This window comes from Pinus tabuliformis, chromosome 2_1, assembly GCF_031772625.1.
Source record: "Pinus tabuliformis cultivar Carrire ecotype Pingquan chromosome 2_1, CPIR1, whole genome shotgun sequence".
NCBI classification, from domain to species: Eukaryota; Viridiplantae; Streptophyta; class Pinopsida; order Pinales; family Pinaceae; genus Pinus; species Pinus tabuliformis.
Genome location: NC_142299.1, coordinates 328,827,618 through 328,899,706, shown reverse-complemented (window position 1 = coordinate 328,899,706; position 72,089 = coordinate 328,827,618).

Here is a 72,089-nt window from a genome sequence, read left to right as displayed (position 1 = left end):
CAAAAAAGGGAAGCAAAATGTGGTGGCAGATGCACTCTCAAGAAAGGATGAGGATGTGGAAGCATTGTTGTGAGCCATTTCTATTATCCAACCAGATTGGATAAACAAAGCAAGGGAGGAATGGAAGAATGACGAAGAAGTGTGGGCACTTATTCGAAAGTTACAACAAGATTCTACTACGTCTAATACATTTAGCTGGAAAAATGATTCGTTATGGTACAAAGATCGCTTATACCTCTATAAGAATTCCCAGCGAAAACAAAAGATTCTTATGGAATTGAACACTTCTCCCTTAGGAGGGCACTCAGGATTTTTAAAAGCTTACCACGGGGTTAAGAAGGAATTTTTTTGGGATGGCCTTAAATTAGATATTCAAAAGTTTGTGGCGGAATGTTTGGTTTGCCAACAAAATAAAGTTGAAACAATTAAGACACCGGGTCTATTACAACCTTTATCCATTCCAAGCCAACCTTGGGAGGAGGTTTCAATGGATTTTATCACAGGTTTACCCAAGTCTAAGGGAAAGAGTGTCATCATGGCGGTAGTTGACAGACTTACCAAGTATGCACACTTTTTTGCATTATCGCATCCATTTAAAGCCAGTAAAGTTTCTTCTACATTTATGGAAACACTTCAAAAGCTACATGGAAACCCAAAGATTATTGTAAGTAACAGAGATCCCATTTTCACTAGAAATTTTTGGACAGAATTATTTTCTTGTCTTGGTACTCAGTTAGCTCATAGGTCATCTTATCATCCTCAATCTGATGGGAAAACTGAGATAGTAAACAAATGTTTGGAAGGATATCTTCGTTGCTTTGTATCTGATAAACAGACACAATGGGTCAAATGGATGCCTTTGGATGAATGGTGGTATAACACTTCCTTCCATACAACAACAAAAATGACCCCATTTATGGCACTTTATGGATATTAGCCACCATCCATCACATCATATTTAAGAGAAAATTCTAAGGTTCAAGCAGTGGAACATCACATCGAACATCAACAACAAGTCCTCCAACTCTTAAAGGATAACCTCTTGTTGGCACAGAATAGAATGAAACAACAGGCAGATCAACATCGCAGTGAAAGAAGTTTTGATGTAGGTGATTGGGTATTCCTACAGCTACAACCATATAAGAAAATGTCCCTCAAGCAAGCTAAGAAGGATAATAAATTATCACGAAAGTATTATGGTCCGTACAAGGTGTTGCAAAAGATTGGTACTATGGCATACAAATTGGAGCTTCATGCAGCTTCTCGATTGCACCCAATTTTCCATGTTTCATGTTTAAATAAGGTTATAGGTGACAAGATCCTAGTTCAAACAATATTGCCAGAACTTGACGAGGAAGGAAAAATTATATTGGAACCAGAAGCAGTCACAGAAACAAGAACTCGACAACTACGAAATCAATTTCAGAGTATCTTATCAAGTGGAAGAACTTATCCGCTGAAGATTCCACATGGGAGGATGAGAATGTTGGAAATAATACTGGGAGGGGGGGTGAATGAGTATTATCAAGCCAAATATTCCCTTTGTAAAATTCAGAGGATATACGCTACTTCAATTAGTAAAACCCGTGTATATACGCAACTATGTAGAAGGAAACCTGCATATACAATGCAAACTTATGATTTACTTTATCTTTTAGATGTTGATTATTAATCTATGTATCTGAGTGAAATAGACAGTAACTAGACCAGTAAAACAGAACAGAAGACAGTCACACACAAGAACACAAGATATAAGGTGGAAACCCAATGTGGGTGAAAACCACCTGCTGCAATTCGTCTCTATCTTTCTTTAATTAGAAACTTCCTTTTACAATGTAATGGTGCAGTCCTTTACCAGTATGCAGGCTACAACCTGTAGAGAGCTACAACCCTCTCTTGTTTTCCAGCTTCTCCTGGAAGGGAGCTACAACCCCCTTAGCTCTTGTACTAGCCAAGATACTAGTACGTAGGTGCTGGCCTACTAAAGGCTACAACCTTCTCTTTCTTCCAGGGACCACGTTTCATAACCTTTCAGACTGGATCCATGAAGATCAATCAATCATCAAGTATATCTAAAACCTGCATGCATACGCTCCTGTCTTTGGACCAACCTGCGTATACGTTGTTTTCATTCACTGAACCAGCATGTATATGCTCTTTCACTTCACTGAACCTGCGTACAGATCTATAAATAATAATTCATTCTTTCAAATATTCAGACACTAATTAACCCAGATTGTCAGATTTATAGATCAAGCATGTGCCTCATATAACAGATCAAAATCATACAAAGATACTATTATTCAAGCTTAAAGATTATGACCCATCAATAGAACTTATCCTTCTTTATGCGCTAAGGTTGCTCCTTCATTCAGATTCAGATCTGCACCATAACCCCAATCACAAATATTTCAGATCTAGCACTTATTAGATATTCAATTCATTCAGATTGATTGCCTTGCCAAATGATCTCCTTCCTCTTTTATAGTCTTAGGCCTTTCACAATACCACGGTCCAAAACCATAATAACACAATACCATGAACCCAATACTTGGGGTCAACACTTTTGGATGCAATACCACGGACCAAAACCATAGGATCAAAAACTGTCAGACTAATACCATGAGCCAACCATGAAAGTGCGTGAACTTTTCTCTTCATGAAAGGAACTTTTCTCTGCATGAAAGTGCGTGAACTTTTCTCTATATGAAAGAAACTTTTCTCTGCATGAAAGTGCGTGAAATTTTCTCTACATGAAAGAAACTTTTCTCTGCATGAAAGTGCGTGAACTTTTCTTTACATGAAAGAACCTTTTATCTTCATGAAAGTCCGTGAACTTTTCTCTACATGAAAGAAACTTTTATCTTCATGAAAGTGCGTGAACTTTGCTGAACTATAATTTATCATCTGAGATGAGTGGGTTGCCATCAAGTACAACATATTTATCATAATGCCAACAATCTCCCCCTTTGGACTTGATGGCAACAACAACCAATCACTCTCCCCCTTTGTCATCAAGGGCAAAGGGCAGACCAAGATAATCTCTTTCCTAGATAAACTTTCCGCTGCCCATACTCCCCCTGAGTACCTGCTAAAATCTCTAAATGAGCTCCCCCTTTGTATATGCCAAGGTGTACCACTCTGTCCATGCTTCCTCTGAGTACATGCTGAAGTCTCTGCTCTGCTGAAGTGTGTTGTTCATGCTCCCCCTAACGATAAGCAAGGTCTGTAAAAAGATGTTTTACAAGAAGAATGATGACTTATACATCATAAAAGACCGTCCTATCAGCAAAAGACTCAATTCATACATCCATCACCCAACCAAGTGGGGATCATCCACCCAACCAAGTGGGGATACATTAGAAATGTACATATGACAACCAAAAACATTACATCTTCATCCCAGGCATAGTGGGGAAACCAAGATAGGTCGTTACATGACCTTGACACCATAGAGACGAAATATCTAGAACAATACTTATGAAAGACACCAAAAACTGATAGCAGCAGCATCTGTTAATCACCATTCAGATCAGCAACCATGATTTCCTTTTGTTCTTTCTTTGCATTTGTTCCACCTGAAACCAACAGCAGTTGTGAACTAGAACCAAAAGCTTCTAAGATAATGCCAACAATGCATCATTAGAAGTTTATTTGCTCCCCTTGAACCTGTGCCAGAAGGTCTCTGTCAGACCCAATTCAGATTATCTCCACCATAACCAGAGCCTATCCCTACTGATATCCATCAAGCATCCATATACACGACTATATCTGCACAAACCTGCATATGTACGCGGATCCTCCTCAGGCAACTCGCGTACACCCATTTTTCTCTGAAATAGACAAGATTTAATAGCAAGATGATGCATCAACTACCCCCAGCTTCTGTTTGAGGTATTCAAATGTCTCCCTGGGCAGTGGTTTGGTGAGAATATCAGCAACTTGTTCCTTAGAAGGAATATACTCCAACTTGACCTTTTGTTCCAACACTTGTTCCCGGAGAAAGTGATACTTGATTGGTATGTGCTTGGTTTTTTAATGCATGACTGGGTTCTTAGAAATGCTGAATCGCACTTGTACTATCACATAAGATGGAGATAGGTGGTGTACAAGTGATTTGAAAGTCTTGCAAGGTTTGCATCATCCAAAGAAGTTGAGTGCAACAAGATGCAGAAGCCACATATTCCACTTCAGCTGTAGATAAAGCAATCGAACTCTGTTTCTTGTTGAACAAAGATACTAATCTGGAACCCATAAAGAATTCTCCACCACTTGTGCTCTTTCTGGCATCCACGCTTCCAGCCCAATCTGCATTTGTATAAGCATGTAGAGTGAGATCCGTATCTCTAGGATACCATAAGCCATAGTTTTGATTTCCTTGAAAATACTTGAAAATTCTCTTTGCTGCCTGAAGATGGGTTTCTTTAGGATTTGCCTGAAATCTTCCAACTATTCCCACTGCATGCATGATGTCTGGTCGAGTACCTATCAAATAAAGAAGACTTCCAATCATGGATCTATAGGTTGGTTGATGCATTGCTGCAGATTCATCATTTGCACTGAGGCTGCATCCTGTAACCATAGGGGTACATACTGGTTTTGCATCTTCCATGCCATATTTCTTCAAGATCTGCTTGAGATACTTGGTTTGAGACAAAAAGATACCGCCTTCATTTTGTTGGATTTGCAATCCAAGAAAATATGTCAGTTCTCCAAGCAAAGACATTTCGAATTCTTTCTGCATTACCAAGGCAAAGCTTTGACTCATAGCTTCTTCATTGCTGCCAAAGATAATATCATCTACATACACAACAAGTATTAGCAATTTGTCATTTTCAATTTTTATATAAAGATTGCTATCTGCTGATCCTTTTGAAAAACCCTGTTGATGAAGATATTTGTCCAAACGGTAGTACCAAGCCCTTGGAGCTTGTTTAAAACCATAGAGAGCCTTTTTTAGTCTGCATACAAGATTTGGATCATTCCCAAGGATGAAGCCATCCGGTTGCTCAATGTACACTTCTTCTTCTAAGTCTCCATTTAAAAAGGCTGATTTCACGTCCATTTGAAATACTTTGAACTTCTGAAAGCTTGAGAGAGCAAGGAAAATTCGGATGGCCTCAAGTCTAGCAACGGGAGCAAAAGTTTCTTCAAAGTCTATACCTTCTTGTTGAGCATACCCTTTACAAACAAGTCTGGCCTTGTTTCTCATCACTTCCCCAATTTCATTCAACTTGTTTTTAAAGATCCATTTTGTCCTTATGACATTCTTATCTTTTGGTCTAGGAACCAACTCCCAAGTGTTATTCTTTTCGATCTGCTCAAGTTCTTCATCCATTGCCTTGACCCAGCATTCATCTTTGCATGCCTCTTTTACATTTTTAGGTTCAGTGGAGGAGAGCAATGCCAAATAGCTTGAGGCTTCTACAATTGTTCTTCTTGTTTGTACACCTGCCTCTTTCTGCCCCAAAATCTGAGATTCTAGATGATTCTTCTAAACGTACCTAGATGGAGTCTTATCTTCTATCCTTATCTATTCCTTTGGTGCCTCTTGAGGTTCTTCTTCATCATCAGTCTGATTTGGAGAGTAGTCTTCATCCTCTTCGATATTTTCATAATTTACTTGCCTAGGAATGTATCCTTTTTCATCAACCACTACATCAATGCTGTCAACAATTCTTCCAAGTCTTTTATTGTAACACTTATATGCTTTGTTGTGGGGAGAATAACCAAGGATAATGCCTCCATCTGCTCTAGGTTCAAGTTTTCCAAGTTGTTCATCATTATTCTTAATATAGCATTTTCTTCCAAAAATTTTGAAATTCTTTACCGAAGGAGTCTCACCATACCAGAGCTCATGAGGAGTTTGAGTGTTGTTCACTCGGACATTTGTTTTATTGAGAATAACAACCGCAGCAAATTCAGCTTCACCCCAGAAGGTTGCGGGAGTTCCAAACTCATCAAGCATAGCACAAGCTATTTGTTGGACCGTTATGTTCATCCTTTCCACCACTCCATTTTGCTGAGTAGTCCTAGCTGTAGAGAATTCCCTTCTTATTCCACGTTCTTCACAGAAATCGAAAAATTCATTTGAGGTAAACTCCCCACCTCTGTCAGACCTGAGGCACTTAATTTTGTGATCTGATTCATTTTCAGCCAAGGCTTTGAAGGATTTGAATTTTTCGAATGCTTCGTCTTTGTGCTTCATAAGTCCTAACCAAACCATCTTGGAGAAGTTGTCAATGAATAATATAAAGTATTCTTCTCCTCGAGGTGACCTTGTCCTAAATGGACCACATACATCTGTATGGACTAGCTCAAGAGGCATGCTAGCTGATCCTTCCTTCTCAGGGAAGTTAGTTCTAGTTTTCTTACCAAACTGACATGATTTGCATATTGTTTTGTCTGGAATTTTGATATCTGGAAGACCACGAACTTCTTGGTATTTGCATGCTTTCCTCATTTGTGAAAAGCTTAGATGCCCCAACCTCTGGTGCCATAACCAGTGTTCATCATCCTTGCTCAAATAGCATTGTTGTTGTCCTTCTTCAAATATGTATAAATTATTTGGAGTTCTTCTACCTTTGATCACTATTTTTCCTGTATCAAGATCACGAACACTACATCCATTTGATCGAAATATTACCTCGGTTCCTTGATCGCACATCTGACTGACACTTAGTAGATTATGCTTCAAGCCATCAACATACAAAACATTTCCAGCTTTTACCTTTTATTTCAACTAAGCAGTGCCTCTTCCTTTTATGACTGCAGGGGTATCATTTCCAAAAGAAACTTTCTTTCCCTTTTCTAAAACACTATATGATTCAAGTTTTTCTTTATCACCTGTCATATGCTTCGAACATCCACTGCATAAAAAGCTATCCCACATCTTTCTGCATAAAAAGCTATCCCACATCTTTCTGGTTGTGGCTCCTTTATTCTCCATGTTCTGGTGCTTGAGGCTTGTTCCTTTGTCTATCGAAACCTACTCCTGCATTCAGAATCTTCATGACCGAAGTTATTACAAATAGAACATTCAATTTCATTTTCAAGGGCCGAAAAGTTGTTATAGGTCCTTTTCGTAATCCCAGTCATACTTCTTTGTTTTTGAGCTTCTCTAGTCATGATTGTCTTATAGGCAACACATGGAGCTGCTCTGTGACCAAAGTTATGGCAAGAGAAACATTGGCCATTGAAGAAACTTCTGCGATTATCAAATCTACCAGCCAAATGATTGTAGTTTCTATTGTCATCCATTCTTGAAGCAAATTGAGAAGTTTTTACCTGTGGCTGGTTGTAGCTTTTGTTCACCCTTAAGATGGATTGCCCCTGGTTTACCTGGTAGTCTTTGTTTATTCTTGATGTAATTCGTCCCTGTTTTACCTGGTGATCTCCATTGGGCTTTTGCTCATTCCTCCTTTCTGCATCAAGATAACTCTTTGAGGTGGATTCTTGAGATGCTTCTCCATTATACCCCAGACCTGTCTTGATTAGTGTAGAACGGTGTACATTGATAATCTCATCCAAAGTTTCAGATCCTTTAACAAATTTAATATTAATAGCCTTTGTTTTCTCAATTTCTTTTCTAAGGCCAACAATTTCACATTCTCACTTCTCAAGAAATTTTTCTTTTTTCATCAAGTTGGAATTGCAGAGTATCAATGATCATATCTTCTTCTTCTAAACATGTTTTGAGTCTAGAAATCTCTTCATAAAAACCATCTACATCTATAGCGTCCATGTAATCATCATCTTCAAAAGCCATTAAAAGTTTATAATCATTACTTCGTTCATCTTCGTCACTATTTGATAGGCCATCACTGTCTTCATGAGTGTAGTAACTTTTCTTAGTTGCATTCTGTTTCTTGTTCCATCTAACATGTTCCTTCCCTTTGCCAATCTTATCCTTATGAGGACACTTGGCAGCATAATGATCGACTCTTCCACAAGCAAAGCATTTGAAAGTTAACTTACCTCAGAATCCTCTAGCACCCTGTTGAAGATTCTTGACAAAATTTGATTCTCCTTCTTCTTCTGACACGTGTCCTGACTCATAGTAGTCTCCTTTTCCTGAAGCCTTGAAAGTAGCTTCTCTCTTGTTCGATGGTCCTCCTTTCCTCATTTCATAAGCAGTTAGAATCCCGTGCAGCTGTGACATGGTAAGGTTTCATAGATTCTCTTTTTCTTCTATTGCAGAAACTTTAGATTCAAACCTAGGGGACAAAGATCTTAGAACTTTTTCAACCACAACAACCTCTTTTATTTCTTCACCCAAGTTTTTCATACAATTAAAAATCTCATCTACACGAAGGAAATAGTTAGCCACACTTTCATCATTATGCATTCTGAGATTTTCATACTGAATTCTGAGAGTTTGAAGTTTTGCTTGTTTTACCTGTTCATCTCCTTCATAGCTCAGAACAATCTTGTCCCATATTTCTTTTGCGGATTTATACTGCATAACCTTGATGAATTCTGATTGAGATAGACATCCTAATAGTGTATTGACTGCCTTTGCATTTGTTTCATATTTATTCTTCTCAGCCGGATCTATAGGAGTTGCCGATGGAAAAGTGTACCCTGTATTGATGATATCCCAGACTTCTGTACAAAGAGATTGAAGATAGGCAGTAACTCTTACCTTCCAATATACGAAGTTTGTCCCATCAAAAATCGGTGGCCTGATAGATGCTTCTCTCTCGTAGTTGCTCATGATGATGGATCTTCCTCCAAGCGATCAAGCTTCTTCAGAAGGACTGCTCTGATACCAATTGTTGGAAATAATACTGAGAGGGGGGGTGAATCAGTATTATCAATCCAAATATTCCATTTTTAAAATTCAGAGGATATACACTACTTCAGTTAGTAAAACCCGCGTATATACGCAACTATGTAGAAGGAAACCAGCGTATACAATGCAAACTTATGATTTACTTTATCTTTCAGATGTTGATTATTAATCTGTGTATCTGAGTGAAATAGACAGTAACCAGACCAGTAAAACAAAAAAAAGACAATCACACACAAGAACACGAGATATAAGGTGGAAACCCAATGTGGGTGAAAACCACCTGCTGCAATTTGTCTCTATCTTTCTTTAATTAGAAACTTCCTTTTACAATGTACTGGTGCAGTCCTTTACCAGTACGCAAGCTACAACCTGCAAAGAGCTACAACCCTCTCTCATTTTCCAGCTTCTCCTAGAAGGGAGCTACAACCCCCTTAACTCTTGTACTAGCCAAGATACTAGTACGTAGGTGCTGGCCTACTGAAGGCTACAACCTTCTCTTTCTTCCAGGGACCATGTTTCATAAATTTTTAGACTGGATCCATGAACATCAATCAATCATCAAGTATATCTGAAACCTGTGTGCATATGCTCCTGTGTTTGGACCAACCTGCGTATACGCCATTTTCATTCACAGAACCAGTGTGTATATGCTATTTCACTTCACTGAACCTGCGTATAGATCTATAAATAATAATTCATTCTTTCAAATATTCAGACACTAATTAACCCAAATTGTCAGATTTATAGATCAAGCATGCGCCTCATATAACAGATCAAAATCATACAAAGATACTATTATTCAAGCTTAAAGATTATGACCCATCAATAGAACTTATCCTTCTTTATGTGCTAAGGTTCCTCCTTCATTCAGATCCAGATATGCACCATAACCCCAATCACAAATATTTCAGATCTAGCACTTATTAAATATTCAATTCATTCAGATTGATTGCCTTGCCAAATGATCTCCTTCCTCTTTTATAGTCTTATGCCTTTCATAATACCACGGTCCAAAACCATAATAACACAATACCATGAACCCAATACTTGGGGTCAACACTTTTGGATGCAATACCACGGACAAAAACCATAGGATCAATAATTGTCGAACTAATACCATGAGCCAACCATGAAAGTGTGTGAACTTTTCTCTTCATGAAAGGAACTTTTCTCTGCATGAAAGTGCGTGAACTTTTCTCTATATGAAAGAAACTTTTCTCTACATGAAAGTGCGTGAAATTTTCTTTACATGAAAGAAACTTTTCTCTACATGAAAGTGCGTGAATTTTTCTTTACATGAAAGAACCTTTTATCTTCATGAAAGTGCATGAACTTTTCTCTACATGAAAGAAAATTTTATCTTCATGAAAGTGCGTGAACTTTGCTGCACTATAATTTATCATCTGAGATGAGTGGGTTGCCATCAAGTACAACATATGTATCATAATGCCAACAGAGAATTTTATACAGAAGCATCCAAAACTACTCAAGCATTGAGGACAACACTTTTTTGAAGGAGAGGGGCATGTTGGGTCCCTATAATACTAGTGATTACCCCATTACTATTGTAGTTGTATCCTTTATTAATACTATTGTTCCCCTACTGTCCCCATATTGTTATTACTGTGCCCCTTAGAATCCCTCTATTGTTATTTTTGTGGCTGTATATTATTATTATTAGGTCGACTGGGTTATATTGTGACTCTTTAGACTCGTATATATAGAAAGGAGGTTTTGTCATTTGAATCATCCAAGAATTGTTCATTTATGTAATGTAAAGGAGGTTTCCCCCTCGAAGAAGCTGAATTCCAAGGCATGGATCTATCTTTTCTATCTTTTTCTTGAGCTGGTCCATAACAGAGATAAGTTGAAAATAAAAGTTGAAAAAGTTTAGTATTTTATTATTTTTTAAACATTTTACTTTTTACCCCAAAAATAGTGAATCTTTCCCCATGGTCGACATCATCCTATTGAATCCTATGGGTTCTTATAAATTTTATTTTGGTTGTACATTTTTCTTAGGAGGCCCATTTTAGACCTCAATAGTTCTCTAATGTGTGTGCCTCAGTGGGCCCAGGAATCTTTGACTGTTGCATGGTGGGATATATGGTAAAGCCTAAAGGTGTGTGCCCTTAAGCAGGCCTAGGAACCATTGGCTGGTGAATGGTGGGATATACTGTAAATTTTGGAGGGTGGAGTCTTGATTAGGCATAGGAAACATCGACCATTGTATGGCAAGATATATGTAAATACTAGAGACTAGGAGATCGGAAAATTCCTCACGGCATAGGTGGAGAAACCAAGTGTAATACATGCTTGTTTAGGGCCTAGTGATCCAGTGGGCATTGCAGTAAAACCTGAGGAAACCTAGTTTGGTTTGGTTTTGAGTCCCACATTCATGCTTGGAATATGGTATAGGGGTGAATTAGCTAAAAGAAAGATTTGGTTCAGCCAATCTATTGCCAAGTGGTTCATGGAAGTCCCATACCTAGTTAGATTTTTCACTCATTAATAATATATATTTTCCTTGGTATTTCATGTGTAAATGTATTGGCTTTTATGTGGATTATATGGTTGTTATATCCTTGTTATTTATGTTGGTTATGAGTATGTCTTATGATAGACTTGATGTATGGATCTCATCATGTTTTGATTTTCAAATGAACGTACAATGAATAGATGACCTAAAAGATGATAATGTAGCTATTTTGATATGGCAATAATACTTCTTTGCAAAATTCAAATAAGTATGAGACCCCGATGTTCACGTCTGTTGTTAAGACTTGTACATTGCATATTTGTGACATGTTTGACGAAATGCTTGTCATGGCTAGTAGAGGTCCTATCAATTCATTGATCAAGTGTTTGCATTAGTACCTTTGTTCCACTATTATTTATCATTTCTAAATGTTTCATGAATTTCTAGGTAGTGGCCTGAGTCACGGCCCTGAAAACGTGGCATAAAATCTAGGGTTGCTAGTTCAGAACTATCTGAAAAAGTCCACAATCATTGGCATGCCTTTGTTATGGTAATGAATAGAAGGCCTCAATCCCATGCATGGACTATCATGTGAGCGACTGTGGGTCCAGATCAATGAAATTCCAAGTTTCTTAAGGGGTTTGTCACCTGGAAGGGTTGGTTTGCTCTTGAAGGTTCTATAGCATGTGTGGAAGGTTAGATTGGTTTGGCTTTTTCAGTTCCACTTCCTTAACTATACATGGGAAGTTTAATCAAATCATAGTAGCCTCTCATCACATGTTTACTCCAGCAAACTGATTAACTTGGGGAAATGTGGGAGGAGGGTGTTACATTTCCAATCAGCTCAAGATTCCATTGACTCATGGTTTTGGTGTTGACTTGTGGTTTTGAGAGTTGCAGTAGAAAGTTGCAACACCAAAGTTACAGTAGTGATTTGCAATAGTATAGTTGTGGCACTAGGGAGTTGAGACATTGCTGGAAAAAATACTAATCATGACCACTTTGGCTGTCCATTCTCAAACCTCTTCAACAATTCCTATCATCTCTTGTCCTTCATACAATATGCATAACAACAACACTTGACCTTTTTTATTGGCCTTCTTCAACAATGCTCACAACCCTTGGCCTTATTTAGTAGTGTACAAAATCAATATGATTTTCCCTTCTCTTCTTCAAAATATATCATAGCCTCTCTTTGTAGCCTCTTTTCTCATACACAGTTGGTCTCCCACATTGTTCCATTCCCCGTTCTATCCCTTTCTGAATTCATGTGTTTTATTCCTTTGTTACACACAACTTAATGAAGAGACTCATTTCATTCATATAGGGCTCGCAGTACTTCAATATATCTCACTAATGTACATTAACAACCTAAGTATGGGAAGATTTTACTCAACCATTAGGCAAAGGTATTGTTACCATTGGTGTTCTATAAGGCTCATAGGGCTTGAGGAGAAATAATTGCAACATGATATTATCACTCTTAATTTAATTTGGCTCATCATACCTATAACTAAATGGTTGTACATACAATATAATATTCATTACTAATTTCCCTACCTAAGAATTTTTTCTCATTAAATTCTTCATGGCATGAGGGATACTTTGTGTGGCTTGATCTGGTTGAGCTATGAAATTCATTATAAATTGTACAAATAATGAGATGAACCATCACAGAAGCCATCAACTTCCAATAAATTCATTAACTACTACTCTACCATGTTCAGATGCAAATGTGATTGTACTAAGTCATTAAGTCTTCAACCCTTCTTTGCATGTGAATAAGTGAAAAGACCATAGGAGGAATAGTTGGAGGTGCTCAATTTCCAAACTTTCATAGTGCCCCCATACCCTTAATCCTCTGTGCACTTTTTCCATATGACTATAGGAGTGACCATCGCATTAGAACTTAAAGTTCTCATTGAAATTTTGATGGTTTGGGTAATTTCAACTTTGCCAGGAGTCCTAAGGCCCAAATGTCTGAATAGCCACACTGCCAAATGGTGTCATTTGGGTCATGTGACCATCTCTGAGCAGTGCCACATGAAACCCTTACCAACCAATCACCATGCACCATGTATCTTCCATTTATCTGCTTCCCAAATGGCCTAAGTAGTTAAATGGATGTGAATTCAATCCCACACTAATTTGAGGGTCCAAGACATTTCTTTGCACACTATAAAATTATTCCTAGATGGGCTAAACATCTTTAATGGTGTGAATGGTCCAAATGCTATAGGTCCATTTTCAGTCTAGGGGTCCAACCTATTTATCCACATGTGATTTATTTCTTCCTAAATGGCCCAAACAACTTGAATGGCTCAAATGGACCAAACAAGTTGAATGATCTGAATGGCTCGAATGGGATGGGTCTCATGTCAGTATAGGGCTGATGATTTTGGGATATTTCACCTTTGTACTCCAGTAGTGATACCCATACAACAAATTCCCAGATAACTCAAATAGCTCAAATGGTCCAAGAGATATTTAACATGGGAAAGAAATCACCAACATGACCTCTTAGTGTGATTCTCAAGGACAAGCCACATCAGCTACTAAAATCACTACTACCATGTGTTTGTCTATGAGTGGTGCCACATGTCAGCCTGATATAGCCTACTTGACCACCTGAAAATGGCAAATCTACCTATCACGTGTCACCTATATGGAACACGCCATGTCATCTACTATGTTAGTCAACCACCTAGGCTACCACCTCATCACCTCTATCTAAAGTCTGTGCCACATCATTTTCTCATCACTTCACCCCTACATCATCTCACTCTACTCCAAATGTTGCAACTTCCTCATCCTTGTAAGGTGATATGTCATCATCCCCGCATCACTCAATTACCACATGGAATTCAATGAGTGGTCCACATGTACTACAATTTTGTACCACCCAAGCACCATGTCATCTTAGCTAGCCATTATGTTAGTGATGTGTAATCCACCTGTAATTGTGACATGTCATTTTTATATTGAATAAGAGGTCGAATGACTTGTGATTTTCACCAAAATTATTAGTTAAATTGAAAAGGGTTGGGGAAAGATGTGACCCTTGATAGTAATTAATGTGAGAGGGTCCGGTCTCTCAGGATTTTTCTTCCATGCCCTGATCCTATCCAAGGCTAGACATAAATCTTTTCAGAAATTGTTGGGAAGTATTCCTATCCCTAAGGTTCATTAACCTTGGTACCCTTAGCAAACATAACTCCACTTGTCTAAGGGTAGGACATGAAGTATCACTAACATTTCTTTGGAAAGAGGCCGTCTCTCATGACTATTAACCTTAGGACCTTGGGGTCACAGTATATTTGAAAAGTTCCAAGGCATGAGAATTTTATGTCATACATAATGTTTTGCCTGAACCCTCTCGAGCTTTGGAAATTTTGTTAACACAGGGTCAAGTGGAATGTTGAGTCCCAAAACCATGCCTAAACTTCATATTGTAATAAATTTTTATCTCTTGGAGATTTCATAGCTGCCATATACCATTGGAAATGTCTTTCCGAGAAATATCCAATTGTACTATTTTTAGGAATGTATGAGTTTATCTCCTAAGGCAAAAATGTCTTCAAATATATAACCTCCCGTTAATGCTTTGATCAAGGCTCCAACTCTAATTAGACAAGTAACACACTTCCTCACTCAACTGCAACATCTGACATAATTAATCAATACCACATAACCATGCCAAAAGTTCCCTTGACACAATCATCTCACCCATGCATTAATGTTGAAATCACTGCACAAAGGTTTACATCAATGCGAACACAATAGTGCCAACATGCACAAGAGTTGTAAAAATGAGTTATTGCACTAGAGTTGTGGCACTAGAGTTGTGGCACTAGAGTTGCAACATAATTCCTAAGTTGCAACAATAAGGTTCCAAATTTATGGAAATAGTGCTCCAAAGTTGCAAAATAGTGTTCGAAAGCTGGAACTTGTAATAACACCTGTAGCAACAATTTTTTTTAACATCATGCCTATAAATTTACAACAATTGTATAATATCCTGAGAAGGTCCAGATTGATATAAAATTATATAGGAAATAACAAAGTGGAAGATAGGATCTTCGATCACCATGTCAGTTGTAGATTGAGATGTGGAGAAACATTCTGTGTTAAAATTGTGAATCCTTATAAAAAGAGCAAATGAAATTTGAAGATAAACATTTATTTTTATTTGTGGGATCTTGTCTTTGATCAAGATGGTTTTGAAACAATTATTTATGTTTAATTGTGCCCAAGGGGTTTCATAGTTAGAATTATTATTATATTATTTATTTAATTTTTAATTCTAGATTTTTTTTTCAGAATGGATGCTAATAAGTTATTTTCCAAACATTCCAAGGTTTGGTGATGTCTAACACAAGATTTCACCATCAATTTTATTAAGGAAAGAGATAGGAAAATCAGCTAACTCAACATTGTAAGTGAGTTGGATCACTTTATTACATGGGTTATAGATGGTCAGAGTAGGAAGTGGGAAATGATGAGGCTAAAAACTGAGTAATAGTAAAAATATTAAGCTTCAATAGAAACCAAATGAACACAAGAACTTCATAAGCTTCATCATGCAATTATTTTAAACTAGGAAGAAGAAAATGCATGTGAATACCATGGTTCTCAGGAATGAGTAGGATGAATAGGTATATTTGAAGAGATTTATATGTAGCAAGGGAATTAAAAATGTAGTTATGGGACTTGATTTACAAAACACTAGTCTTTACTTCATAATTACCATTTGTCTCGAAGTTGCAACATGTTTTCCAAATGGTCAACTATTTGAGAGTTACAGTAGTGGTTTCCAGAGTCATTTGTGGAAACAATGTTGAGGTGAGTTGAAAAATTAGTGCTATGTGAATTGTAGGAATGAGGATTTGTAGCATGAGTGGTAATGCTTCAAATTTATGGCACTTGTGAGTTGCAAAAATTCAGAGTTGTACCACTCAAAGTACAACAACTATGTTGGAAGAATGAGTTGCAATAGCAAACAACACAAAGTTGGAGCACATGTGTTGGAGAAGTGAGTTTTAGTAGCAACATCGAGGTGATTTGCAACAATGGTGATATATGAATTGAAGCAACAGGGAGTCACAACTGTTGGCACTATGATACAAGTGTTGTCCTTGATGGAACCTCACTCAGATGAAAGATCACAATACAACAGGTTAACAACAAAGAATTACAGATCAAACTACAAAGAATGAAGAAAGAGAGGCATACATAGGTTCACCTTGACCAAGTTGTGTATACACACAGGTTCACTGAACACAAGTAGCGTATACATACACACACACTTTCACATAAGGAAAAGCGCGCATATCTTGGAAAACTAAGTTTTTGGTCTGAGGTATTTGGTCCATGGTATTTTGATCCATGGTATTGGTCCAAGGTATTTGGTCCACGATATTGACCCTAGGTATTTGGTCTAAGGTATTGGTCCTAAGTGGTTTTGTTCCATGGTATTGAGAAAGGACTAAAACTATATAAGGAGGAGAAGATCATTAGGCCAGGTGTGCAATTATCGAATATCTGATGAAGTGTGAGATCTAGTATGTAGGTTATTGGCTTATGGTGTTTTGCATGATCTGAACCAAGGATGAACCTTAGCGGTTGATGAGGGATAAGTTCTAATGATGGATCGCGATCTAAAGACTTAAAATAAATTATCATTATGTGGTTTGATCTTGTATAGTCTAGATCTGAATACTGACACGTGTTATTCTATAAATGTTATGATCTTGGTATAATTGAAGTTTGGAATAGCTGCAAAATTATGAATTAATATTTACAGTTACGTACACGGGTTCGCTTTGATAAAAGCACGTATACATGCTAGTTCGACACATGGAAGTAGCGTATACCTTTTGAAGTATTTTTCAATTGTTCTATTTACTGTTGCAGAGTTCTGGTTTTTGTTTTGGGTTATGGTGACTGTATTATGGTGACAATGTTTTGAATGATCAGATTCAGGTTATGGTGATTAAATTTTAGTGATTGGTTGATGCAGATGTACTTGATGATTGTTTTTGCAATTGTGATGTTGTTGATGGGTCTAGTATGAAAATTGAATGAAACGTGGCCTTCAGATTGTGGTGTTGTGTTCTAGGAGGATCCTTGACTGCATCCAAAATGAGATGGACGGTCTCAACTAATAGTGTTAAGGAAAGAGAACCAATTAATTATTGGAATTTCCAAGTTGCTGCGAGCTGGTTAATCACATACAACAATCTTATCTTGAGGGAAGGGCCTTACTAGTTGGGATGTCGATTTAGGTGTCCCATTATTTGGTATCCTCCTAAAGGGTATCAATCTAACTATGAGTTACCTGAAGGACATGAAAAGACAACCTTTGCAAATCTGGCACAACATCACAGTTTCAGGCATGATAAAGAAACCTTTTCTCTAGCTTACTCCTTAACTACATTACATAGGAACTATTCATTTTTCATGAGGACATGAAAAAGGTAAGTAGGGGAGTATGTTGAGCCTTGCAATAGGTATGTATTTACTCTTGATTACTATCTTTTTCCTCCTTTCTTATCCATTTTGTGCCATGATATAATAACATATTGATAGGATTTTGATAAGGAATGAATGAAACTACTCTTGATACGATTTGACCTACCAAACTAACTCTCATTACTTTTTATGTAGAAAAACAACAGATGGAACAACTGCTATTCCAAAGTCAAAACAGCAAAAGCTAATCAAGGGAAATGAGATGTGTCATGTGCAGTCGAACCAAGGAACGAATCAAGAAGATCAGCCCAAGATGAAAGAATTTTCTAAAGATAGAATTTAGTTGTAATTCATCACATTTATATTTTTCGTTTTGAATATAAAAGGGAAAACTGAAGAGGGATCTCTCGTCTTTTACTTCAATTGTAATTTTAATTTATAGAAGCGTGATTCTAAAGAATAAGATTGTATTGTAATGACAAGTGACTTTGATGATTAATATATAACTTGCATTATTGTTCATTCGGAAATTCTGAAGTATCTAAGAAGTAATCGCTAGTGGCTAGGGCTCGGTCTCTGGTGGATTTTATTGCTGTTGCTTGTTTTATGCTTTTTTTGTTTCTTGAAAGTTTATTCTTCTTTACATCTTTGCAGTTGATTTATTTTCTTTAATTCAGATTTATGGTATTCATTTCATTAATGTGCAATCCTAGTTAGTTTTATTTAATTCATGTCGTGGATTGAATTAGTTATCAGTTAAAGAATCATTTTTGGTTAATTAAAGAATAGAGCATTATTGATTAAATGCTTTCCTTCTATCCAGTAGTTTAAGTCCAGCTGAAAGAGCTCAATTAATGCTACATTGATCTTGGTTGATTATCATTCGAATTGGTTGATTAAGATTGAATTATGGTTTTGTTTGAGATTGAGTCATGATGCTTAGATGAATTATTTCCCTTAAAGTTACAATCTTGAGATTTATGATTGCATCTATTTAATCTTGTATTGAATTTAATAACTTATTTTAAAGCATTACTCTCTGGAATTATAGCTTTCATATATTGTGTACACTCTTGGAATAAAAAGACTTACCCAGGTTGATAATTAATGTGAGGCAATTAGGAGTTTTAAAAGACACCTTTTAGCACCCAACACGTTGATAGTCAGGATACGTGACAAAGGAGCACTACCACCTCCCCCGACTTAGAACCTGCATATGATGAGGTCTGAGCCACCTGAGGAAGATTCGAACGTAAATATAGTGCTCCAAAGTGGAATCGCATCGGGGGATGAAAAATGGGAACAACCGGAATACAGCATCTGGGTTTGCAAGGCCCTAACAAAAGAGGTTGAGTTTGATTTGGAGTGTGCTCAAGAAACCTTCATGGAAGCTAAGAAAAGCTTCATCGAGGCCTCCATTTCAGGAAGCAAAGATAAGCCTGAGCCAGAGTTGGACCCCTCTATGCTCACTACTTTCTTGGAAACCTGTATGAAGTTACTGCGTGAAAGTAAGGCTGTGAAAGGGTTACATGAACTCATCAACAAATGTGTTGGGACAATGCCAGGAGAACCGTGTGTAGTCTGAAAGATTGGAAAGCATAAAATAAGGACAGGGCGTGAAATGAGATTTACCGCGCAGATGGGAGAATACGAGATGGATCAAGTCATTCTAGATTTTGGATCAGATGCGAATGTCTTACTAAAACAGACATGGGAGAAAATGGGGACACCTGAGGTGTAATGGTCTCTAATTCAGTTGAGGATGGCGAATCAATATAAAATCATACCCATGGGGCGAATGCAAGGGATGACCGTGGATATTGAGGGAGCGAGCACATTGGTAGATTTTGAAGTAATAGAGATTGTTGATGATAGTAATCCCTACCTTGTGCTCTTGGGAATTGACTAGGCTACTGATATAAACGAGGTAATCAATTTGAAGAAGTGAAAGATGATCTTTGAGAAGAAATCATTGCTCGCAATAATACTCCTGGATCCTGCTGAGGGATTGCGCTATGCAAAACCAGTCTGCGACTATGAGAGTGAGGATGATCTGGACTGCATCTATAAGATAGCAACACTAGACTAAGACTGGTGAATCCCACCGCAGATTGATGCATTACATGGGAGCATGAGAGTTCCTGCACTTTAGATTTCAATGAAGAAGTAGAATGATGGTAGAATCAGTTACATGAAATAAATATGCCTACTTATGATGGTTTAAATGAGGTAGATACCTTCTTGAATGGATTTGAAAGGGAGGTGTCAGAAAAGCAATGCTTCCAGGCCTTGGACTAGGTACTGCGCGCTATGCCTACAAGATGGTAGGGTACGCACAAAGGAATCTTTGATGATTGGCATGAATGTAGGAGAATGATGCGAGCACGATTTGGGAAACCTAAGATGTAACTGACAGACAAGTATGATGGACAGGATAATCTGCACATGCATCTAGTCAAGTGGATGCAAGCTTATGGAGAAAAGCCCCACAGGTTGTTCGACGCTATCCTGTGGATTTACAGACATTCTCTAGGCTAGATTTAAACTTGTAGACCACCTACGCTTATGGGGTTCAATGTTTGAGTGGGTAGTCCTTTTTATTTTTGGAACAGGGCTCTGCTACCTTATCTCCAAGATTGTAGAATTTTGGATTACAAGGTTTTGACTAATCTCTAGGGGTGCTATGAGACCATCCCAAGTTAAGTTTTGTTGAACAAGGTTATGGCTAACAATTAGTCTAATCAGTCCATGGTGGCTAACTATGGTTTCAGGGTGCCTAGCTCGTCTTATTCTATCAGTGGTATCATGCAGCAATGAATTCAAGAAAGATGGTAGATTAACAATGAGCTTTAGTTTTAAAATAGCTAAGAGTTTGAGTTGTTGTGGTCTTACCACGTATCGTCATCCATCACAGGTAATGTAACTTTGGACAACACTTACCAACTCATGTCATGGTTCTTCCAGAGAAGATGGTTGTATGCCCTTGCCTTTCTTGGTTAATTCCTCGCCTGCATCTCTGAAAATGTCCACCATGTCTCACAACATTACGTGTTTTTTTGGCCATATAGTTCCTTCCACCAGCAGCCTAGATACTTTAGTTATTATAGCGTCTGATACTGTGATTCTTCTATCTCTCACCATGGTTTTCCCATTTTGCAGATGTCGTAGAAACTCAATAGCGATTTCCTCACTAGGGGGCTGAAATCTTGTGAAATATGATATCCATCCTATGTGGACCAGAATTTCCCTAGCTCTGTTGGAGACTTCCGGCACTAAAGGTTCTCAGTGCACAGTCTTACCACCCATAATGCTTAAGTTCTTCCTACCACCCATGTTGTTGTGGAGAAAACACAGCAACAAATAGAAACAGAGAGATAGAACAACAAGTAGTTGTAACAGCTAAGTTTTACAATGTTAAACGATATTTCTATGAGAATTAATTAATTTGAGGACTATTATTTTGCCAAATGTAGTGTGATCTTAGAATACCATATCAACCTATGAAATCCAATAAAACAACTATAATTTATGCATGAGTGTAATGGAGGTCCCCTCCCTCCTTCAAGAGGAGAGGTCGCCTATGACTGAATGGACGGGGCAATGTTGTTCTGACGATAACGTACAAGGGTGAAAGATATGATAGTAAATGAGACAGAGTACGTATATTAATGAAAGGACTGTAAAAGGTATGGATATAATGAAGGTGAGGTCTGTAATGATGGTTATTGATGAGAGACAAGATGCTTTGGTTGATGATAGGTTATGCGGCAAGGGAAAAGGACAACCATATGCAAGAAAAAGATGCTTTGTTAACGATATTCCGACTGCAAATGATATGATTGATTAAAAACATTAACTCATGTATAAAGGTTCAAGGTAGGGATAAATTAGGGAAATAATATCTCTGATAAAGAGAAAAGTAAGAAGAGGGTATTATAATAATTATTGATGTTGAAAATAGAACTTCAATACCATAAGAAGAGCTTATGTTGCCAGCAAGCATCCATAGCCTCGACAGAGTTTCTTCTTAACGCATATGAGCCAGGATCCTCAATTTATAGTTAGAGAATTCCATTATTATTTCTATAGAAGAGGTCAATGTGCTGGCGTGGTAGCCAGATGACCACACTGCCATTCACTCGGAAGTAGAAAAAGTGATCAGGTTGGCTCGTGATGAGACCTCCTGTTCCAAGGATATTTTAGCCATCTAATGGATCATAACCCCGGTGTGGTGGCCATAGTGGGAATTTCACATTGCTACATCCTTATGAACATGGTAGGCTGGCTCTTAATGAGATCCCCTATCCTCTATCTGTAGGCAAAATTTTGTTGTTATTACACATTTTTATAATAAATAGAGGGAGGCTCAGTACACCTTAAGAGCAGGGATGGTGGAAGAAGTTGAACATGTCAACAGAGAAAAAAATGTACCCATAATCTCATTTGTAATAGACAAAGAGGATTATAACCAGGAGTGTGGACCCAGCATGGTAAAGATGATCAATTAGTATCATATATAGCAGAAATCAATACAATAAAGTAATATATAAATAATTGTGTCCCTTTTTTTTAAATATCTATCATTAAGAAACTATCTTGTTAAAGATCATAATGTTAAGGGTATTCACCTGCTTCAATAGAATCCATAATTCTTGTCCTCATAAAAGTATTGTACTTCATGCCATGAAAGGGAATCAGAAAAATGGGGTTGAGATGAGCTAGGAATAATCCTGCAAGTGTTGTTCAACATCACAATAATGCAAGGAAAAGGGTGTTGTTTAGAAAACACACGACTTCAAGAAGAAAAAATGTTGTTCCAAAGATGGAACAACAATTGTTCAAAAGTGGGAACAACAAAACACGCTAAGAGAAAAAGGTGTTGTTTGAACAACAAACAACAAAAAGTGTTGTTCCAAAGTGGGAATAGAAAAAACGAAAAAATGTTGTTCCAAAGTGGGAACAACAAAAAACAAAAAAGTTTTGTTCCGAAGTGGGAATAGCAAAAACAAAAAAGTGTTGTTCCAAAGTGGGAACAACAAAAACAAAAAAGTGTTGTTCCAAAATGGGAACAACAAAAATGAAAAAGTGTTGTTCCAAAGTGGGAATAGTAAAAATGAAACAATGTTGTTCTGAAGTGGGAAAAAAAAAAACAAAAAAGTGTTGTTCCGAAGTGGGAACAGAAAAAACGAAAAAGTGTTGTTCCAAAGTGGGAACAACAAAAATGAAAAAGTGTTGTTCTAAAGTGGGAACAACAAAAACGAAACAATGATGTTCCAAAGTGGGAACAACAAAAATGAAAAAGTGCTACTCCAAAATGGGAACCAAGAAAACGTAAATGTGTTGTTCTGAAGTGGGAACAACAAAAATGAAAAAGTGTTGTTCCGAAGTGGGAACAAAAAAAATGAAAAAGTGTTGTTTCGAAGTGGGAACAACAAAAACGAAAAAGTGTTGTTCCAAACTGGAAACAACAAAAACAAAACAGTGTTTTTCCGATGTGGGAACAACAAAAACAAAAAACTAATGTTCCAAAGCGAGAACATCAAAAATGAAAAAGTGTTGTTCCAAAGTGGGAACAACAAAAATAAAAAAGTGTTGTTCTAAAGTGGGAACATCAAAAACGAAAAAGTGTTGTTCTGAAGTGGGAACAACAAAAAGAAAAAGTGTTGTTCCGAAGTGGGAACATTGAAAACGAAAAAGTGTTGTTCTGAAGTGGGAACAGTAGAAACGAAAAAGTGTTGTTCCAAAGTGGGAACATTGAAAATGAAAAAGTGTTGTTCCGAAGTGGGAACAACAAAACAAAAAAGTGTTGTTCCATAGTGGGAACAACAAACAAATAGAGAAAATAAAATGCAGAAAATAAAATCAACAATCATATTTACAGTTTTTACAAAAATAAATAACTTTTTACAAAAATGAAGTTGCCGAAGGATTGCCTTCTGCAGCTAGAACTTGCATGGTGGAGTCCTCGCATATCTATTGGTAAAAAGATTCTCTTGTAAGTGGTTTTTGGTAGAGGCGCACCCAATGCCCATTTGATTTAAAGGAAAAACCAGACCCATCAATGGTGGCCAATGTAAGAGTGCCATTGTCATGTACTTCCTTTATTTCATAGGGGCTTAACCACCTAGTCTGTAGTTTACCAGGGAAGTCTTGAAACCTAGAATGATAAAGAAGTTCCCAGTCACCCTCATGAAATGTCTTTTTCTTAATTAGGGAATTGTGCCATTTGGCTCTTTGTTGTTGAATGATTGTAGTATGTTGTAGAGCCAATAGCCGAATTTCATCTAATTAATTTATTTGTTGTAGTCTATTAATCTGGGCTTTAGTTAAATCCAGTCCCACTTCCTGGGCTATCCTTAGTGTTTGTATCTCAAATTCTATGGGGAAAATGGGTTCCTTACCAAATACCAGCTAATATGGAGAGTGTCCAGTAGTGTTCCTCCAAGTCGTGCGATATGCCCACAAGGCCTCTAGTAGTCGAGTAATCCAGTCTCATCTATATGATGAGACTGTCTTCGTTAGAATAGCTTCAATTACGTTTTTGATACTCTCCACCTGCCTGTTCACCTGGGGGTGATATAGAGAGGTAATTCTATGGATAATGTGATTATTCTTCAATGTAGCAGTGATCTTATGGCCTACAAACTGTGCCCCCCCATTAGTAATTACTTCTCTAGGGAAGCCATATTGCACAAAAATTTCGAAAAGAAAATTAATCACTGTTTCCTCTGTTGCTCTTGGTAATGTTACTGCCTCCACCCATTTAGTCATGTATTCTGTTGCAACCAATATATATGATTTATGATTGGATGGTGGGTTAATCAGCTTGACAAAATCTAATGCCCATTGCTCAAAGGGTTCTATCACCAGTTGTGGATGCATGGGCATCTCATCAGATTGGCCAGGGCAGCCCATCCTTTGGCAACTATCGCATGCCTAGACAAATTTATTAGCATCCTTAAAAATTGTGGGCCAGTAGTAGCCCATTTGCAAAATTTTATGTCCAATTTTGCAGTCTGCAAAATGTCCACCGCAAGGTCCATCGTGGTAGGCTTTTAAGATATCATAAATTTCTTCTTCCCTGATACACCTGTGGATGTGCATATCGGCCCCTACGTGAAAAAGGTATCTTCTGATCCAAGAGAACCGAGTGTTGCGCTGCACTATTAATTTCCTTTCTCTAGGTGTTAGATGTTTGGGTAGTTTTCCCACTGCTAAGTAATTCGACACATCTGCATGCCATGATGTTTTTACGGCCACAGCAAAAAGGTTTTCATCTGGGAACTGGTCTTCTACCGCCATTTCATCGTCTTTTCTTGGCACTCAGGAGAGGAAATTTGCCACAAGGTTTTCCCTTCCTGGTCGATTCTTTATAGTTATGTCAAATTCCTCAAAAAGTAGTAACCAACGTGTCACTCTTCCATTCGTAATGGGTTTATTAGCTAAATATTTGATAGAGGAGTGATCAGTATACAAAACTATAGGGTATCTAGATATATATAGTATCTGAATTTGTTAATAGCATAAATAACAGCTAGAAACTTTTTCTCTGTTACAGTGTAATTCAACTCAGCAGGAGTTAAGTTTTTTCTAATGCAATATATAGCATAGGGTTTCTTGTCTTCTTCTTGGCCAAGAACTACTCCAATGGCTAAATCTGACGCGTCTCATGAAATCTGGAATGGTATATCCCAATTCAGGCCTCGTAATACTGGTGCTGTTGATAGTAGTTGTTTCAACTCTGTAAAGGAGATGTCACATCTATCAATCCATATAAAATCAATATTTCCTATTAAGGCATATAATGGTGCAACAATCTATGAGAAGTTATTTATAAATCTACGATAATATCCTGCAAATCCTAGAAAACTACATACCTCTGTTTGAATGCAGGGAGTAGCTAATAAGAGGATTACTTGTATTTTTGTTGGATCTACCTAAATTCCAGTTGTTGAAATGAAATGACCCAGGATCAGGCCCTCTGTCATCATCATATGGCACTTCTTGTGGCTTAAGCATAGCCTGGTAGCAATACACTGCTCCAAGACTTTCTCCAATGTCTGTAATTCCTGCTCGAAGTCATCTCCATAGGGTGTAAAATCATCCATGTACACTTCCAATCATTCATTTATCAAGTATGAAAAAATACTGAGTATGGCTCTTTGGAATGTAGCAGGTGCATTGCACAATCCAAAAGGTAATACCCTGTAAGCAAACATTCCCCACGGGTGTTACAGAGAAAAGTGTCTATTTAGAACTGCTCTATCCCACTAAGGTGTGACAGCTGCCTTAGAAACAAATAGAGAAAAACTACTTTTGTATTTCCTTTATGAATTATAGATAGAGAGGAATAGAAAGAACCAACCTGTGTCTTGCACTAATCCTTTGATCCAATCCCTCTCTTCTTTGATAGTCTCCAGCTACCTGCTCCCTTGCATGCCCAGCTTCACAAAGTACCTGTAAGATCACAGAAGAAGAGCACTATAAAAAGACATGGATCTATATTCATAAACAACTTAGGATCAGATTTAAGTTAACCATACAAATGTAACAAGCATCAATGATACAAAAGCATGGAGGAGAACTCAAATAGTTTTTATTGATAAACAAGAAAAGATCTAGGAGGAGTTACAACCAGAGGTTCCGACCCAGCATCAACCTCCCAATAAAGAAGCCCCTCTTCACCTCAAACAAAGCATAAATCACCCAACAATCTAATGTTTGTCTCTAGAAACCAACAGCAATTCCTTACAATATGCAAAATTCCAGCCTCTGGATCTCTGGGATGAGGGATCCATATATAAATATCTGTAAGGAGGATGAGTCAGCTTGTGATTTGATTAGTGTCTTCTCTCTGTCAGTTCTTACTTCCACTTGGAGACTGAGGGCCTCTTACTCATCCTTGGTCGAATTCAATGAGGCAAGTGTCACAGGAGAAGATTCTGGAAGCTTCCATTGCCTCTCCACCTCGCAGAATGACACTGCCATTTGTCATTTCTCGCCCATCGCACCCTATAGAAGGGAGTTTTGAAATGCAACGCACCCTCACAGTGTATTTAGGTGCAATGCAACGCACTTAGCCAGTGGAGCAGCTGAAATGATCCTGTTTTGACCAATTCTGAGCAGTTTCTGGTGGAGAACTTCTGGGAGAAGCTGTAATCTGTTGACCTTGTTCCTTTAGGGGTTAGAACAACACTTTTAGGGACTTAGGAGCCCTTGGTTTATGGACATTTCATGCTTGGAGTTGTAAGGCACAAAAATGTCTATAACAGTTGCCCCCTAAAGTATGAGGCCGTTAACCTTTTGGTGTCGGGTGAAATGCTTTATTATGAGGATCCGAAGTTCTTTCAATGCTGGGAGGAGACCTGTAATAAGATACAATACAATGCATTATCTTCATACTATTTTCATGATCTATCTAAGGCGGGCATTCCCATGCTCAGCTTTATAAATTCATTTTCATGTACATAGGACAAACAATCATCTGAGTGTAGACTGATGATTCTGATAGAGACATCATCCTTTTGGTAGGATGATTATCTATGCTGCAATGCTGTACATTTAATGTCTTTATTTCCCTGAATATATATCGCAGCCCAGATGGATGAAACTAGATCCGGGTTCTTCAATCTCGTCCGATCTTCACTCGAAATACAAGTCGATCCATGTGAGAAATGTTTTGAAGTCGAACATGGAAAGACATTGCTTGATTACCAGTCAATGATGTAAACTGTTAACAAGCGCGAGAGGAATCATCGATAATGATAATGATCCTCAAGGTACTACAGTACAATTCACGTGGTGTGAATAAATTACTTGGCGTCGAACACCACGCAAAATCTTTCGGTCGAAGTCCATTGATGTAAACCTGTCGCCGGAAGTGAGAAACTTGCCATTGAGGCATGCAAGCTTCAAAGTACTGAATGGGGTGTTCCTAGATCAACTTCTTGGATAATGAGCTGATGTCAACAAGAAGTGATCCATCACAGGAGGGCCTTAATGAATCCCACATCAATGACACGGAACAGAGCAAATGATTTTGATGGAGGTGAAAACGATTTGATGATATAAGGTTCAGGGTGGCGGTCATGAAAGAATGGAGTATAATGTATGGTAGTGGGTGAGACACAGGTGACTTCTCTGGATGACTTCTCTTGAACATATCGGCGACACTGATGTGATGGATTGGTAGCATTAACCCCAAATGTGGATGGTATGGCGTGACCATGGTGATGTGACCGGTGAATGAAACAACCCAACCCGACTCGGACACGGAGTGGAAGTGTCATGTTCAAGAGCGACTTGCTACCAACAAAGTTTCTTTGAGTTTTCTTCCCAATTTTTCCCCAGTCATTGCTGACCAGTACCTCTTTATTTTTGTCAAGCTTGAGGAGGATAACATATGCATGTTCTATAATTTGCCCTTCGGGCAAACCCATCACTATGTTTTAACAAGCCTAGCGATAGTGAAACTCGTTCTCGTCTAAAGACAAGTTTGTCGCTATTAATATTTTTAACGAGTTTAATGACAAAGATAACTCGGTCCTTTTCAATTTTAGAGAGTCTGAAAAGAAACATAAAGGTAACTCCAAAATTCCTTTTTCGTCATCTGATCCCTTAAGTCCGAAAAAGTATAAAACAATACAGAAGGGATGAATTTTCGATAGTTTTAACGAGCCGAACAAAACAAGCGCTCGATATTTTTGTGTAATAATCCCTCAGGTCCAAAAAGATTAAAATCTAGAGGAGGGATAGCACTTCCTGTCCCTTTAACGAGCTGGAGAGGCCAATGGCTCGACAATATTTTCATATTTTACGAGTCAGTTGAAAAGAGCTTAAAGGAGACTCATCTTTTGAGGAACGAGTGATAAAACGGGTAGCAGCTGATTCCAGGTAAGGTTTGGAATTTTCCAATCACGGCAGTGTCACAAGGATGGCCAGTGAAATCACTCTTCGTAGCTATTCCTCAAAATGGGTAAACAATCAAATGGAGGTGAATTATCGACCAATGAAAAGTGGAGGTGATGGTGCAAACACGACCAAGGCTTTAATGGTGAAGTACTACATTCACGATGGTTATTTACCGGGGAATAGTTCATTTTTTAATGAGCTTAAATGCGGGTGGAAAAATTTTCTCATGTATTATGTTTATTTTTTAACGAGCTTGAACTATGTGTTAAAACTGCTCGATTAATCCAGTCTTGTGATAAGAATGTCTCATATAAAAGGACAACTTTTAGAGTTTTGCCCCACATCCTTTCTTTATGCAAGTTAGGAAACGGCCAATCCAAAAAACAGATAAATTATCACTCTTTGATTGCACTCCAAAAGGTTTGCATGCCCCCAGGTATAAAACAGAGTTTCAAGGTTACCCCTTCTTTATTCCGTTAAAACATTTGTTTTACCGAGAGAGGCCTACCTCTTATAGGTTACCCAAAGATTGTTCTATTCACAGCGCAAACAAAACACTTCTTCGGCGATGTTTACCGAGATAAACAAAGGTGAGCGGCGGTGCTTGCCACCTCACATAACTTTGACAAGAGAATATTGTTCTAGAATAACCCCCTCTTCCAATCACGGACGTGGGTACAGACTAGTCATATTCTCTCGCGGAAACCTACCCTATACCCGAAGTTTTCCTGCCGAAGCAGACCAGGGTGCATGCCCCCTGGGATTCAGTCATATCCCTCCGAATCACTCGCGCTCATCGGGAGGACGGACTGGAGATTGAGACATTTCTTGCGTGAAAATACCATTCAGGGATGGTATATGACTATTTTCTATGCGTGATTCGGGAAATGAAAGCTGGTCCACGAGCTTGACCACTCTTCCTTCATGCGAAAAACACATCACTGTAAAGAGTGATGAGACAATGGCTCTCATGCAATAAATATAGTCTCATCCAAGGAGTAGATTGTAATATAGAGGTCCCTGAACTACCATTACATTCATGTGAACGGTTTTCCTTCTCAATGTTATGGGCACATCGGGAAGGATCCCTAACGGTCAACTGGTTCCTTTATCAAAGCCTGTTAGATTTCTCATCTCAGGCAAAAGCGATGGTGAACCAAGCGCTTTCCAAGCAGTTGAGGAAAGGATACTCACAGAAGCCCCCTCATCTATGATGGTACCAGCCATAACCATTCTATATATTTGAACAATAATTCAGAATGGTACACTAGCTGGTAAATGGGGGCTGCCTAGTTGATTCCAGTTGAAGGAGACAACTAGGTTGCTTGGAGGTGGGACCGAATAGACGGCCGGGTACGACTCTGACGAACTTCCTTCCTGTGGTAAAGGAATGGGTAAATTTCCCCCATGTTCGTTGGAGTCTGTGCTTATGAAAAGAATTTGGATGGTGTCATCCTTGTTCTCTTCAGTGATTGTATCATCTGAAGATGGAACCTCTGAAGGCAAGACTGGGTCAACTGCCGCCTCGACCTTTTGACTTTCGTCTGGTATGGATTCAGATGGTTCATCTTCAATGACAGATGCTTCGGCCGACCACCTGAGTGGGTCAGCCGGATTTTCAACTAGTGACGAACTCGGCAAGAGTTTTTTATATCCAGGAGGAAGTCGTAACGGTGAAACCGGATGATCATCCAAAACTCTTTTAGCTTTGTCTAAGAAGGGACAACGGTGGACGGCATGATCGCCTTCGCACATTTTACAAGGAAACCTATATTTTCCTTTTTGTCCTGGGGCTTCACTTTCACTAGTTGACGGTGTGTTTTCAACATGATCATCAGAGGTTGATGACACCGGGTTGTGCAAACGAGGAGACCAGTCCCTTAAGATCCGAGGGATGCAAGGACAATCTCTATGAAAGTGGTCTCCTTTGCAAATGACACATGGCGATTTAGGCATGGTCGGTGCAGTGTGTGGATTTTCATTAGACGACACTCGTTTGCCCCCATTCGCTTTCGACTCCTTCTTCTTCTTCTCTTTCTTCTTCTTTTCCTTCTTCTCCTTAGGAACTTGACTTTTGGCTTTACCAGCCCCATCAAGCGAAGAGGAAGGAGAAGAGGAAGAATTAGAGGAAGTAGAAGGTTGGTGGGTAACTCTGGTCTCGTCTAATTGTGGATTCGATTGTTCAGGAATAGTGGTGTTCTGAACGACAGAGGTTGAGAAGAGCCATACAGGCAAACCAATTGTCAGTCCTGGAAGCGACAATGTGGCCATATGCGGTGCACCAACATTTCCCCAAGAGGAGAAGGGACTAGGATTTCCTCCAAGGGGAATTCCTTGGTTGGTGGACTCCATTTTCTCAACCCAAGATCAGCGTAGGAAAGGGGTAATGAATATTCTGTTTAAAATAAAAATTTTAGACGCTTTGACACAACTTGTTTTTTCAGTTTTTAAGAGTCGAGAAAAAACAAAAGATGACTCTAGTCGCCTTCGATTTTTAATGAGCCTGAAGTGACAAGTGATTAGATGGACCTTTTCCGTTAAGGAGTCTGAAAAGGAACGAAAGGGACTACTCTGGAGATCTAGGTAGAGGGAGTGCCAAACCAATCGCAAAACTGCAGAATAATTTTTACGGTACGACAGTCAATCTTCCCGAATGTTGTGTTCAGTGCATTACGATCGATAGGGCGGCAGACACGGCTTCCTAAGGATAAAGGATTTAACCCTATAGGGGTCTCCCAAAATATACTCGACGGTACGTGGGAGCACAAGTATGTACTGGCACTTATTGTCTCAAAGTGGAGGAATCACCCAACCATCAGTGAGGACAACAGTTACCAGGCTTTACGACGCCGGAATACGTCTCTAGCCTAGACCTCTAAATGTTGTGCGTTAAGTTCCAAAGCATTGTTAGATTCATTGAATTTATTTTAAGTTGATCTTGTTAATGAAGTTTGCCTTTCGGGTTCACCACGAGATGTAGATGTAATTCCTAAAATGCAATCTAAAGATGATAAACAAACTTTTATCTCTTTTGTGCAATGAAAATCCTAGCTACTAGGGGAAAAGAAAGACAGAATCTTTTCACAAAGAGCAAAGAGCACACTGTAAATGCACTTTCCTAAATCAAGCCAAACAGACTGTCTATATACAAATGCACATGCATGTATTTGTTTTCGACTTTCTTAGTATTGATGCTAAAAAGAAAGTTGATGTACAAATCTGAATTTCTTTTCAAGCGACAAATATAAACAAGCTCTTTTTCGAAAATCAAAAACAGAGATGATTACGACACCTTACGATTTTGAAATGAACACTTGTTCTTGACACTAGAAAATCACAAATTCAGACCAAAGGCAATAGTAACAGTATAATCTACCATCAAAAGTAATCAAACTTTCTCCTATGATCGAAATCGACACTTGCGATAGATTCAAATCAAAGGACGACAGTACGACTATTCTACTTTTGCAATGGAAAACTGTAAACGACTCAACAAACACATAAAAACATCTACAGTTCTTTTGTACAAAGGAGGCGGAATAACAACAAGGAAAAGAGGTTTCAAACAAACATATACTGATCACAGGCAACAAAATTCAGGGATAGAACTGGAAAGAATGAAGCACAGGAACCACAGCTGCACAGAGCTAGTCTGATCAGCGCACCTGTAACATAGAGAATCAGTCCTAGGTTTTTGGCAGAGTAAAAGGCAATCAGTAATGCAACAATCAGGGGTAGATCTAAGGAGGATCTAAGAGCTATCGCAAGGGCAATCAGATAGTCTTTGAATCAGCTGTTTAAATCATAAACAGATCCAGTGAATGGATTGAAGCAGCAGTTATCTACTTTGCATTTGTTATGGCAAATGCAGTTCGAAAGCTACTTATAAGTTTATGAAACAAACAAGAAAGAATGATACACAAACAAACTAATTAGACATTCCCCAGCAGAGTCGCCATTTTGTTACAGGGAAAAGTGTCTATTTAGAACTGCTCTATCCCACTATGGTGTGACAGCTGCCTTAGAAACAAACAGAGAAAAACTACTTTTGTATTTCCTTTATGAATTATAGATAGAGAGGAATAGAAAGAACCAACTTGTGTCTTGCGCTAATCCTTTGATCCAATCCCTCTCTTCTTTGATAGTCTCCAGCTACCTGCTCCCTTGCATGCCCAGCTTCACAAAGTACCTGTAAGATCACAGAAGAAGAGCACTATACAAAGACATGGATCTATATTCATAAACAACTTAGGATCAGATTTAAGTTAACCATACAAATGTAACAAGCATCAATGATACAAAAGCATGGAGGAGAACTCAAATAGTTTTTATTGATAAATAATAAAAGGTCCAGGAGGAGTTACAACTAGAGGTTCCGACCCAGCATCAACCTCCTAGTAAAGAAGCCCCTCTTCACCTCAAACAAAGCATAAATCACCCAACAATCTGATGTTTGTCTCTAGAAACCAACAACAATTCCTTACAATATGCAAAATTCCAGCCTCTGGATCTCTGGGATGAGGGATCCATATATAGATATCTGTAAGGAGGATGAGTCAACTTGTGATTTGATTAGTGTCTTCTCTCTGTCAGTTCTTACTTCCACTTGGAGACTAAGGGCCTCTTACTCATCCTTGGTCGAATTGAGTGAGGCAAGTGTCACAGGAGAAGATTCTGGAAGCTTCCATTGCCTCTCCACCTCGCGGAATGACACTTCCATTTGTCATTTCTCGCTCATCGCACCCTACAGAAGGGAGTTTTGAAATGCAACGCACCCTCACAGTGTATTTAGGTGCAATGCAACGCACTTAGCCAGTGAAGCAGCTGAAATGATCCTATTTTGACCAATTATGTGCAGTTTCTGGTGGAGAACTTCTGGGAGAAGCAGTAATCTGTTGACCTTGTTCCTTTAGGGGTTAGAACAACACTTTTAGGGACTTAGGAGCCCTTGGTTTATGGACATTTCATGCTTGGATTTGTAAGGCACAAAAATGTCTATAACAGCGGGTAGGTAAAAGTAGTTTTATCTTGGTCTTCAAGGGCAATCTGAATTTGGTTGTAGCCACTGAAGCCATCCAAGAAAGAGAAGAATTTCTTCCCTGCCAGTGTATCTAGGACTTGATCGATGAATGGAAGGAAAAAATGGTCTTTTTGCATTGCCTTGTTAAGTTCTCTGTAGTCAATGCATATCTGCCATTTCCCATTCTTTTTGGGGACCACAACTAATGGAGAAACCCATTTATTGTCAGATATAGGATAGATAAAATTCACATCTAATAGTTTTTGAAGTTCTTCTTTAACAATATCCTTTAGGTGAGGATTTAATCTACGTTGAGGTTGTCGAATGGGTCTTGCATCTTTTTCAGTGTAAATGTGGTGCATGCATAGCTGAGGGTCAATCCCTTTCATGTCTGGGTAATCCCAAGCAAAAGCCCCTTTATATTTCCTAAGGACTTGAATAAGTTTCTGTTGTTGGTCATCACTCAGATTACTGTTAATGTTCAGGATCTTCCCTGGCTCAATTTCAATAGGTTTGCTATTATAGACAGTAGTTGTTGGTATTGGTTGGTCATTGATATCTCTCAAGGAATATTCTTCAATTTGATTGTCAAGGACTACTTTAATCATGTGACATTTCAAACTAGACACTATAGCAGGGTGATTGATAAAAGTATTAATGACATCGTCTTCTATTTGGTTTTTAAATTCAATGGCATTTGCCACAGTCAATGGTGACCAAATATTTTCTATTAAATATGTTATAGGTTGCTTCCTAGTTTTTACAATGGTTAGGCTTGGCTGAGAAGGAGGGTATAAGGCTAGATTCTTCACACCATTCCCTCTGGATATGGTCATACTACCTATCCAGCAGCTGATATAAGCATCAATAGTTTCTATCCAAGGCCTTCCTAATATTAAGGGATTTCCATCTAGCCAGTTCCTAGGGTTAATAATCAAAAAATCTGCCGGATATTCCCAAGTGTCTACAAAATGTTCCTTCTGGCCTAATGACTGAGTGGTCAACAAGTTCCAGCGAGGTAGTTGTTGGTTCCAAGGCTGTGATTCCAAGAATTTCGCAATTTGTTGTTGTGAGAATGTTAATGGCTGCCCCTAAATAAACTAAAGCATTAGGAAAAGAGCAGCCATTTATCTGTACTATGACAATGGGGTTTCTCGAGTCTTCATATTTTACAAGTGTCTCTTTGCCTAGTAATAAATCAGACAAAGTCCCGAAAACATGGAAAGTTGGGGTTATTTTTGTTTTCCTCACTGACTTCTTTATACACAATTCTTTAATAGTTTTGGCATATATTGGAATGTCTTGAATAGCCTGGAGGAGGGGTATTTTTATATAGATATTCTTGAGTTCACCCAGAAGATCAAAGTCGGGATATTCAATTGGGTGCGGTATCATCAATATTTCTGGGAATGGTGGGGAAGTAGTTATGATCTATTTGGGAGTTTTCTGCTTGACTGTATCTTCCCCTTGTTGATCATCTACAATCAAAGACTTATTTGGGTGTGGTTCTTTAGGTTTCATATTTTAATCCTCGTTTGGAGCGATTACGCATCCAGATCTTAACTTGAGTTTGTTACACTCTCTCAACTCAGCTTCAGGGTCTAGACCCTCAATGATTTGTATTGACTAGATTGGTCTGTTGTTGTGATTTGGGTTGGGTTGAGCTGGGAGTTGTAATCATATATTAGATTGAGGATTCTGCTGCAACGTGTAAGGTGCTGGTAAAGTTGGTTGAGACAAAGGAACTATCCCCTTCATTTGGTTCGTGGATCTTTTTCAATTTGATTGCCAGTTCTGATTTTGTGAGGTGGAAGGGGACCATTGAGATGAATATGGATTTTTTTGCCAGAATGGTGGAGGGTAAAAGGGATTTGGTGAATTATTTTTTGGATTTGATTTGTTGGGTCATGGTGGTATAGAAAATGTTTGAGGTGGCGAAGTAGAAAAAGGTGGCTGGTTCTGCCATGCTACCCCTTAATATTGCTGAGAATTATATTGCGAGGGAGGAAAGAACGAAGATGGATCGGTAGGCATACCTGTCTAACGTGCTTGTCATTGATGACATTGGTTCAATAGATATACTGGTTTCACTTCTTCTTCTGCTTCCTTGAAGTCTACTTTTAATCCTGGGAGTGACGGGAAAATTTCTGTGGCATGCTCCTTAGTGCATATGGCACATGTTGTATCATATCTAGCGAGCATTTTTTATGACTGTGTTTCTTTCTACAATGGGGACAGAAAATAGCCAAGTTCTATTCTGCTTTGGCCTGCTTTCGTTTAGCTTGCATGATATCCAATTGTGTCGTCAGGGTCCCCAGGATATCAGTCTTGAAATCTTCCAATAGATTGCCGATTTCGACTCTTGTAATGCTTCCTCCTGAGGCTTTGCTGTCTCTGGTGATCACATCACGTCTGGCTGGTTTCAGCCTTGTACTGCCCCTGGAGCACCTGATGCACAAGTCTATAATATTGTCATAATATTCTTGATAAATATCACCCTTACCCATTATATTTAGTGTTTCTACCCATTGGTCTTTCATACCTTTAATCATTGTGGTTTTTAGAACATTATCAGGTAGATTTGCATAAGGAGATCTTTGTAGATTATATTGGAAATGCTCCACATATTCTTCCAGAGTCTCGTTAGGCTTAGCTACCATTTGAAAGATTTCATATTTTAGTTCTCTAGTTTGGCAATAATCTTGGTATATTTTAAGGAAGGATGTTTTCGTCTGTTCCCAGTCATTGGCTGTACCTCCACCAAGTCCCATAAACCAATGCAGGGCTGCTCCCTTCAAAGTAGAGGGGAAAAAATTCATCTTCTGGGGGTTGGAGGTGTAATCATAACCCTTACATAGGACATCAAATTCGAAAAGGAATGCATCGGGGTCTTCTAAAGTTAGCCCATGAAAGGTAGGAATATTCTGTAATGGGATATATTTCATGGGGGCATTTATATCTGTGTCCACAATAGGGTATTGTAATGTAGAGGTTTGGGGTTGTCGCTGATTATTGGCCATTTGGTAAAAAATATGCCAGTATTCTTCAGGGATCTCTAGAGTTGGAGAGTTGTTCCTAGGATATCCAGAAGGGGCTGGAATGATTCTAGCAGCGCTACCTCAATCCAGAATACTGTGTCCTCTATTCAATCACTACTTCAAGAGATCTAGGTTCTGATGATTTAATTTCAGGATTACCTGTTTCTCCTTCTCCTTCATGGAGGTTACAAGAATTCCCTTCTTATGAAGGGCGTGGTTGTGAATTTTCAATATCTTGACAACTCTTTTCAAACCCTTCAGTCTTACTGTGAATCTCAGTGTTAGCTACAGATGGTGATCCTGTGGCCTGAAGGGAAATAGTAGGATGTCTGGTAGCAACAGTTCGGGGTCCTACTGATGACTGAGACTCAACTTTTCTTATGATTTCGTTAATAAAGGTTGATCATCCGAGGGTCACCAGTCCCTTATATTTTTCAGGTTCAGGGGGAGGAATTATATCATTTTTCTGGTCTTTTCTTCTTAGTCATTCATACAAAAATACAAATGTTCATTTCTACTTTAAATTCCTACGGAATTCTACTGGAAAGCGGGTGGAGGAGTGAGCATTTTACTCGTTCATTACGCAGGTTCTTACCTTCCATTTTTAATACCCAATTCTCTCTCAACAGACATATATCACTCTTTGTAAAATGGAAACACTCTCCCTGGCAATGGCGCCAAAATGTTGGGTGCTAAAAGGTGTCTTTTAAAACTCCTAATTGCCTCACATTAATTATCAACCTGGGTAAGTCTTTTTATTCCAAGAGTGTACACAATATGTGCAAGCTATAATTCCAGAGAGTAATGCTTTAAAATAAGTTACTAAATTCAATACAAGAGTAAACGGATGCAATCATAAATCTCAAGCTTGTAACTTTAAGGGAAATAATTCATCTAAGCATCATGAATCAATCTCAAACAAAACCATAATTCAATCCTAATCAACCAATTCGAATGATAATCACCCGATTGCACCGTAGCATTAAATGAGCTCTTTCAATTGGACTTAAACTACTGGATAGAATGAAATCATTTAATCAATAACGCTCTATTATTTAATTAATCAAAAATGATTCTTTAACTGATAACTAATTCATCCCTAACATGAATTAAATAAAACCAACTAGGATTGTGCATTAATGAAATGAATACCAAAAATCCGAATTAACGAAAATAAATCAACTGCAAAGCTATAAATCAGAATAAACTTGCAAGAAGCAAAAAAAGAATAAAACAAGGAACAACAGTAAGATCCACTAGAGACCGGGCCATAGCCACCAGCGAATACTGCTTAGCTACTTCAGAATATCCGAATGAACAGCAACACAAGTTATATATTAATCATCAAAGTCACTTGTCGTTACAATACGGTCTCATTCTTCATAATCACGCTTCTGTAAATTAAAATTACAATTGAAGTAAAAGATGAAAGATCCCTCTTCAGTTTTCCCTTTTATAGTCAAAAGGAAAAAGATAAATGTGATCCCTCAGGATCAGGAGATCCTGAGGGATTCACAACTAAATGCTATCTTTAGACAATTCTTTCATCTTGCGTTGATCTTCTTGATTTGTTCCTTGGTTCGACCACACACGACGTGTCTCATTTCCCTTGATTAGATTTTGTTGTTTCGACTTTGGAACAACAGTTGTTCCATCTGCTGTTTTTCTACATAAAAATTAATGAGAGTTAGTTTGGTCTGTCAAATCGTATCAAGAGCAGTTTCATTCATTACTTATCAAAATCCTATCAATATTTTATTATATCATGGCACAAAATGGATAACAAAGGAGGAAAAAGACAGTAATCAAGAGTAAATACATACCTATTGCAAGGCTCAACACAACGTAGGACAATATTCTATTTCATGATCAAATAGTGTGCAATACCTGCACGACGGACACGTTGGATTAGTGCAATCACAGGCATAATGTCCTGGCCCTTCGCAATTGTATTTAATCAATTTTTCGCAACCTCTACCAGGTCCTCCTCTGCCTCGGCCTCATCTTCACCCCTGAAATCCTATCCATGCCATCCCTGCATTTTGGTCAAGGGGCCGCATTTTGGCCTGAACTATGTAGGTGGGCGTTCTATCCATCATCAATTCATAGCTCCTACAAGTACGCTTTTCATGTCCCATCGACCTACAAAAGTTGCAGAACAATTGTTGCGGAATTTGCGTATACTTCTATAACAAGTGGTAGTTATCTGTGGCATGCTTTCCAACTATTTGACAGAAAGCACACCATAAAGCAGACACTACTTGAGCTTTCGGTCTTAGAGGCATTGGTCCTCCTTCTGCAAGGTAATTTGTAAAGACCGAGAATTGGTCCTCGTCATGACCCTGACTCTTGCATTTCAAGCATCATACTTCCTCATGCACTTCTGGTCGAACTGTCCTGTCTTGTTTCAGGCTCTCCATCTCAAGGCACAGATTCTTCAGCTATGCATGGATCTGCTAGACTCCTATATTAGGATCTTGCATCAGAGTCTTGTGTAGTCTCATGGAAATCTCCAAGGCTTCTACCTAAGTTGTTATCTTCTGTTGCAACAATGCACTTCTTAGGTTTGGTAGTAGTGAAGCCACAAATCACTCGTGATGATGTGCATTTGTCAAATTCATGTTAGCTTCGTGGACCATACATTTCAGCCTCTGATTGAGTTCCCAAGGTGTCTCACCTGGTAGAATCATGATCTCTTTGAATCCAACAAATGACTACACTTTAGATTTAGGCTTGCTAAATTCCCTATTCAGTGCTACTTGGATGTCTACTACTCTAGCATTTGGGTTATCACTGGAGTACTTAATATACCAAGTTAGCATGATCTTGCAAAGCACTGACCAGTGTTGCCTTCTTTATGTTATCATCTGTAACACCTCGAGCTTCCCATACAACCCTCACAATGAACCAGAATTGGTCTGAATCCTCATTTCCCAAGCCTTTGAACAAAGTAAACTTCATTGTGTTCACCATACTGAATCACAGTGGTGGTAGAGGTTGTACAGGTGAAGTTGGAGGTGATGGAGGTGAAGCTGGTGGTGGTGTGATTAGAGGTGGTATTCATGGAAATCCTTGTCTTATCAACTAAATAACACTTCATGGAGAGACATTCATGATCCCTTCTTCATCCCCTCATGGAGATGAAATCAAGGGGCTATGCTCTAGACCCTTATTTCCTTCGTTTCTGTAAATTCTTCTGCTTCACATAGACCCGAACATCAAGGTATATGCATAACCCGCTTTTTGCACAACAACATTTTAATCCAAGTATTCAAAGGTTTTACATACTTACCTCATGGTCCTTTAAAAAAGTGTCAATCTGCCTCGCTATAGATGACTGAGGTGTCAACCGTGAACTCAGTAACAAATCCTCCTATAATGCAATCGAGCCAATGATTGATGGTGTGCATGATCTTATCCTCCGATGCTTCCAACCTTCACACTAGCTCCAGGGTCCGCACTATAGGACCGTCAAGTTTCCACCTTCCGAGGCTATCTGCTAGCTTCACGATCCACTCGTGTAGCTTAGTAGGGAAGTACGTGAAAAATATTTCGTGGATCTCTATATACAGGTATCTGTTTAACCATTATTCTTTTGATAGCCATGGATTACTGTTTTCCTGTGCCGAAAACTCGTGAATCCTTCTGTCCAACCAGCCTTCAATTTCTTTCTTATTTGGATTCCAATGATACGACATCACACATCTCTTATGCAGATTTTGGTCCCGACAATAGAACCATTTGTTGGCTTGAGGGGGCCTAACCCAGGTTCAACGTTAGTTAGCCAAGCAAATCCCTACACTACTGGCCCTTTCGGAATCAGCCTGTGGACCATGGACTGAAGTCTCACCTAAAGTAGTATGCGGGGATGCTGGAACCAAGTTTCAACACCATTCGGATGGTTTTGATGTCGGTTTATTCCAACTATACCTTCCTTCGGGTAGGTTTCTTATCCCTCTGCTCAATCCTTTAGTACCTTTGCGAAATGTTATAATTGGTTACGGCACAGCCCTAACCAAGGGCTGAATTCCTTTTGTACTGCTAGGGCAGCAAACTGTGATATCTCCTAAACTGGGCTAAGTATCTTACTTATATTATTAATAGATCTTAGTTAGCTTCGCATAAACAGATGTTCTTACTTGCATTCACTTAACCAATACAATTATACACCTTCACGCATCATATAAGTATTAGAATTGAAATTCATACCTAATATATCAGATGCATAAATAGGAAATAAAGACACATAAATGGTAGAATACTCTTCTTTATTAATAATTCCAAATAATTACAGACTCGACTCGCCCTGTGCACTCAACAGTAGGGGTCCGCACACTCAGCTGCGGACTTCTAGGCCTCTGCACACTCAGCTGCAGAGCCTCTACCTACGTTACGGCCCAAAACTTAGTCTTCTACTTCCAAGCTATCTCTCAGTTCTTTATTACTTCCATTGCTTCGTTTCTACCTTTTACTACTTAGAGCTTAGCTCTTTTTATACAATCCCATGGTCCGCGGACAATGGGTATATCTTCTACAGCTGACATTACATTATCAAAATAAGGGTAGACAACCCTAGGAATCTTTTAACATCTACGCGCTCCATCCCGCAAAATGTGGAGTATTTACATTTATATTACAAAATTATACCAAAATATGGGTGTTAATCCCCAACACTGCCCTTAGGGGATCTTGCACTCAACATCTGCCACACGTACTACCAACTCTTTCTTCTGCTAGATGGTGTAACCTTCTGGGGCCGTCCCTATGGTCAAAAAGTGGATATGTCTGCAACATGGTTATCTACTATTCACACCGCAAAGAGTTACACGTTGGGCAACCGTTCCTCCAAATTAGTAGGCTCCTCCCCTATTTCAATTTGTGAAAAATGGTCAGGGCGTGCATTTAACCTTCTGGGCTTCACAATTACCTCAAAGCCATATTCTTGAAATAGTAGCAGCCATATGCATATTTTCCCCCCCAACATAGGATTATTGACTATATACCTCAAGGAAGAATGGTCTGTGTACATCTTGAAATGTCCACCCAACAAATAGTGTCTGAACGTTCGAAGTGCGTACATCATAGCCAATCCTTCGCACTCTATTATTGAGTAATTCTTCTCAGCCTTTGACAACTTTCTACTTGCAAATGATATAGGATGATTCTTCTCTCCTTCACCAGCCAGTGTCAATACTTCTCCCAATGCAATACACGAGGCATCAACGTGCGCATGGAATTCCTTCTTCCAATCCGGGAAGACCAAGATTGGTGTGGTGATCATTTTTTCTTTCAATACATCCAAAATGCACTGACATTCTTCATCCCATCAAAATGTAGTGTCCTTCTTTAATAACTTCTCCATAGGCGCGGTAATCTGGGCATAAGCCTTGATGAACTTTTGATAATATCCAGTATGGCCCAGCGTTGCATGCAGTTGTTTGACACTCCTTGGGGCCTCCAAATTGACTATTACCATGATCTTGGCAAGGTACACCATTAGTCCTTGCTTGCACACCACATGACCCAGAAAAATTCCAAAGGGGACACAGAATAAGAACTTCTTCATGTTCAACCCAATCTGATATCTTTGGCACGTATCCAACATTAAGCGTAGACTAGCCACATGGCGCTTTACTAACCCAAACACTGTCCAATAATCAAAATATAACTCCAATAATTTGTGAATAAACTCCTTGAATGCCATGATGACTACGCGAGAGAATATTGTCAGCGCATTCTTGAGTCCAAATGGCATCGCCATATACTGGAAACAACCCCATTTTGTTGCGAAGGTTGTTTTTCTCCTATCCTCTAGTGTGATCTTAATCTGATAATATCTAGAGAACCCATCAATGAATGAGTAGGCCTCCTATCCTCCAACATTATCTAGTACCTCATCAGTAAATGGTGTCAGAAAAGGATCATGGACATAGGAATCATTAAGCTTCCTAATATCTACGCAAATTTGTATTTCTCCCTTCTATTTCTTTTCTTGGAATACCATTAGGCTCACCCAATCATATTCCTCCATTGGTTCAATAATCCCTGCCTCAAGCATCTTGTCCAACTCCAAGCATACCTTTTCTTTATATTTGGGATTAAGGCGATATGGCCTCTGCTTAATGGGCTTCACATCCGATTTCAAAGTTATTTTCATCACACCCAAATCGTCTATGATGCCCTTCAGGTCCAAAATTTTTGTAGGAAACAAATCCTGATATTCGCTGAAGAATTCAACAACTTTATCTACTGTGGCATCATCCCAGTAATCCATGATCTAAACATATTTTGGCTCTGATTCAATATCAATGTTCACTTGCCTAGTCTTTAATGGTGTGGTGACGTCTAGGTTCTCTATCTGTGGACCTTCAACTACACAATGGCCTTCTACCTTTGCAATATTGATATTCCTTGGATCCTCATCCTCCCCTTTAGCAGTCACATTATAGCATTCCAGCACATGGCATAGCTGGGTGCTCCAATTGAGTTGAACCAATTCCAAAGAATCCTGCAGAATTTTGAAGATTGCTGCGTTAACCTCCCGCAAGGCTTCATCAATGCTTTCGAACCCATCTTCAAAACTGAAGGTCATCAAAAGTCCTTCCCTTAAGATATCCCACTCTGCGGTGCCATGGTGGAGCTCTATTTGCAGATACCAATTCATAGGGTTATATCTAGAGTGTGACAGAGTAAATGCACCCATTCTAGTTGCAGCTCTGTTCCATAAACTTTAGTCCATTTTGCTAAATGATTGTGCATATCATTCCCCCCATAATATTTCTTAGTTAACCGCACTTTAGGATGACCAAATTGCAACCTCATTATCCTCCTATAATTGCGCCATTCATCAAATTTGTCTTTGTGCATAATAAGGTAAATTTTTGACCTCCGATGACACACATTGCGGTGATTTAGTCATCATGTTGCAACACAGCATAGATACTTCATGCAATCTATTCTCCCAATGCTCCAATTCTTCGTCTGAGTCTGAGGTACAGGAGCTTTCATGGTCCCATGAAATTTGTCCATTAGCTGTTGGATTAATCCAGTCTTAGTCTCACACTATAGTTTTATAGATCTAATCCAAATCGTCGTCATTTTCCTCATAGTTGCGGACCGGTTTAGTATAGCACGGTCGTTCTGCAGGGTCCAATGGTACTACAACACGGAGTGATTTCCTTTCAAATGACATTGTCTGCTTCTTAAAATTGATTACCCCATTCATATCAATAGCCCAATTAATTCCAAGGATCATGGGGTATGGATTTTTGTCATAAAAAATTTCTATTACTTCAAAATCAACCAACACGCCCGCACCTTCTATATCTACAGTAACCCCATGCAGACACCCCATAGGGATAATCTTCTGTTGGTTCACCATCCTCAACTGAATCGAAGACCACTACAGCGCATGCCACCCCATTCTCTCCCATGTCTGTTTAGGCAAAACGTTCACATTAGATCCCAGATCCAAAATAACTTGGTCCATCTCATTGTCTCCTGTTGGCACGGTGAGCCTCATCTCATGCCCTGTTCTTGTCTTATGTTTTCCAATATTTCTGACTATGCAGTGTCCTTCAGGAGAATTTTCCTTACCAGCACACCTATTTATCAACCTCTGTAGCCCTTTCACAACCCTGTTATCGCACAATAGTTTCATAAAGGTTTCTAATAACGTGGTGAGTACAGAGGGTTCAATCTCTGCGGGCGCACTGGTTTCTGGTAGCTTGTTTTGACTACCTGAGGTGGGTGCTTCAGTGAAGCTTTTCTTTAGCTCCATAAACGTCCCCTTCGTGCGCTCCAAATCAAACCCAATCTCCTTTTCCGAGTCCTTTCGAACCCATCCATCCTCTTCAGGTTTTTTTCCTTTATTGTCACTAGTCATGATCCCACTTCTCAGCATGATATTCACATTTGGTTCCTCTTCGCGGAGCTCGGCCCTAATCATTTATAAGTTCTAGGTAGGATGCTGAGGCTGCACCTTCTTCTCCTACATGTTAGCTATCAACACAGGGCATTCTTCTATCATGTGGTTAAACTAAGTGCAGTGTTGACATGATGGGCATGTCTGACTCGTACGCTCCTCTGCCTAGTGCTCTGGTGTTCCAAAATTATAGAAAATGACTTTTCCACAACATCTACTAGGTCCTCCCCCTCCTTATCCTCATTTGTGCCCCAGATATCCTCCACGTGCTCCCCCATCACCCTAATTTGTAGGCTAAGTTTTTGCTTTCACTCGATATGTAGGAGTCCTCTCCATAATTAATTTATAGCTACGGTAGTGGTGCACATTGTGGCCCATCAATTTGCAAAAATTGCAGAACAAATGTTGTGGTGTCTATACAAACTTTTGTAGAAAATAATAGTTATCCGTTACATGTTTGCCAGCCGCCTAAAAAATAGTGCACCATAGTGCATGCCCCATCGCTCCCCCCCTCCCCCTGTGATATAAATCACGAAGATAGGGAAATGATCTTTATCATGCCCTTGGCTCTTACACTTGAGGCACCAGACTTCTTCGCGCACCTTTGGCCTGGACCCTTTTCCTTTTTCAAGCTCTACAATTCCAAATAGAGGTTCTACAACTACGAGTGAATTTTATTGGACTCCCAAAGATGTTTCCTGAATAGGCATTTCATGCAATCTCATTGTAATTTCTAGAGCTTCCGCCTGAGTTCCTATCTTTCGCTGCAATAAAGAAATTCTTATGTGGGGAAGAAGCAAGGCTATAAACCACTCATGGTGCTGACTATCTATGAGATGCATATTAGCTTTGTGGATCACGCACTTCAATCTTTGATCTATATCCCAGGGCATTTCATTGGCCCTCATCGTGATTTCATTAAATCCAATTACTAATTGTGAGCTAGACTTAGGCTTACCAAATTATTTGTTCAAGGCGGCCTGAGTGTCTGCTAATGATGCCAACTGATTATTGGTGTAGTACTTAATGTACCATGCCATTGCACGATCCTATAGAGTGGTAACCAAATGCGCCTTCTTTATACTATCATCCATAATCTATTGTGATGTCCACACAACCTTCTCAACAAACCAAAACTGATTTGGATCCTTACTTCCTAAGCACTTGAAAACTGGCAACTTCATTGTATTCAACATGTTGAACAGTGGTGGTGAAGGAGTGGGTGAGGGTGTATGTTGCAGAGGTGAAGGTGGAGGTGGCATGGACAGATGATGTATCCACAGAGAAACCTGCCTTATCAACTAGATAGCGCTCTGCAGTGAGGCTTGTACCACTCCCTCGTCATTGTTTGAAGGAGGTCCGATCAACAGGCTATATTCAGGACCTGCTTTTTCTTGGTTTCTAAAGCTCTGTCCACTTCACAAAGATCCAAACATCAAGGCAATGGCATAACCCATTTTTCACACAAAATCATCTTAATCTAGGTATTCAAAGATCTCAAATACTTACCTCGTCATCCTTTGAATAAGCGTCACTCTGCTTCGCTATAATTGACTAAGGCGTCAACTGCGAACTCTATAACAAATCCTCCTATAACCCGATCAAGCCAACGGTCAACAACGCGTGCGATCTTATCTTCAGAGGCTTCTAACCTCTGCACTAGCTCTGCAGTCCATGCTATTGGACCATCAAGCCTCCACCTTCCTTGGTTGTCTGCAAATTTAGCTATCCATTTGTACAATTCAATCAGGAAGGTGTAGAAGAAAATCTTGTCTATTTCTATGTATAAGTATTTCTCCAACCACTGTTCTTTTGACAGGTGCAGATTCCTATTTTATTGCACCACAAATTTGTGGATCTCTCTATTAACCACTTCTCAATTTCCTTCTTGGTCAGATTCCAGATGTGACATCACGCATCTCAGCTTATGCAGATTCCAGTCCTAGCAACAAAATCATTTGTTGGCTTAGTGGGTCTTGACCCAGGTTCAGATTTAGTTGCACCAAACAAAATCCTACACTACTGGCCCTTTCAGCATCAATCCGCAGTGCGTAGACTGAAGTCTCACCTAAAGCAGTATGGGGGGGTGCTGGAACCAAGTTTTTGCACCCAGAGATTAGTGTGATGTCCTTTTAGGACCTAGATCTTCCTCCATGCAAATCTCTAAGCCCTTGAGGCTTGGCACTATAATTTCCCTAAATTGGCCCCTGGACCTCAACAAAGGCCTACAATGAGCTTTTGCGGACCCTGAACAGATGAATTATCTACTTACACACACCCTAGGTTACTCTTAGGTCAGTATGTACGCAGATCTACCCAAGTGTTCAATAATCCTAACATAAAGTGTTATGATATTTGCGTAATCACTTAATGTTAATTACGTTAAGTTAATAAGACATATCCTGTAAATTCACGCATCAATACATCATTATTTCATAAAGACATTACTTATTACAGCATATATCACAATCATAAATAACAGAAGTATGGAGATAAAACACAATAATTTCTACAAAAACCTTCTTTATTGATCTTCAGTATAAGTTTAGAGACTCAAAATTTCCCTACGCACTTAGCTATAGTGGTACACGCACTCAACTACAAAAACTACTCTATGCCTCTGCACACTTAGCTGCAAATCCTTTTCCCCCTCTAAGGCTTACTTCTCTGTGCTAACTCTCTAGACTCCTTCTATCGTATCCATAGACATAAACATAGATCTACCTTAGACTCTTTAAGACAAACCTATTTATACAAACCCATGATCTGCAAACCATGGGTATATCTTCCAAAATCGACTGAAGTTTACATAAATGAGGGTGAAAACCCTTTTTGACTCTTAACTAACTATGCGCTCCGCATCCAGAATTCGCTTATACTTTACATATTTTTATCATACTTTACATCAAAACTTGGGATTTTGCCCCAAAACTGACCCAAGAGACCCCATCCCATCAGAGCATGGTAAGGAAGTCATGTAAGAACACAAGCCTTGCCACTTCTCCTTCACCATTAGACGTGTATGTAGACAAGAGATCAAAAACTCCCTTGTGATGTGGACAGGTTCGACATGTGAAAAACATGATGGAGGGTTGAGAGTGCAAGACTCCATGATAGATGTGTAAAGGTTCAAAATAGGATGAGAGGACACAACTTTTCATCTGGCCTTCCTTCTAGTGCCAGAAATGATGATGGTGCAGGACCTACCAACATGTCAGGGGATCTCTCCTGTAAGAAGTCCCAAATAGACCTCAAACCATTTGGTGTAGGAGTCCCAATAGTGGGTCGTACAGTATTGCCTTGACCGCGGTTTTTCACAGAGGCAAGTAAGATGTCCATATTGGTAGCAAGGGTGTGATAGTTGCGGCATGTCAAGGAAGGTGCATGAATGGTTCTAACACATGGAGAGTGGGGTGACTACGCCCCTTGGAAATCTATGACATCATGCGGATTGGAAGGGAACACACGAGCAAACGTTCATCACAAACTGGAAAGAAAGTTAGCGAACAATCCAAAGTGATGGTTAAACCCATAAACATGTTTCAGTAAGATTCATACATACTTATACAAAATAGTCCATACATGCATGCGTAAGAAAAATAATACATATATCATTTATAGTAAACAAGATAGTTGGAATACAATACGACATATGCATGGAATGTGTTGCCTCAGTTATATTAATAAGTGTAAGTTCCACTCATACAATAGATCCATGTCCAAATACTAGTTTCGACAGTTGAACATTACAATCACAACTGCTTGCTCCTCCAAAGAGATATACTAGTTTTGCGCAGTGGAGAAACCAAGGCTCGTTACAATACTTTCCAAGCTCTCTCTAAGATACTCCTATCAGAAGCTTGGCTGATCAAAAGCCTTCACAATGAGTTATGAGGTTCTATTTATAGCAAAGGGCGGACATTCCCCTTTGTGGCCCTTCTTCTATCCTCATGACTCTTTAACTACTCTATGATTGTTACATTCAACTATCGACACTTGAACTTCCACTTGACAAGACGTTACATACAATCTGCACATGTACCCATGTGAGACAAAATGGCTTGAGCAAGCCATGCAAGACATCACCAACACTCATACCATTGTGGTGAGTCTAAATCCTTGACATCCTTGCGATGATCAATGGTGACGAACTGATGCCAAGCTTGGTCGTCCGTGATGGTGTCCGTGCGCTCAATGGTGACATCCTACTGAAAGCAAACTCTTACCTCTGTTGCATCCGGCTACACTGATATGGCCCCTCTGTCCAGCTCTTTTGATAGCATGCACATCATTTTCTTGAACATGGCTAGACCAACAACATACTGATGCATAATGTCTGTGTTCATCTCCAAGTGTGTGTTGGTGACAATGCGCATCAACTTGTCAAAGTACATGTTCAGCTCTAGTCAGACTTTCTTCTTGGCTTCACCTCGGTGAGTGTGCAAAATGGGTCAGATCGCATGTGTGCGCACAATGACATGCATGTTTTTGAATTCCCTTGCATGTGACCAACAACACTACTCACCTTGTCTACTTTGTGTCAATTGTTGGGATGGATCTATAACTTGTACGGGCGCAGTTTCATCTGTTTGTGCATGTTGTGCCCCTGGTTGTACCTGTTCCTGCTACAAATTATTCTCTCATCTATGCAGCTCCTGTTCTTCCTTGATTTGTTGCTTCAACACATGCAACTCCTATGTTTTTTTCTCTTCCTTCGCGCGAACCTCATGTCACACCGTCACCTCATAACCTCAATCTCCAAAGATTCTTTCTTCATGAGTGGATCTTCTTTGAACTTGTAGATTTTCTCTGCCTCTATGTTGTCCACTACCTTCCTCTTGCATTCATCATGAGCAGGTGTGCTACCTTCTACTACTGCTGTTGGTGTTTCTCACTGTGACGTTTTTACCATTTCATCTTGATATCCTTGTCTATGAACAACTTGATGTCTTCATAGATAGGCAAGTTCATAGAAACTTGATCATCTGCATCCCCAATCGCACTCTTCATGGTATCTTTGACTTTGCTCTCCTAGAATCCATTTTACCTATGTTGTTGGGAGGTTGAAGAACACCTATGATGTTTGGAGACATAGCAATAATCATGGCAACGTGCAACTTTAGTCAGCAGTGACATACAACCAGCAAACTACATTGCGCAGTTTCTGGGGCCAGCAGCACACTGCCTCCAAGAATTGCGCAAAGCAAGCCTGGAGGTCAGTGTTGGGCCAGACTTGTGCACTTTCTAGAGGGAAGGTGGAGCCCTCGCTTAAAGAAATGAAAAGTGCTAGCTGGGAAAAGCACAATCTGAGCCAAGGCACCCCAGTCTACTCAACAGGTGACTGAAAACATGAGAAGTATGAATGCATGGTTAGATGAGTGGAAACTGTTAGTGTCAGTCTTTCCAGCCTTCCTCCAGTGATCAAATATGCTCTTACAAAGTGGTCTCAGAGTGTCAAGGTCAAATTTTGTCATTTCAGTGAGTCTTCAAGAAAAATTTGGTCACTAGGCATTAGGTCTAGGGTTTGCTTTCACTCTTTTCAAAATTACCCAAATGCCAATCTATGTAACTATTCAGCTGAGTCTATCATCATTCATAGGGTTTTCATCATCATGTCAAGTTCCAATGGGTCATTCTACACCTTGTTCATGCTTCAGTTGCACCTAGGCAAGGTCATTTCCCTCTCCTAGGGTTTTGAAACTAATTTCTCTTGGACAGTCAAATCATCGGCAAAACTTGTATCCTGATGTTCATACACCTTCCCCTATCCTTAAAGTACCTTATCAAATGCTTCCCATCACTGAGATTCCCCAAATTCCTCATTTTTGCACAAACCCTAGTTTCTTGCTACAACCTGGCAATTTTCTAGTTTGGGCCTGTGTTTTGCCCTTTTGGACCCCTTCCCCTCACTCGATCTCCACGATTCCACTTTCCCCTACTTCCTAACATCCCTCCCTACTTCCAAAAATTTCCCCAAGAATTTAGAAGCCCTTCATCCCCTTCATTTCGCTTCATTTCGACAAAATCCCTTGTTTCACACATCGGGATAGGTTTTACTCACACGATGTTTCTAAGAAATAAAAAATGAATTTTGGAAACATGAGAGAGGTTTTTGTCCACAACATTCCAAGGAATAAAAACCTCCTTCACTTTTTACACAGGTGTCATGGTTTTAGAGAAATGTCAAAAATACAATCGCTAGATCCAAGGAGGTTGAGCAAAGCACTAAAACAGAGAAAAAGGCCCGATCCACTCCAAATTTTGGCCGAAGCCTCTTTGAAGGAGCATGGTACTTGATGAGACACCCCCAGCTCAAATTTCAAAAAATTTGGAGAAGTTTTTGTCAATTTTGAAATTTTTGTATCAAAAAACAGGTTTTTGCCCTCAACGCGTAGTGCGCCGCGCGCTACCCTGAAGATGGGCAAGTACATTTCTCAAAAACTCAGCATTTTTGGATTTTTCATGACAAATTACACTTTCTCAGCAATTTGCAAGACATTTCATCAGGTTTTGAGCCCTCAGAAGGTCAAAAAACATGCAAAAAATGACTTTTTGCCACTTTTTGGACACACAGGAAGCAGTCTTCGGAGATTGCAATTTTGGAGGGGCAGATGGACACCAAATTGCGAAATTCCACTTGGGTTGGAAAGTAGACATCTAGACCTTTCCAACAAGCCTACTTTTGCCTCATTTTGATGCCGGGACGTGCCTGAAAAGTTGGCTCAAAGGTGCGCTATGCGTAGAGATTTGGCGCGCTACGCATCAGGGTATTTTCTAAGTTTTTCATCTTCAGCACAGGAAAACGCAGCTATTTGACCAGTTTTGACTTTTCATGGGATTTTTCACCCTCCTTGATGTAATTAATGAAATTTCATGTTGACATGACACTTATTTACCTATTCTAGAAGATTCATTCATAAAATAGCTAAAAATTAATGAATGAATTGGTTTCCTAGCTTATAGAGGCAAGTTGTTTTGATTGCCTAGATTGTAGTGCTTTGTTTAGAATTGGTTGAAACAGATCCTAGGATGATGATATCAACCCCTAAAGGCAAGGAAATGTGTTAGCGTGCCTATATTATGTATCTTCTTAGTCATTTTCATTGTTGGACTCTTGAGGGATAAGCTTATACTGTTTTACTCTTTGTATCTCTGCAATTTTGGCGAAGGAAAGACCAGGGTTTTGCAGCACTATTTGGGATTCCTGTGGTGTTTTTTGTTGATGGTGTGCTTCTCTCATGTACTTGTAAGTGTGTTATGTGTATCATTTTCCTACTTCTCTTTTCTGCACATTGAGTAAATGAAGTGTTAAGGTAGAATTCATAACTTATATGCTCTGCCTTTAAGTTTGCTTAATATCTATGTTTTCCTCTGTCTAAAGAGAACTCTCGAAGGTTTCTTGCTCTCTTTAGCTCCTCACCGGTCATTCTTATCCATTCACTTAAATCAAAGGCATCAAGACAATCTCCTACCTTGCCCCAAAAAGACCTCTGCAAAAACTGTGTCTCATCCCTGCACCCAAAATTGTTGTGCTCAGTTTTCCACCAAAACTCTAAAAATTTAAAATCAAACTTTCCCTATCAGTTTACTAGCCTAAAATCAGTGTTCTTTATTGGTCATCTCTGCCCTTTGAAGACCTTTTTCTGAGATAGACCCGGAGAGAGCCCTCTCCTGCCCCATAGGGCTAGCTACGAGGCTAAGTGGTTTGATTTTGCCTTGGATTTTGTCTTTTTCAGCCTGAGGCCAAATTCAAGTGCTAACAGAATCAAGAGTGAATTATCACACATGCAAATAACAACTGCAAGATTCAGAAAATGGAAAAGCATGCATGTGTGTGAAGTGAGTTGCCACGATGACGAAAGTTCATGCAAAACAGTGTCATGCATGCGACAAAAGTGAGATGCAAACAAAAAATGAAACGATGCTTCCAAAAGCTAATATACATTAAAATGACAGCAAGCGTTCACTGAAATCAAGCAGACAATACTCACACAAAGAGAAACACAAAAAGTGACAGAAACATAGCGCAAGACATTCAAAGAGGGCTTACCTCGAAACATTTGAGCTTAATGTGCCAACGACTCCTAGATGCAATTTGGGATGTCAGAGCTACAAGGTTGATGTGAGGAATGATCTCTACAGCTTTTGGTTGATGAGTTATGATAAAATCAAGGATGTGACGTGCATGGCACAAATCTAGGAAAAGCTACACTTGGCGGGAGGTTTCTGAAATGATCCTTGCATGTAACCTCCAGCTACTAAAAATAGATCCCTGAATCAAGGAATGCCTTTGCATGTTGCCTTGGGAGAAGTAGTCCATGCATGCCAATCATCTTTTCTCGGTCCTGGAGGGAACCATTCAACCTAAATGCACATGCATTGGTCTATGAGCCTAGGATGAAAATCTGTGCAGTTTCTGGGCTAAGCAGAGATGGATGTCCTAGAGGGATTATGTAATTTCTAGGAGGAACAGGTGATTGTCTCCCAAGATTGTGAAATTTTTGGGCTGAGCAACTGTCATCAATCAAACATTGCAATTTTCTGAAGGAAGCCTATCTGATTGCATTATGCAATTTCTGAGCCCAGCAAATGACTACTGCCTAGAATTTCACAATTTTTGGGCTGAGAAGATGTCCTGGGATGAATTATGCAATTTTTGACAGGAAGTCTGTTAGGAAGAATTGCACAATTCTGGAGCCCAGCTGGGTTTTTGCAATTTCTAGAGGGAAGGTTGGTTCCCCTCTAGAATTGTGCAATTCCCAGAAGGATTTTCTCAACCAACAACTGATACCAAGTCTTGAAAGCAGCTTGTGAAGGGGGTGGAACAAATTTTCATGCACGGGCTGATGAGACTCTATGAAACAGCTGAAGCTGATGTGCTTGATAGTGCAAGACATGCTGATGAGGATGGTCAGTAGGGAGTCTCCAAAACGAAGCTTAGGCAAGCTTTTGGAGGTTGGTTGTAGCTGCTACAACATACTCGAAAAGAGAATCACTTCTATTCTAGAATGAATTTATAAAATATTCTATGTTAAGATCTACACACTCCAATTAACAATTCAACTTTGAAATAATAAAGAAAAAACATAAGGAATGCAATCTAACAGATGTAATTTCTATGAAAAGAAGAAGAGTATATACATGGTTCTATTTTAGAAAGAATATAAATAATTGAAATTGGTAGACAGAAAAAGAAATATTATAAACCAATGACTACAAAGAAACTGAAGCTACAATAATGAAATTATGGAAATAACGAAAATGAAATGAATGAGCTAAACGTAAAAGATTGAACCTTAACTATTTGTAGGGGCCCTCCATAAAACAATAGGTTTACAACTTTAATTCAACAGCTAACTGCGCATGAGGTTATTGAGAATACTTCTTCGATTAAAGAGAACAAAGTTGTAAGACTTCAAATGGTCATTCAAAGATTACATACGCGCCTCTGTGCTTTTTGTTTACATATTTATATATATAGAATTCGTGCTCAACAGATTGAGACTTTATGTCTTATAAAAATTAAAACAATCCTAGTTTGAATTCTAATCTATAACGAAGTAATAACGTTTCTCTACGATTTTCTATTTGGAAAGAAAATTGGAGAGTCATGATCTATCTGAACTCTCATTGCTTCGTTTATCCACGTATTGAGTTGCTTCTTTGACTGCACCACTAGGTGATTTGCTTGATGAGTTGGCTCAGGTGAATAGGAGGAGATCCATGAGGAGATCAATCCCCATTTGTCCATGTGCTTCTTTGCTTGGCTGGTATACTGGAATCTGGAAAACCATGGAGATAGTTGCGGAATAATGAAACAACTACAAAATCGTATTAATTCTGTAGCTATTGCAATCTTTTAACTTAATAATAAGGCACATTAATAAATATGAAAAATAAGACATCTAAGTACCTTACCATGTTAGAATCTATAGTTTACTTCTTTATTTAAGTTGATAGAAATGATGAAAAGAGGAAAAATGGATGAAAAGAGTGTCAAAAACAAAATATTCATGAGACTCTACACTTTCCATAGATCTAACTAAGATATCCAACTTAGCATCGGATGAGGAAGAAGCAGGTTCCTCTTTAATATATACTCTGCTTTCATCTTTTAGCCTAGATCTTTTGGCTAACAGATCATCTTCTACACTAACTGCATTCCTCTACGTCTCCTCAAGGGTAGCATGATTTCTTTCTCTAAGTTGGTAATACATGTCTAGATCAAATCCATCTAGGAATTTGATCAAGGCTAGACTTTTTGAGGTTTTAATGGTAGTTGGGATAGAGTTGTAAATTCTGTTGAATCTAGCAGCACAATCTTGGACTGTTTCACCAGGGACTCTTTTGATACTTTCATACTCAACTAATATTTGAAGAGGGTTTTCCTTCACTTCCCATATTGCATGGAAATTCTAATGAGATCATGTTAGATATGGGATGGAGGAAACTTGTAACTATTTAAACCATTTTTTAATTTCCCATGTTAAACTTTGAGCAAACAGTCTCAAATTTACATCATTGTCATCAATTTCTTGTAAGTCCAAATAGTCATTCATCCTATCTACATGATGTTGAGGAGTGATTTTCCTCGTGATATTTAACTTAGGTATTCTACTTTGGTAATATTGTGGCATAACATTGAGTTTTCCATGTAAAACCAAGGGGGCACACCGACCTGCCACAATGGGTATGTGAGAGGAAGATGTTACTATAGTGGATGTAGATGTGGAAGGTATTAAAGGGGGTAGAATTAAACTTTGTTGTGTTAATGTAGAGGGGGTAGGGATAGTAGATGAAATGGGCATACTCATAATAGGGGGGACAAATGGTGTAGTAGAAATAGGGGGAATCTTTGGAAGGGTAGTATAAATAGGGGGAATTTCTACTGGGATAGAAATAGTAGGCATTATTAATGGTGGGGTTGGGGATGAAGCAATAGAAGAAGAATGTGAGGATTTAGGTGATTCAAGAGATTTCTAAACAACTTGATCTAGTTCAGATACCAACACTTCGAGTTTGTTAAATTGTCTGATGACATCATCATCAGAGTGTGATTTCACAGTTTTATGCTTTGAAATGTAGGGTTTTAACATGTTTTCATCAAAGGCAGTTTCGGCTACAAAACTGTTAGATTTAGTTTGGAAGATACTATGTTCAAAAGCCAAATCAAATTCTATATCTTCTACTATTTCAAAGCTTTCAAGCAGAGAATTAACTTTATGGAGAGGATTATTACTTTCGAGGATCTCAACTAAACTTTTCTTTCTAAGAATTTTTCAGGGTTATCTACAATTTTTGGGGGATTATGATCTAGATTAGCTCTATTATATATCTTATTAGGAGCCAAATATATAATAGTATATTTACAAATATAAAATATTTACAAGTTATAGGTGGAAAACAAGCTTAAATCAAATCTATTTCCCAACCACAGACCTAGAAATAGCTTTAAGTACCGAAATAAAAATTTTAATGAGGGAAAATTGAATACAAATAAGATTTGTTCGAACTTCCCCAGTATGGTTGCCAGGATGTTAGCACTCCATAATTCTTTAAGGTTGTGAAAGAAACCTAGAGGTAAGCAAAAGACCACTTTCAAGCTTAGAAGTTATCCCTTCTAAACTTAGAGAGGGATCTCCCTATTGGATTTAGATTTGTTGTTGTGGGATTTTAGACTAGTTATTTGGTTCAGAGATTGGTTTCTTGAAATTTTTAGTTGAAAATGCAAAGAAAGGCCATTGGGAAATGAAGTCAAGGTCTTAGGGTGATCAGATGCATAAATATCAGAATAGATTGAAATAGGGCAAGATGGGTAGGTTATTAGATATTTGTAGCATTGTGGAGTGAGAAGGAGGAATAGATTCTTATTTAACTAAACATAGAGGATTTTGACATGAATTCTATATTTAAATTCAGTTTGAAAACATATAAGTTGCTTATAAGCCAGTACAGAGTGTGATAAACAAGTTCAATCCTTCATCTTCTTTTAAACAATTTAGATAAGAAAACATATGAAAAAAGAGATATAACAAGTCTACAAAAGGAAAGACATCACGAATTAGCCTGACACATGAATCCTGGAACAGTCTTATGTATTAAAATGATTACTTTAAGCTCAGTGAACAAATTTACATCAAAATGTGCTTTCTTGATACAATACACAACATTTGCTCTTCAATTTAGGAAGTACTTATACAAAAATTATCAAACATATCTTGAGTGAAAATATCAAGATCTTTTACAAAATATGCTAAACTGATTATAGAAATAGTACAAAAAAGTAGGTAGCTAAAACTGCTCTAGTGCTCTGGCACTATCTTCGAGTATTGTTGGTGATGACTTGGCCTAAAGAAGCAACACCTTGGTGTTGAAGGTGAAAAGATTGTTTTACCCAAGTAACTCACACAATTTATACCATCTATCTTCACTTGGAGTGGAGAATTTGACTATATTCTTGTAGGTTTCATCCATCTCGGTGTTCTTTTGAAAATTAGGTTTGATAATAAACGAGTTCTTTATCTCATGTTTTTTCAATAGATCAAAATCAAAAGCTTCCATGAAGGCTTTTCCTGTGATACTTCCTTTGATAGTAGAAAACTTTGACTTATTCCTGGCTATGGTATATAGTTTCTGGTGATAATATTCTAAACTGATCAACTTATCTCCAATCCCTATCAAACCTGGCAGTCCCTATTGATTTATCACATTAAATTTTTTATGGAACTTCTGAATGCTCAACTTCATATTGTGACACTGTTTCTCTAATGGTAGCATACAGTTCCTTTTTGTAAAAACCCTCCTCACCTCCAGAATGGTCTTTGTCCTATCTGCAATTTCTAATTCCTCCAATTCTTCGTTCGTATTAATTCGAAACTCTAATTAGAGCAGTGGCTTCTCTTGGATTTTTTCCTATATCTACTTTTACCTCTTCAATGAACTCTTTAGACCTCTGTATTAACTTCTCTTGCTAAAAAATAATCTGAATTTAGGGCCATATTTCAGTCATGGCCTCATTTATTTCTATACATATACTCTCGTTTGTGTGTGCCAATGTCTGTGCTATTGTTGATTGATTTTGCAATTGTTCAATCTTATGTGTTAATATGCGTGTTTTCTGTAGCTTTTCTAGGTATACATTGTCGATCTTCAGCTTCTACTCCTGAAGGTTCTTCAATTGATTTTTCATCTTCTCAATTTCTTGTCCTCTGATTGAAAGGTCATCCATTACTCTAATAAGTTCCTTTGAAGAATCTGTATATTGCCCCTCAACTGTGATGGTTGTTTAAGTGGATGTCCTTGTTGCTAATGTAGATGAAATAGGAACTGTTTTCAATGGAATGGTGGCCAATTGTGTGGATTTTTCACTTTCCTTTAACAATTTATCCATCAGAACCTCCATTGCTTTGATCTATCCACTTTGTTCAATAATGATTCTAAACATGTCTTCCTTTTCCCTTTTTAATTCTCCAATTTCCTTAGTCTGTGGATCTACTGTGGAGGGAAGCTTGAGCTGCTTCTTGAGTGCTAAAATATCAACAATTTCCTTCTAATAATCTCTTTTGCTGCTTTCACATTGTTGGGATCATATCCCAGTTTGATTACAAGGCTTCCAATGATTTTATTTTTGTATCTTTTACTAGAGGAGATTTTCTATAATTTAAGCTAAGACTGGATTTTATTTACAGAGGCTTGTAGCCTAGAAGCTTCCATCGCTGAAGTTGTTAAAGTGGAGTTCAACATCTCCCATGTTTGCTTGTGTAGGTATATTTGATCAATTGGATGAATCTGATCAGTATTGAAGGAAATAATTAATTTTTATAATCTTCAGGATACTTTTGGAAAGGGACCTCAACCTGTAGGAAGGTTGTCTGCATCTTCCCTTTCTCTATGTCAAAGGCAGAGAGTAGCCTATGTTGTGAAGAGATTGTCTGCTTCCAAAATTGTGTATATGTTGTAGCTTTTAGCAGTTCATTTTTATTCTTGATCTCTTTATACTTAGCAAATATGTTTGGCTTAGCTTGGGCATGAAACAATTCCCCTGACTGAGAGGTGTTCAATCGCTCTTGGGAGGCCAAAGAGGATGGAGATCCTACAAAAATATCTTCAGTCCTCCTTGAAGCATGAGGGCCTGTCAAAATAATGGTGGACTGTGTATTCTCTTCTTGAAAGATTTCTTTTGTTGGATTAGTCCTTTTCCTTTTCTTATAGATTTGAAACTCCTTCTCTAGAATTTTTGTGATTTTAGGGGAAGCCTCCTCCCTTGATCTCTCGTCCTTGTTCTCCTATGGTGTAGGATTCTATGATGTTGTAGTGGAGATTACTTGTTCTTCTCCCTCCTTCAAAGTGTTTTCCAACCATTGATCTGAGTTCATGTATTTCTCAATCTCTGGCCTAGGAGTGTGAATTTATGGAGTAGTCTTATGTTCTACTCTTAGCTTTGAAATCAATCCCAAGGGGTCATATGACCATGTAATGCTGAGTTTGAAGTTCATTTTCTTTAGGAGGATGTATGTTTCTTTAGCTGCTACTCTGGCGTTGAAAATGAAAGGGCCCACATGTGTCTTAATATTAAACTTTTATTTCTTCTTTGTTGCCACAACATGCAGCTCATCCATTTCAATCATCTATCTAATGTATTCTAATGATAAAATTCTCATTGAGATAAACTTTGGCAACCTGTAAGCTGGCCATTCACACCTATAGACCCTAATCTCTGTGTAGTTCTAGTACAATTACCCATCACCTATTTTGGTCTACTCACTAAGATGAAGAAACCTTTTGATTTCAAGTCCTATCCTTGGGTCCACATTATTATTTAATAAGCAGGATACTGTATATAAAAACTGATCAACATATTCACTGAAGATGAATCCATTGGAATTCTTCCTTACCAAGGAAGTCTAATGAATTACTAATTTAGAATTCCCTTGCTCATCTAATTTCTGTAGGGGAAACTGAAACTTGTCTGCCTGATGATATAGAAATAAATAAACTAGGACTGAAGCATACTTGAAGGTTCACTTTGTATTAAATTTCTGGAACTTCTCATGGATTGCATCTACTAGAAACTAATTATAGTTGAAGATGGAGGGATTTTCACCTGTGGTGAAGACTGATAAAAAACCAATGATGGCATCATTAACCCATTGATCGTATTGGTAGCCAAGTAAGCATGAAACATTTGAGCTAATATATTTCGTCATCTCTGGAAACATAGAGGATGAATAGGGGGGATTTTTCTTGGGTAATTGGGCATCCTCATAGAGAAACATTTCAAATATCTTAGCTCTATGTGGGAAGGTGAGGTTCTTGTAGAATTACATAAGGGAATCTACTGAAAAAGGTTTCAAAGAGGTAGATTTTTACACTTGGAGCATTTGGCAGATGGATTTAGAGGTAATTGTGAAAAGGATGTCATTGTTTTGGGCCACAATTGTCCTCTCACTAGGAATATATCACAATTGGCACCATGAGATGAATTCTGGAAAATGGTAGGTCTGAGGGAAAATTAATTGGGGCAGGGAGGATTTCCATAGACACAATTCATCACTAAGTTCTATGAATTTCAGTTTTAACTAGTTGTAGAGTTCATGAAGGTTGAAATCACAACTAGTTTCGATGATCTTACATTCTTGGTCTATCAGAGGTTGGTGGTATAAGTCGATGACAAGGCATAGAAGGGGGTTATCCTCTACACCCTTAGATTTTTCTTTAGGATCCATAATGGAAGGGAAATGAATAGGAGAAATTTGAATTACCCTGGAAAGGTTGGTCAAAAACTAGTATTTGAGGTGTAGAGGCAATTTCCTTGTTGACAGGTCACAGTGGTGGTCTAGTTCAATGACTGGACATTGTATAGGCTCTGACCATGAACTAAGCAATGGAACATGTATATTTGTTGACTATGTACTAGAAAGAAAAGATTTGATTTCTAATTTATCGAAACAGTAAAAACATAGCAACATAACGATTTTAGTTGATTTTATAGGAAAAAATGGCTTTACCATTACGATTAGGTCATTTACAGAGTGAGACCTTTATCATGGGAATGATTATATAATAGGTGGAAGGGGGCTGAGTTGACATTGAGGCAGGAAAGGATGTGACCATGATAGGAGAGGAGCGAATAGGGGGGTGCCATGTGGTGGCATCGCATAGGAGTGAGGTGGGGATGGGAGGTGCCACTTGGTGGAAAGGGGGTGGATTGAGAGTCTGGGGGTCAACAGTCACAATAGTAGGCGGATGAGGGAAACTGGATTTCAGAGTGAGGGGGGGTAGTAAATGGTATTAGGCGACTGGGGGGGAATGAAATGGTATTGGGGGGGGGGGGGGGGAATGAACCTAGAGGGGACACATAGAAAAGGTGGTGTGAGGTGAAAAAAAATTTCGGACCACCCCCCCCAGATAATCGTCGGAGGGGCGGGGGGTTCAAAAATCATCACCCACCGTTGATCCAGGTGGGTGAGATCTTAACCGTTCATTTGAGTGCATCTTTTATTACAATAGAAGAATATGTTGCGTCAAATATAAACTCGATTAACTATTACAAATCACGATTTATATAATGCGATGAATTTATTAACCAATCCTAAGCGCTTTTTAATAATGTGATTTGACTAATTAATTTAATTAAAACTAATCTAAGTGCGTTTAGACTGTGTGCTTGAATATTTAGCTTTATTTAACTATTTTAACCCTATTTAAACCTAATTTAAACACAATTACACTGTGTGGTTAAATCATTATTTATTCGAAATAAACACACTTCATTTAATTAATCTAATTGCACTTCAACGGTGTGATTAAATCATTAAACCTATTTATTTAACTTCAATGTAATGTGGCATTTTAACTAGTTGCACACTTATTTGGGTATTTTCATTTTCACATATTTTCATATTTTCATATTTTCACACATATATTTTTTTTCTATCCCCTTTTTCTTTTTCTTTTATTTTCTTTTCTATTTTTTCTTGGAAATAATTTGCACAATAAAATATTATCTAAAACATCCCATATGAAACTCAACCGATAATCAGTAGTTGATCCGATAAATTATAGGACCCTAACAGTCCTCATTTCCCCTAATGCAAAAACTGCAATTTGCGTTGATGCTCATAATTGTTCTGCCTCTTGCCTGGTAGCTTGCAATTTCTTTTCCAGTTGCTCATTCTCAGTCATTAGGTACTTAACGTTTGAGCTTGTTTCTCCTAGGTAGGCCAAGCTTTCTTTGGCAAGGGTAGTTGGATGCTTCCTAGTGTCTAACACTATCATCCTTTCCTTAATGAATGCAAGTGATGCGTGATCATCCAAAAAGTGACTCCTCCACACTTGTCTAATATTCTTCTGCAACTATTCAAATGATAGATTGTACACATCCATGACTGGATCATCATCAAGGAGAACAACATCTCCTTGCTCGCTCAAGAATGGTTCTGACACTGGAGGTGGCAGAGATAGAGAGATGACTTATTGTTCTCTCAACATAAGGTCAATGTCTTCATTTTGTGGCTTCTATTCCAACTCCATGTTTGTCTCTTCAATTAATTTCTCAATCTATTGAGAAATCTCCCGATCCCGCATCTATTCACCATCTTCCTAAGCTATTTCCTATTCCATCTCATCAACCTATATTGGCATTGTTTCCTCTATTGTCATGCCTTCCCTTTGTTCTTATTCCTACTTCTGATTCTCTTCTCTTTCTCTCCTCCTCAACTCTTGTTCCTCCTTCAACTTCTTCTCTATCTCCTGCAGCTTCAATTCTTTTGCCTGCAACCTATGCATTTCCCTCTTCCTTTTCTCCACTCTCTTCATCCACTGCTCCCTCTTTGCTTCCAATGCCAAAGTTTCCTTCTCCAATATAGGATCTGCCTTCATCTTGTAGCTTTTCTCTCCATCTGGGTTCTCATCAACCTTCCTCTTTCCCTTATCCTTCACTAGAGTTTTCCCTTCTATTGTTGTTGTAGTTACTTCCATGGCTACTGCTATCTATAGAGAAACCTTCAAATCTCTTGCTATATTGACTGGCTCATGGAGTTTGGATGCATTGTAGTAGTACCTCTAAGGGTCCTCCTTTGGCTAATGACATGCCCTATGGATCCATGGAAAGTAAACTCTGGTACAGTGGTCCTTTCAAATACCATGGGGATCATACGAATTAAAGTCCCTGGTGTTGAACTCGAATTTCACTATGTCCTTAGCTTCAACATCTGCATATTTCAAGCTCTTAATCTTGTATAACCCAATCCAAAAAGGAAGAGTGGGCCACGAAAATTTATTCTTCCTATGCAATCCTACTGACAACCCTGTAATGAGGTGGTATGATACTTCTTGCATCATCATCCCATCAATGTCATACCTTGGGAGAAGATGTGGAGGATACTCTCCACCAAACACTCTAATGAAGGTACCACTTGGTGAGGCATGCCCATGCGCAGTGTTTACTATCACCTCCATTGCTTCTTGGGACATGCAAGGTGGATCCTACTCAAAGATAATCTTGTACAATGGGATGATAAAATGGTCAGTTAGCCTTGCCATCACTCCTCAATTCCTGTAGTTAGAAAGAAACTTGTAATAGTTATTGATTGTAGTCCCCTTTGGTGTCCATGTCCATCTCATGGCAAGGAACTACAGCTGCACACATATTGTAGCTAGTAAGTATGCGAACATGTAAAACATTTCTTGCTCATTCTTGGGTGGATTCCAATACTTAGCCACATGGGTCTTCAACTGATGAGCCAACAAATCTACCCAGTTGAGTGGCCTCCTATAATTCACCAACTAGTCAAGTAAGACCACCCACCCTTTAGGAAAAGTTTTTGTTTTATCTTGACCATATAGTCTACATGCAAAGATGATCAAGAACTGGTAAGCCTTCCTAAGGAATTCGTCTTGTAAACATTGATAGGTGTCTATCTAAACATCATCAGATCTTTCACCTAGCGCTTGACAATATCTCTTGTGTTCACGTAGTTATGGGTGGCATAGAAGAGTGAGTCCATGTGCTTCACCAACTCGGGATAGTGATACATCTGCTCAAATTTCTTTACGCTGAAGGTGGAAAGCTCTCTCCTGCTGGCATTTTTCAATGTCATAGTATGTTCATCCATATGTGAGACAATCCAATTGATGATGTCCTCACATGAGAAGGTGGGGTACCTACATGCAACCTTGTATAACCTTGACACTTGGATGGTAATATAAACTTGTAAGTCCTCTAAGTATTCCTTGATGTCCTCTATAATAGTGTCTTCATTCTGCTGCCATGTCAGTGTTATACCCTTCTCAATGAACAATTTAGTATCTACATATACTAGAAAATCCACTGATATCTACTCAACTGCTTCCCCAATACCTCTTTAGACGTTTTCCTTTGATGCAGCTCTATTGGATACCATTTTAATTGTGACTCCTAGAGAGATGATCAACACCTACTGTACCTATGGGACAGAGAGGACACTAATAACAGACAAATATCAGTTTAAAACAAAAGAAACTTCAAGACAATATCATGTATCAAGATAGGCTCAAGATGGGAAGGATTGCGTAGTTTTACTGACATGGGTCACTGGCTGACTATTGGAACTACACACTACACAGTCTCAACAATTAGTTGGGAAGCTTGCTAGCTGGAATTGCACAATGCATAATTTAGTGAAGGCCAAGGCTAGGAGACACTGCACATTACATAGTCTCAGTGGCCAAGCTAGGGGGTTGGCTCCTAGAAATGTACAATACGCAGTTGGATCTAGCCTAGACCAAGCTATCTGCAATTCCATAAGCCAAGGCAGAGGCCTTGAGCTCCCAAATTGCACAGTGCAAGCACTGAAGTGTGAGATCTAGGAAAGGCGAGCTAGATTTTCCCATCGAGAGTGTGAAAAACAAGAATATCTAAAGGATGATGTGATGCTGAGTGTGGATCTTATTAATTTTTTATGCATGCATGTGAAACAAGTTTAGGAATCAATTAAATTGAAGGAAAATGAAGCATGTGAAGAGAGTCGCCATGAAAGTGACCATTGCTGCAAAAACAAGGAAACCCATGCGACACTCGGGAAAGGAAATATATAAATTGAAACAACACTTCTACAAGCTAAATCAAGTTCAAACGCCAACATTCATTCAAAGAAACAAGTGAAACAACACTCTCACAAGCTAAACAATAAAAAGAAATAGAAAAAGCAGTAGAAGACGAGAAAATAAAAACGCACTCGGAAAAGCAACGATGATCACATAGAAGGCTCCTTGATCTCCTCGAGAATGCTAGAGTTCCAAGATCAAGTCTGAAAATTATCTCTAACAACATTGATTAAATAGACTTGGTCAAGCTAGGGTTTATGATGTGCATGCCTAAAATCAAGGAAAAAGTGAGTCTTGGCGATAGTTTCTGAAATAATTCAAATGCCTCCTTCGTGTTACTAAAAATAGATCCTTATTTTTTAGGGATGATTTTTCTTTTTTCTTTTTTTCTTTTTAGGGAAAAATTTCATGCATTACCCAGAAAGATTGTGCGGTTTTGGGAAGGACTAGGCAACTCTTCGACTCATGCACTACATAGTTTCTGAGCAAAGTGAGGTTTGCGCAATTCCTAGGCTCAATGTCTCTAGGCTAGCTATCCTGTCTCTGTAATTTTCTAGCTCAAGACTGGCTACCATTTATTACTACACATTTTCTAAGCTCAAGGCTCACTGGCAGTCAGGACTGCGCAATTCACAAAAGCAAAGCCAATTTCCCTCAAGAATTACGCAGTTCTCTAAGGGAAACCCGGAATTGTCAAGGGAACAAGTCAAGAGATTGGCTTGTGGGTTAGAAAATGAACTAAGTGAGCAATGACAATCCAAGATGAAAATAATAAGGATCATTCGAAGCGCAAGTACCTGGATCAGTACATGATGAGCTGTTGTGGTTTAGAAGGAAGGCTCCAAAATCGAAGCATTGGAAAAATTTTGGAGGGTGGTTGTAGCCACTACAAGATAGAGATTTATCATTCTCAAATCAGGAATATTTGGTTGACATAGATGAGCACATAAAATCAGATATAGATTCTTAGCATAAAATATCATATGTTAGTAAATCACCCTTCACTTTTTCCAAAGAAGCTTAATTAAATTAAATAACCATGAAGCCAGAACTTGTAAACGAAGATTCTAAGCTCCAAATAAATTATCATGAGATGTGATGATAAATTCATATACACTCTAACTAGAACACAAGCACATGCACAATAAAAGAGACAAAACAAGAAGTTGTGATAGTTGACAACTACAAAATCACACTCACAATTCTTCATAAAATAATACTCAATCAATCACATTGAAATCTTGACTTGGACCTTGACATTCTTCATATTTTATAGTTTAAATACAAAGGCACTTTCCTAGAGTCACTAAAAGGCATTCTTGGGCTGACAACCCAAAATTGTTGTAAATTATAATAAATGTATGTGCTGAGACTATCCATCTTCATGCTAAGCATTTTCAAGTCCTTAAGTTTTGCCTATAAATCACCATCACTAATGCTACTCTCCTTTTCATCCTCATCCTCATTTGTGTTCTCATAAACTTGTGATTTCAATAAATGCTTATCAAATTCTAAACAAATTCAACTAAAAATAAAAATATCTCAAAATACTCCAACACATATAATTGATCAGTTATGTCCATTCAAATTCTTCATTGTACCTCAAAAAAAATGCACTAAAATGTAAAACACTCTAATAACATATATGTTATTATACCCAATAACATATTATAGTGACAATATCTTAGTATATAAAGACACAACCTTACCACAAAAAACAGAGAGCTAAAAAGTTGAAGGTCTCCTATTGCACACCATTAGCATGGGAAGGATGCAGAAAAGTTGAGACATTGTCTATAAACCAACTCGACCCTTCCATTTCTATCCCAACAGATGTTTTATGTGTCACAACCACATAATCCAGAAGTGATCAAAGTTTACAAGTGAACTCAATGGTGTACATCCGTGTCTAGATGGGACATTTTAGTCATCATTTATGGTAGATTTTCTTTGGATCGTGCACAATCAACCATCCATCAAAACATTAAAACATCATGCATACACCTCAAGTGGGAAGCTCTCCCTGGATCCTCTCTTCACCACTCATGACATCGCCCTTAATTAACTATTTCAAAATCAACTGACACTATTATTGCACACAAGCTCTAAAATGTGACACCCTTATTATAGTGTGATAATCACAGGGTATGGCATTAACTTCCATTTATTAGTTATTTCCAAATGATTTTTGATGAGGTTGAAACTTGAAACTGTTATAAATTGCAGGTGATATCCATCATGTAAGTAGTCAATTATTTTCCTGACATTGAATCCTTCCATTCAATTCTGAAATTTGAAATTTGTAGATGTCACCACTATTATATGTGATTGGTAGACCCTATACTAGTCCATGATGTAGATTTATGGAGTTTCATGTCAAGCAGTAATTCAGTGTTGACTGGCTATTAATTTTTCTAAGCATGTAGTCTAACAAGGCTTCAAATTTTCCCTGAATCTAATGGAAATTTTGGTACAATTTTCTTAAAATTTGGTGGAAATTTAAGAAAATTCAGGTTACATTATCAAACTTCAATATTTTGGGTACCCAAGTATTTTTGATGGTCTTGAATCCATTTCCACTATTAAAAAAAATGATTCAAGCACTACTACAGTCAATTTTTTTTATGAAAAAAAGAGTTTGATTCCGATGGTTTTTGGTTGACTTGGAAAATTTTATGAGGTTGACAACACTTTTTTCCAAGTATTAAAGGCATTGATCCCACTCATAGAAATGAAAGAGGAACAATCCTTTCCTATGTATACTCTAAAATGTGGATAACAAGTATTGTAGAAATGGGTACGATAAAAAAAAATCATTGGAAACATATTCTTTATAGATGATACGATATATAACATATAAACAAAATATTAACAGTGTCTAGTGTCCATGTTATATATTTAATGAGATTCATATTAAGAAATGATGCTTGCAGAGTTATGAAAAATATGATAGAGGAAGGACATCGATAAGCATAATATTCCCTGGTTTTGGAAAGAAAGAAAAGGATTTTCCATGCATTCTCCAAGAAAGGGAGAAAGTCCAGAAAGAACATTTGTAGTTGAATTGTATATCTGAAGGTCAAAATAGCCCAGAGCACTCCATGAAATTATCCAAAACAACAAATGCATTAAAGATAAATTCTATATCCAGAATTGAATAACATATAATAAAGACAAAAGCTTTTATATGAATATAGAAACTTCCAAAAAAAAAAGAGAGCTAAGAAGGTGAAGGAATCCTATTTAACATTATTAGAGTTGGAAGTATGTATAAAAGATGAGAGATTGGTTGTCGCCACACTCAAGCACTCCATTTCTATCCTAACATATGTCCTGTGTCACAACCACACCATTTGTTTATGATCTTTATGCAATTTTCAAGTACAGTTATGTGTTGTATGTAGATTTTAAATTAGAAAAAAAGGGCTAGGTATCAGTGCAAAAGTTAAAATTATGTATGATTATTATTAACATATTGAAAATATCTCTAGAAAACCTCAACATAATTTTTTGTTTTTTTAATCAACTTTTTTGTAAATCTTCAACTCGACATATTTTGTAAAATATTTAATAGGTCTAATTGTTAAAAAAACTTATGTGAGTTTCATCCTCTATCTTCCACTATATACTCTATATAGAAATGATGGATGGATATTATTTATCCTACTAAGAAGTTGAATTAATATGAATTATTAATAATAAGTTACAGATCTATCTACGCTCACATAGTATTCAATGCTACATAATAACATGAATATTTTTCGCCAATATGATGATGGTAATAGAGGAAATTAAAAAAGTATACTAAATTCAATCTGGCATATCTATGTTTTGATGAAACCCTTAAGTCATAACCTACTTTTGATTTTTTTTGGATGGTGATTGGTACATGATCAACCATCCGTCAAACATTGCAACATTATGTAAACAACTAATGCAAAATCTTGAGATTTTTAACATAAGGAAGAAACTCACATATAGCTCTAGTAGCATCCCCATAGATACCTACATTATTCATGAAATACAATTATTCCAAGGCTTTCTAAGATTTTAGGAGAGACCAAAAATCCTGAAAACCCTTCTCACCTAACACATTGTCAGAGAGATTCAACAATATCAATTCACGCCCTTGCAAAACAAATGAAATATTGACATAACCTTAAGATCCTTAGCCTTAGACCTTCCAACATTAAAATATGTAAGATCTACACCTTTTAGATTTTTCTGAACCCACGTTAAGATTCTCTCTACAACATGGGAAGCACCAAGACCAAAGCTTCGATTGCTAAAGATTTTTTTTGTATAATTATTCCTAGCCTTTGTTAATGGCCTTAGGAGCTTCTCAATGAGCACTACATCGAAAAATCCCTGCTCACCTCCTAATATATCAAAAAATGATTTGTTCATGGGAGAATCTTTGATAGCCTTTGGTTTTACTTTCATCAGTCACTTTCTGTCCATGTTGTTCCACATGTTTGTAATTCTGCACAAGCTTCTTGCAATGATTCCTTGGACCAAACTATAAACACAACTTTAGGATTGGTGCAATTACATCTAATACCATACACCCAATTGGTTGCAACATCTACATATCCTTTACCACCAGATGCCAAGATCCCCCACTTTATTGACTCCTGGAGTAAAAACCCAAGTGTTTCTCCATTCCAATAGACCCTTGTGGAATTTGACCATATTTGACCATTATTTTTTAAAACAATGCTTTCATTGACACTCTTTATCACTCCATTTCTAGGTTTCCCCTTGAAATTTGGCCTTCTTTCACCATCATCCAGTCCCCTGACCAAACTGTTCTTTAGATGATACGCAAGCATTGAACTGTTGATCGCTTTTTTTTAGGCTTTGCTAAAGTCTACACCTTTTACAATATCAACAATAACCATTTCACCACTAATGCACCAACCACTAGACAAAATTGTATCATCCCAGACACTATCCACTTTAAAAAAGAAAAAATCCCCTTGCAATTTGGTGGCTTTGGTCTCTCCCTTATCCTCTTTTTCATAATTTCCATAGAACTCAACTGCAAATTTCTTTGATCCAAATGACCAACTCTGCCTCCATTCATTAACTCTTCATCTACGCCCTTTCAAACATGGAAAATTTTCTTCTGGTTTCCCTTTATTATAGGCCGCAGGAGTGAAACCCTGACCCCATTGTCCTACCCCAACAACATATGTTGAAGTGAAATTTGAATTGAGTAAATGGGTTCATTGCAATCAATGACACAACACTTAATCAAATTAATACATACCATATTCCCATGTTCAAAATCCTCACCCTTCAATTTTGAAGTCCCTTTCTCATTATTGATATTTCCAACCATGATCCATATTCTCCCTTCAGAAGCCTGAGTACAGAGACAACCCATTCATTGATGTCATGATATTCACTGCAAATCCATGTACTAAGTCCACAATCCCAAGTTTTTCCAAACTGTCAGAGCCTTTCAAAGGTCTCACCTCAATACCCACATGATGAATAAAACCTAAAGTCGAACCCAGATTTGAAGTCGAGCTTTGTCACACCAATGAAACCCTTACAACCGTGCGAGATCTAGCAGAATTGGAGTGCTACATGGTAAAAAATTATTAGATGGAGGACAAAGAGAATCGAAAGATCTCATTGTCTAGATCTGCCCATCCAAACCCATCATATGAACACCTGCGGTGCAATTAAGGTGGTGACAAACATTAGGAATATAAAAATATTTTTAATCATTTTGAATGTAATAATTTGTTTGGTTTACAATAAAAATTAACAATTTAATTTATATATTGTTTAATCAAATTAAACATGTATAAAGTTAGGTTTTGAAAATATGTTATATGGTTTTAATATTATGATGATGATGATGATGATGATGATGGTTAACGTCCGCTGAGACCAAACAATGATCTATCGGACCTAAATAAACAAATTATTTATTTTGACTTAAGATTTTATTCCTATGCTCAAAAAGCTTGGAGAGAAGCCTCCCGAGCTCATTATAATTTTGACATTGTAAAAGGCTAGGAAGGTCAGTATTGTAACAAAGATTGTGAAATTGAGATCTAATGTGGTTGTATGCAGGGCACTCTAAGAGGAAGTGGTTTTCATCCTCAATGCTCCTATTCTCACAAATATGGAAGATCCTTTCCATCCATGGCGTTTTAGGAACTGCCTAACGACCTGTTTCACTATGGAGCTCATGAGAATTCGTTCTAATCTTTGCTATATTAATTTTCTTCTTTGAGCTAGTTAAAATAGAGAGATACTTTTGATCTTCAAGGGTGGGGTTGATGACCTTCTTATAATAACTTAATTTTCTTTTAGACGCTAAATCTTTCTCACACCACAATTTTTCTTTGAACTTAGAAGTAACAATATCTTTAATGTTATTTATGTTTTGCAAAGCATCATTCTCATTGATCTCCCAATAGTTTAACCAGGCCCTTGTGTCTTTATGCCATCCTCGGTTGAGCCTTAGGTGGTTTTGGCTGGAATTTAAAGCTAGCTTAGGAAGTCTATGATCGTCTATGTTATTGAGCTTGTGCTTGTACAACAGAAACCTAAGCATAGCTAGGCTCTCAATAGGGGAAAGACCTGCTTCTATAAGGAGAATAGGATAGGGTGTATTACTTTTAATTTTCAAGTTATAAATGCTTCTGGATTTGCTCAATCTTTCTCCATGATTCTCTGGAGATGCTGCAACCCCAAACCTCACAGCCATATATATAATGGTTAAAATCTTAGATATAACTATATAAAAGGAACGAGTTATAAAAATTTAAGACTAATTGACAAATATAAAGAAGATTTTCTTATTAAGTGTATAATTTATAGAGTAATGAGAGGTGAGAAACCTACTTACAAAATTAAGAAACCAACTTACTTATGATTTCATAACTATTGTATTAATGTAATCTAGCTGACTACAATGAACGTGTGGGAGATGACTCTCCACCCAATTAATTCCTGGGTTCAAACGACAAGAGCCCTGAATATTCTATCAACAACCTTAATTAGTGCCTAGACTTTTCTTCTTGAAATTCTCTTGGAAAAGGAAGCCTCACATCCTTCTCCTCATCAATTAAAAAAAACTCCTTTGTTCAAAAAATGGGGAAAAAACTCCATCCACATAATCTACATGTAATCATGCAATTTTTATTAAGCTTTTTCTTCATTCAGGTTTTTCCATAAATTTACCTTTAGTTATTTTTACTCATTTACTTATATTACTAGTTTACATTATGATATTATTATTATTATCTGTTATTTAATAATAATATGTTCCATTACATCCCAAGATTTTTAAAATCTGATGTAATTTTTTTTTCTCATATGATTTTTTTTACCTTCCTTATTGT